The following is a 72,089-nucleotide window of genomic DNA, read 5'->3' as shown; positions in this document are numbered from 1 at the left end:
CACCACCCCCACACCCAGCCACCAGGGGCACCCTCCACCAGGCCCCCACCCATGTCTTCCACCACCCCCACCCCCCAGCAGTGCAGGGGCAGCCTCCACCAGGCCCCCACCCATGTCTCCCACCACCCCCACCCCCCAGCCACCAGGGGCACCCTCCATCAGGCCCCCACCCATGTCTCCCACCACCCCACCCCCCAGCAGTGCAGGGGCAGCCTCCACAAGGCCCCCACTCATGTCTCCCACCACCCCCACCCCCCAGCAGTGCAGGGGCACCCTCCACCAGGCCCCCACTCATGTCTCCCACCACCCCCACCCCCCAGCAGTGCAGGGGCAGCCTCCACCAGGCCCCCACTCATGTCTCCCACCACCCCCACCCCCCAGCAGTGCAGGGGCAGCCTCCACAGGCCCCCACTCATGTTTACCACCACCCCCATCCCCCAGCCACCAGAGGCAGCCTCCACCAGGCCCCACTCATGTCTACCACCACCCCCACCCCCAACCACCAGGGGCAGCCTCCACCAGGCCCCCACTCATGTCTCCCACCACCCCCACCCCCCAGCAGTGCAGGGGCAGCCTCCACCAGGCCCCCACTCATGTCTACCACCACCCCCACCCCCCAGCAGTGCAGGGCAGCCTCCACCAGGCCCCACTCATGTCCCTTATCACCCCCACCCCCTGCCACCAGGGGCAGCCTCCACCAGGCCCCCACCCATGTCTCCCACCACCCCCACCCCCCAGCCACCAGGGGCACCCTCCACCAGGCCCCCACCCATGTCTCCCACCACCCCCACCCCCCAGCCACCAGGGGCACCCTCCACCAGGCCCCCACCCATGTCTCCCCACCACCCCCACCCCCCAGCAGTGCAGGGGCAGCCTCCACCAGGCCCCCACTCATGTCTCCCACCACCTCCACCCCCCAGCAGTGCAGGGGCACCCTCCACCAGGCCCCCACTCATGTCTCCCACCACCCCCACCCCCGAGCAGTGCAGGGGCACCCTCCACCAGGCCCCACTCATGTCTCCCACCACCCCCACCCCCCAGCAGTGCAGGGGCAGCCTCCACCAGGCCCCCACTCATGTCTACCACCACCCCCACCCCCCAGCCACCAGGGGCAGCCTCCACCAGGCCCCCACTCATGTCTCCCACCACCCCCACCCCCCAGCAGTGCAGGGGCAGCCTCCACCAAGCCCCCACTCATGTCTACCACCACCCCCACCCCCCAGCAGTGCAGGGGCAGCCTCCACCATGCCCCCACTCATGTCCCCTATCACCCTCACCCCCCGCCACCAGGGGCAGCCTCCACCAGGCCCCCACCCATGTCTCCCACCACCCCCACCCCCCAGCCACCAGGGGCACCCTCCACCAGGCCCCCACCCATGTCTCCCACCACCCCCACCCCCCAGCAGTGCAGGGGCAGCCTCCACCAGGCCCCACTCATGTCTGCCACCACCCCCACCCCCCAGCAGTGCAGGGGCACCCTCCACCAGGCCCCCACTCATGTCTCCCACCACCCCCACCCCCCAGCAGTGCAGGGGCACCCTCCACCCGGCCCCCACTCATGTCTCCCACCACCCCCACCCCCCAGCAGTGCAGGGGCAGCCTCCACCAGGCCCAACTCATGTCTCCCACCACCCCCACCGCCTAGCAGTGCAGGGGCAGCCTCCACCAGGCCCCCACTCATGTCTACCACCACCCCCACCCCCCAGCCACCAGGGGCAGCCTCCACCAGGCCCCACTCATGTCTCCCACCACCCCCACCCCCCAGCAGTGCAGGGGCAGCCTCCACCAGGCCCCCACTCATGTCTACCACTACCCCCACCCCCCAGCAGTGCAGGGGCACCCTCCACCAGGCCCCCACTCATGTCTCCCACCACCCCCACCCCCCAGCAGTGCAGGGGCAGCCTCCACCAGGCCCCCACTCTTGTCCCCTATCACCCCCACCCCCCCGCCACCAGGGGCACCCTCCACCAGGCCCCCACCCATGTCTCCCACCACCCCCACCCCCCAGCAGTGCAGGGGCAGCCTCCACCAGGCCCCCACTCATGTCTCCCACCACCCCCACCCCCCAGCAGTGCAGGGGCACCCTCCACCAGGCCCCCACTCATGTCTCCCACCACCCCCCAGCAGTGCAGGGGCACCCTCCACCAGGCCCCCACTCATGTCTCCCACCACCCCGACCCCCCAGCAGTGCAGGGGCACCCTCCACCAGGCCCCACTCATGTTTCCCGCCACCCCCACCCCCCAGCAGTGCAGGGGCAGCCTCCACCAGGCCCCCACTCATGTCTACCACCACCCCCACCCCCCAGCCACCAGGGGCAGCCTCCACCAGACCCCCACTAATGTCTCCCACCACCCCCACCACCCAGCAGTGCAGGGGCAGCCTCCACCAGGCCCCCACTCATGTCTACCACAACCCCCACCCCACAGCAGTGCAGGGGCAGCCTCCACCAGGCCCCCACTCATGTCCCCTATCACCCCCACGCCCCCGCCACCAGGGGCAGCCTCCACCAGGCCCCCACCCATGTCTCCCACCACCCCCTACCCCCAGCCACCAGGGGCACCCTCCACCAGGCCCCCACCCATGTCTCCCACCACCCCCACCCCCCAGCCACCAGGGGCACCCTCCACCAGGCCCCCACCCATGTCTCCCACCACCCCCACCCCCCAGCAGTGCAGGGGCAGCCTCCACCAGGCCCCCACTCATGTCTCCCACCACCCCCACCCCCCAGCAGTGCAGGGGCACCCTCCACCAGGCCCCCACTCATGTCTCCCACCACCCCCACCCCCCAGAAGTGCAGGGGCAGCCTCCACCAGGCCCCCACTCATGTCTCCCACCACCCCCACCCCCCAGCAGTGCAGGGGCAGCCTCCACCAGGCCCCCACTCATGTCTCCCACCACCCCCACCCCCCAGCAGTGCAGGGGCAGCCTCCACCAGGCCCCCACTCATGTCTACCACCACCCCCACCCCCCAGCAGTGCAGGGGCAGCCTCCACCAGGCCCCCACTCATGTCTACCACCACCCCCACCCCCCAGCCACCAGGGGCCGCCTCCACCAGGCCCCCACTCATGTCTACCACCACCCCCACCCCCCAGCCACCAGGGGCAGCCTCCACCAGGCCCCCACTCATGTCTCCCACCACCCCCACCCCCCAGCAGTGCAGGGGCACCCTCCACCAGGCCCCCACTCATGTCTCCCACCACCCCCACCCCCCAGCAGTGCAGGGGCAGCCTCCACCAGGCCCCCACTCATGTCCCCTATCACCCCAACCCCCCGCCACCAGGGGCAGCCTCCACCAGGCCCCCACCCATGTCTCCCACCACCCCCACCCCCCAGCCACCAGGGGCACCCTCCACCAGGCCCCCACCCATGTCTCCCACCACCCCCACCCCCCAGCAGTGCAGGGGCAGTCTCCACCAGGCCCCCACTCATGTCTACCACCACCCCCAACCCCCAGCCACCAGGGGCAGCCTCCACCAGGCCCCCACTCATGTCTACCACCACCCCCACCCCCAGCCACCAGGGGCACCCTCCACCAGGCCCCCACTCATGTCTCCCACCACCCCCACCCCCCAGCAGTGCAGGGGCAGCCTCCACCCGGCCCCCACTCATGTCTCCCACCACCCCCACCCCCCAGCAGTGCAGGGGCAGCCTCCACCAGGCCCCAACTCATGTCTCCCACCACCCCCACCGCCTAGCAGTGCAGGGGCAGCCTCCACCAGGCCCCCACTCATGTCTACCACCACCCCCACCCCCCAGCCACCAGGGGCAGCCTCCACCAGGCCCCACTCATGTCTCCCACCACCCCACCCCCCAGCAGTGCAGGGGCAGCCTCCACCAGGCCCCCACTCATGTCTACCACTACCCCCACCCCCCAGCAGTGCAGGGGCACCCTCCACCAGGCCCCCACTCATGTCTCCCACCCCCCCCACCCCCCAGCAGTGCAGGGGCAGCCTCCACCAGGCCCCCACTCTTGTCCCCTATCACCCCCACCCCCCCGCCACCAGGGGCACCCTCCACCAGGCCCCCACCCATGTCTCCCACCACCCCCACCCCCCAGCAGTGCAGGGGCAGCCTCCACCAGGCCCCCACTCATGTCTCCCACCACCCCCACCCCCCAGCAGTGCAGGGGCACCCTCCACCAGGCCCCCACTCATGTCTCCCACCACCCCCCAGCAGTGCAGGGGCACCCTCCACCAGGCCCCCACTCATGTCTCCCACCACCCGACCCCCCAGCAGTGCAGGGGCACCCTCCACCAGGCCCCCACTCATGTTTCCCGCCACCCCCACCCCCCAGCAGTGCAGGGGCAGCCTCCACCAGGCCCCCACTCATGTCTACCACCACCCCCACCCCCCAGCCACCAGGGGCAGCCTCAACCAGACCCCCACTAATGTCTCCCACCACCCCCACCACCCAGCAGTGCAGGGGCAGCCTCCACCAGGCCCCCACTCATGTCTACCACAACCCCCACCCCACAGCAGTGCAGGGGCAGCCTCCACCAGGCCCCCACTCATGTCCCCTATCACCCCCACGCCCCCGCCACCAGGGGCAGCCTCCACCAGGCCCCCACCCATGTCTCCCACCACCCCCTACCCCCAGCCACCAGGGGCACCCTCCACCAGGCCCCCACCCATGTCTCCCACCACCCCCACCCCCCAGCCACCAGGGGCACCCTCCACCAGGCCCCCACCCATGTCTCCCACCACCCCCACCCCCCAGCAGTGCAGGGGCAGCCTCCACCAGGCCCCCACTCATGTCTCCCACCACCCCCACCCCCCAGCAGTGCAAGGGCACCCTCCACCAGGCCCCCACTCATGTCTCCCACCACTCCCACCCCCTAGCAGTGCAGGGGCACCCTCCACCAGGCCCCCACTCATGTCTCCCACCACCCCCACCCCCCAGAAGTGCAGGGGCAGCCTCCACCAGGCCCCCACTCATGTCTCCCACCACCCCCACCCCCCAGCAGTGCAGGGGCAGCCTCCACCAGGCCCCCACTCATGTCTCCCACCACCCCCACCCCCCAGCAGTGCAGGGGCAGCCTCCACCAGGCCCCCACTCATGTCTACCACCACCCCCACCCCCCAGCCACCAGGGGCCGCCTCCACCAGGCCCCCACTCATGTCTACCACCACCCCCACCCCCCAGCCACCAGGGGCAGCCTCCACCAGGCCCCCACTCATGTCTCCCACCACCCCCACCCCCCAGCAGTGCAGGGGCACCCTCCACCAGGCCCCCACTCATGTCTCCCACCACCCCCACCCCCCAGCAGTGCAGGGGCAGCCTCCACCAGGCCCCCACTCATGTCCCCTATCACCCCCACCCCCCGCCACCAGGGGCAGCCTCCACCAGGCCCCCACCCATGTCTCCCACCACCCCCACCCCCCAGCCACCAGGGGCACCCTCCACCAGGCCCCCACCCATGTCTCCCACCACCCCCACCCCCCAGCAGTGCAGGGGCAGTCTCCACCAGGCCCCCACTCATGTCTACCACCACCCCCAACCCCCAGCCACCAGGGGCAGCCTCCACCAGGCCCCCACTCATGTCTACCACCACCCCCACCCCCAGCCACCAGGGGCACCCTCCACCAGGCCCCCACTCATGTCTCCCACCACCCCCACCCCCCAGCAGTGCAGGAGCAGCCTCCACCAGGCCCCCACTCATGTCTACCACCACCCCCACCCCCCAGCAGTGCAGGGGCACCCTCCACCAGGCCCCCACTCATGTCTCCCACCACCCCCAGCCCCCAGCAGTGCAGGGGCAGCCTCCACCAGGCCCCCACTCATGTCTACCACCACCCCCACCCCCAGCAGTGCAGGGGCACCCTCCACCAGGCCCCAACTCATGTCTCCCACCACCCCCACCCCCCAGCAGTGCAGGGGCAGCCTCCACCAGGCCCCCACTCATGTCCCCTATCACCCCCACCCCCCCGCCACCAGGGGCACACTCCACCAGGCCCCCACCCATGTCTCCCACCACCCCCACCCACCAGCAGTGCAGGGGCAGCCTCCACCAGGGCCCCACTCATGTCTCCCACCACCCCCACCCCCCAGCAGTGCAGGGGCACCCTCCACCAGGCCCCCACTCATGTCTCCCACCACCCCTACCCCCCAGCAGTGCAGGGGCACCCTCCACCAGGCCCCCACTCATGTCTCCCACCACCCCCAACCCCCAGCAGTGCAGGGGCAGCCTCCACCAGGCCCCCACTCATTTCTCCCACCACCCCCACCCCCCAGCAGTGCAGGGGCACCCCCCACCAGGCCCCCACTCATGTCTCCCACCACCCCCACCCCCCAGCAGTGCAGGGGCACCCTCCACCAGGCCCCCACTCATGTCTCCAACCACCCCCACCCCCCAGCAGTGCAGGGGCAGCCTCCACCAGGCCCCCACTCATGTCTACCACCACCCCCACCCCCCAGCCACCAGGGGCAGCCTCCACCAGACCCCCACTCATGTCTCCCACCACCCCCACCACCCAGCAGTGCAGGGGCAGCCTCCACCAGGCCCCCACTCATGTCTACCACCACCCCCACCCCCCAGCAGTGCAGGGGCAGCCTCCACCAGGCCCCCACTCATGTCCCCTATCACCCCCACCCCCCCGCCACCAGGGGCAGCCTCCACCAGGCCCCCACCCATGTCTCCCACCACCCCCACCCCCCAGCCACCAGGGGCACCCTCCACCAGGCCCCCATCCATGTCTCCCACCACCCCCACCCCCCAGCCACCAGGGGCACCCTCCACCAGGCCCCCACCCATGTCTCCCACCACCCCCACCCCCCAGCAGTGCAGGGGCACCCTCCACCAGGCCCCCACTCATGTCTCCCACCACCCCCAGCCCCCAGCAGTGCAGGGGCAGCCTCCACCAGGCCCCCACTCATGTCTACCACCACCCCCACCCCCCAGCAGTGCAGGGGCACCCTCCACCAGGCCCCAACTCATGTCTCCCACCACCCCCACCCCCCAGCAGTGCAGGGGCAGCCTCCACCAGGCCCCCACTCATGTCCCCTATCACCCCCACCCCCCCGCCACCAGGGGCACACTCCACCAGGCCCCCACCCATGTCTCCCACCACCCCCACCCACCAGCAGTGCAGGGGCAGCCTCCACCAGGGCCCCACTCATGTCTCCCACCACCCCCACCCCCCAGCAGTGCAGGGGCACCCTCCACCAGGCCCCCACTCATGTCTCCCACCACCCCTACCCCCCAGCAGTGCAGGGGCACCCTCCACCAGGCCCCCACTCATGTCTCCCACCACCCCCAACCCCCAGCAGTGCAGGGGCAGCCTCCACCAGGCCCCCACTCATTTCTCCCACCACCCCCACCCCCCAGCAGTGCAGGGGCACCCTCCACCAGGCCCCCACTCATGTCTCCCACCACCCCCACCCCCCAGCAGTGCAGGGGCACCCTCCACCAGGCCCCCACTCATGTCTCCCACCACCCCCACCCCCCAGCAGTGCAGGGGCAGCCTCCACCAGGCCCCCACTCATGTCTACCACCACCCCCACCCCCCAGCCACCAGGGGCAGCCTCCACCAGACCCCCACTCATGTCTCCCACCACCCCCACCACCCAGCAGTGCAGGGGCAGCCTCCACCAGGCCCCCACTCATGTCTACCACCACCCCCACCCCCCAGCAGTGCAGGGGCAGCCTCCACCAGGCCCCCACTCATGTCCCCCATCACCCCCACCCCCCCGCCACCAGGGGCAGCCTCCACCAGGCCCCCACCCATGTCTCCCACCACCCCCACCCCCCAGCCACCAGGGGCACCCTCCACCAGGCCCCCACCCATGTCTCCCACCACCCCCACCCCCCAGCCACCAGGGGCACCCTCCACCAGGCCCCCACCCATGTCTCCCACCACCCCCACCCCCCAGCAGTGCAGGGGCAGCCTCCACCAGGCCCCCACTCATGTCTCCCACCACCCCCACCCCCCAGCAGTGCAGGGGCACCCTCCACCAGGCCCCCACTCATGTCTCCCACCACCCCCACCCCCTAGCAGTGCAGGGGCACCCTCCACCAGGCCCCCACTCATGTCTCCCACCACCCCCACCCCCCAGAAGTGCAGGGGCAGCCTCCACCAGGCCCCCACTCATGTCTCCCACCACCCCCACCCCCCAGCAGTGCAGGGGCAGCCTCCACCAGGCCCCCACTCATGTCTCCCACCACCCCCACCCCCCCGCCACCAGGGGCACACTCCACCAGGCCCCCACCCATGTCTCCCACCACCCCCACCCACCAGCAGTGCAGGGGCAGCCTCCACCAGGGCCCCACTCATGTCTCCCACCACCCCCACCCCCCAGCAGTGCAGGGGCACCCTCCACCAGGCCCCCACTCATGTCTCCCACCACCCCTACCCCCCAGCAGTGCAGGGGCACCCTCCACCAGGCCCCCACTCATGTCTCCCACCACCCCCAACCCCCAGCAGTGCAGGGGCAGCCTCCACCAGGCCCCCACTCATTTCTCCCACCACCCCCACCCCCCAGCAGTGCAGGGGCACCCCCCACCAGGCCCCCACTCATGTCTCCCACCACCCCCACCCCCCAGCAGTGCAGGGGCACCCTCCACCAGGCCCCCACTCATGTCTCCAACCACCCCCACCCCCCAGCAGTGCAGGGGCAGCCTCCACCAGGCCCCCACTCATGTCTACCACCACCCCCACCCCCCAGCCACCAGGGGCAGCCTCCACCAGACCCCCACTCATGTCTCCCACCACCCCCACCACCCAGCAGTGCAGGGGCAGCCTCCACCAGGCCCCCACTCATGTCTACCACCACCCCCACCCCCCAGCAGTGCAGGGGCAGCCTCCACCAGGCCCCCACTCATGTCCCCTATCACCCCCACCCCCCCGCCACCAGGGGCAGCCTCCACCAGGCCCCCACCCATGTCTCCCACCACCCCCACCCCCCAGCCACCAGGGGCACCCTCCACCAGGCCCCCATCCATGTCTCCCACCACCCCCACCCCCCAGCCACCAGGGGCACCCTCCACCAGGCCCCCACCCATGTCTCCCACCACCCCCACCCCCCAGCAGTGCAGGGGCACCCTCCACCAGGCCCCCACTCATGTCTCCCACCACCCCCAGCCCCCAGCAGTGCAGGGGCAGCCTCCACCAGGCCCCCACTCATGTCTACCACCACCCCCACCCCCCAGCAGTGCAGGGGCACCCTCCACCAGGCCCCAACTCATGTCTCCCACCACCCCCACCCCCCAGCAGTGCAGGGGCAGCCTCCACCAGGCCCCCACTCATGTCCCCTATCACCCCCACCCCCCCGCCACCAGGGGCACACTCCACCAGGCCCCCACCCATGTCTCCCACCACCCCCACCCACCAGCAGTGCAGGGGCAGCCTCCACCAGGGCCCCACTCATGTCTCCCACCACCCCCACCCCCCAGCAGTGCAGGGGCACCCTCCACCAGGCCCCCACTCATGTCTCCCACCACCCCTACCCCCCAGCAGTGCAGGGGCACCCTCCACCAGGCCCCCACTCATGTCTCCCACCACCCCCAACCCCCAGCAGTGCAGGGGCAGCCTCCACCAGGCCCCCACTCATTTCTCCCACCACCCCCACCCCCCAGCAGTGCAGGGGCACCCTCCACCAGGCCCCCACTCATGTCTCCCACCACCCCCACCCCCCAGCAGTGCAGGGGCACCCTCCACCAGGCCCCCACTCATGTCTCCCACCACCCCCACCCCCCAGCAGTGCAGGGGCAGCCTCCACCAGGCCCCCACTCATGTCTACCACCACCCCCACCCCCCAGCCACCAGGGGCAGCCTCCACCAGACCCCCACTCATGTCTCCCACCACCCCCACCACCCAGCAGTGCAGGGGCAGCCTCCACCAGGCCCCCACTCATGTCTACCACCACCCCCACCCCCCAGCAGTGCAGGGGCAGCCTCCACCAGGCCCCCACTCATGTCCCCCATCACCCCCACCCCCCCGCCACCAGGGGCAGCCTCCACCAGGCCCCCACCCATGTCTCCCACCACCCCCACCCCCCAGCCACCAGGGGCACCCTCCACCAGGCCCCCACCCATGTCTCCCACCACCCCCACCCCCCAGCCACCAGGGGCACCCTCCACCAGGCCCCCACCCATGTCTCCCACCACCCCCACCCCCCAGCAGTGCAGGGGCAGCCTCCACCAGGCCCCCACTCATGTCTCCCACCACCCCCACCCCCCAGCAGTGCAGGGGCACCCTCCACCAGGCCCCCACTCATGTCTCCCACCACCCCCACCCCCTAGCAGTGCAGGGGCACCCTCCACCAGGCCCCCACTCATGTCTCCCACCACCCCCACCCCCCAGAAGTGCAGGGGCAGCCTCCACCAGGCCCCCACTCATGTCTCCCACCACCCCCACCCCCCAGCAGTGCAGGGGCAGCCTCCACCAGGCCCCCACTCATGTCTCCCACCACCCCCACCCCCCAGCAGTGCAGGGGCAGCCTCCACCAGGCCCCCACTCATGTCTACCACCACCCCCACCCCCCAGCCACCAGGGGCCGCCTCCACCAGGCCCCCACTCATGTCTACCACCACCCCCACCCCCCAGCCACCAGGGGCAGCCTCCACCAGGCCCCCACTCATGTCTCCCACCACCCCCACCCCCCAGCAGTGCAGGGGCACCCTCCACCAGGCCCCCACTCATGTCTCCCACCACCCCCACCCCCCAGCAGTGCAGGGGCAGCCTCCACCAGGCCCCCACTCATGTCCCCTATCACCCCCACCCCCCGCCACCAGGGGCAGCCTCCACCAGGCCCCCACCCATGTCTCCCACCACCCCCACCCCCCAGCCACCAGGGGCACCCTCCACCAGGCCCCCACCCATGTCTCCCACCACCCCCACCCCCCAGCAGTGCAGGGGCAGTCTCCACCAGGCCCCCACTCATGTCTACCACCACCCCCAACCCCCAGCCACCAGGGGCAGCCTCCACCAGGCCCCCACTCATGTCTACCACCACCCCCACCCCCAGCCACCAGGGGCAGCCTCCACCAGGCCCCCACTCATGTCTCCCACCTTCCCCACCCCCCAGCAGTGCAGGGGCAGCCTCCACCAGGCCCCCACTCATGTCTACCACCACCCCCACCCCCCAGCAGTGCAGGGGCACCCTCCACCAGGCCCCCACTCATGTCTCCCACCACCCCCAGCCCCCAGCAGTGCAGGGGCAGCCTCCACCAGGCCCCCACTCATGTCTACCACCACCCCCACCCCCCAGCAGTGCAGGGGCACCCTCCACCAGGCCCCAACTCATGTCTCCCACCACCCCCACCCCCCAGCAGTGCAGGGGCAGCCTCCACCAGGTCCCCACTCATGTCCCCTATCACCCCCACCCCCCCGCCACCAGGGGCACACTCCACCAGGCCCCCACCCATGTCTCCCACCACCCCCACCCACCAGCAGTGCAGGGGCAGCCTCCACCAGGGCCCCACTCATGTCTCCCACCACCCCCACCCCCCAGCAGTGCAGGGGCACCCTCCACCAGGCCCCCACTCATGTCTCCCACCACCCCTACCCCCCAGCAGTGCAGGGGCACCCTCCACCAGGCCCCCACTCATGTCTCCCACCACCCCCAACCCCCAGCAGTGCAGGGGCAGCCTCCACCAGGCCCCCACTCATTTCTCCCACCACCCCCACCCCCCAGCCACCAGGGGCACCCTCCACCAGCCCCCCACCCATGTCTCCCACCACCCCCACCCCCCCAGCCACAAGGGGCACCCTCCACCAGGCCCCCACCCATGTCTCCCACCACCCCCACCCCCCAGCAGTGCAGGGGCAGCCTCCACCAGGCCCCCACTCATGTCCCCCACCACCCCCACCCCCCAGCAGTGCAGGGGCACCCTCCACCAGGCCCCCACTCATGTCTCCCACCACCCCCACCCCCCAGCAGTGCAGGGGCACCCTCCACCAGGCCCCCACTCATGTCTCCCACCACCCCCCAGCAGTGCAGGGGCAGCCTCCACCAGGCCCCCACTCATGTCTACCACCACTCCCACCCCCCAGCCACCAGGGGCAGCCTCCACCAGGCCCCCACCCATGTCTCCCACCACCCCCACCCCCCAGCAGTGCAGGGGCAGCCTCCACCAGGCCCCCACTCATGTCTACCACCACCCCCACCCCCAGCAGTGCAGGGGCAGCCTCCACCAGGCCCCCACTCATGTCCCCTATCACCCCCACCCCCTGCCACCAGGGGCAGCCTCCACCAGGCCCCCACCCATGTTTCCAACCACCCCCACCCCCCAGCCACCAAGGGCACCCTCCACCAGGCCCCCACCCATGTCTCCCACCACCTCCACCCCCCAGCCACCAGGGGCACCCTCCACCAGGCCCCCACCCATGTCTCCCACCACCCCCACCCCCCAGCAGTGCAGGGGCAGCCTCCACCAGGCCCCCACTCATGTCTCCCACCACTCCCACCCCCCAGCAGTGCAGGGGCACCCTCCACCAGGCCCCCACTCATGTCTCCCACCACCCCCACCCCCCAGCAGTGCAGGGGCAGCCTCCACCAGGCCCCCACTCATGTCTCCCACCACCCCCACCCCCCAGCAGTGCAGGGGCAGCCTCCACCAGACCCCCACTCATGTCTCCCACCACCCCCACCCCCCAGCAGTGCAGGGGCAGCCTCCACCAGGCCCCCACTCATGTCTACCACCACCCCCACCCCCCAGCCACCAGGGGCAGCCTCCACCAGGCCCCCACTCATGTCTACCACCACCCCCACCCCCCAGCCACCAGGGGCAGCCTCCACCAGGTCCCCACTCATGTCTCCCACTACCCCCACCCCCCAGCAGTGCAGGGGCAGCCTCCACCAGGCCCCCACTCATGTCTACCACCACCCCCACCCCCACCCCCCAGCAGTGCAGGGGCACCCTCCACCAGGCCCCCACTCATGTCCCCTATCACCCCCACCCCTCCGCCACCAGGGGCAGCCTCCACGAGGCCCCCACCCATGTCATATAAACCACCCCCACCCCCCAGCCACCAGGGGCACCCTCCACCAGGCCCCCACCCATGTCTCCTACCACCCCCACCCCCCAGCCACCAGGGGCACCCTCCACCAGGCCCCCACCCATGTCTCCCACCACACCCACCCCCCAGCAGTGCAGGGGCACCCTCCACCAGGCCCCCACTCATGTCTACCACCATCCCCACCCCCCGCCACCAGGGGCAGCCTCCACAGGGCCCCCACTCATGTCTCCCACCACCCCCACCCCCCAGCCACCAGGGGCAGCCTCCACCAGGCCCCCACTCATTTCCCCCTGCCCACAGGCCCTGACAATCCTCAAGCATGTGCCTCATGGCCAGCCACCACAGCCCAAAGACACAACCAAGTATTACATGTGCCCATGATACTACTCCAATGGAAACAATGTAAATCAACACATGTGTCTCACACACACACAATGGTTGCAAGGGAACCTGAAAACCCATATCATGACATGCATGAAAACAATGAGATGAAACCACACATTGAAGAATGAAAAAATAAAAATAATGTATTAAAAACAACAGCAATGGCTATCAAAATCAACCAAAATACACAAGTAAAATAATTAAAAAATTAAGCAGGCTGTCTCCTTTCAAAATGAAATCAATAAATGACAATACGAAAAAATATCTTCCAAAGTTCAAGTCCATGAAAAGTAAATGAAGGTAAAAAAGAAATAGAAAACCATTGCTCCATGGCAAAAAATATTCATAGTTAAAAAAATATCCTTATCCAAAGTCCAACTATGTACAAAGTATTCAGGGTCCATCATCCCAAGAGAAGAAATGAAACCTACCAAAAAACCTATCTAAAATGGAACTATATACAAAAGGTGGAGCAGTGTCCGTCGACTCCAAAGAAAAATAAACTGCAAAGGAAACCTATCACTAAGTAACTATATACAATGGCGGCGGGCCAGTCCAGCGGCTCACTTAGTGGTGTTCCGGGCCAGGGCATCATCGAACTCCTCGTCTATGTCCGGGAGGCAGTCCTGTTCCATGGCCCCCAGGGTCCGCAGGGACGCCGACATGTTCACCTCCAACTCCCTGCGGATTGCCTCGAGGCACTCGGCCCGCCTCAGGGCCCTCCGCATGGAGTTCTCCGCCCTGACCATCGTGAGCCGCGCCCATTCTGCCTGCCGCCGCTCCGCATCTATGGCGTGGCCCAACTGCTGCCACACGGAAGACACTTCCCGTCCAGGGTCCTCCTGCCCTCCGGCCGATGCCTGCCCCTCCGATGTTGAAGGCCCTGAGCTATCGTGGCTCCCACCTACAGCCTCCTGCTGCTGCAGCTGCTGCTGTCCATGTGCCCTGTCCGATGGTGCCTGCACATCCTCCTCCAGCTGGGGTGCAGTCGTTGACGTGGCCACCCCTGCTGGACGTCCGACTCCCGACTGTGGCAGGGATCTGTTGTCCACCAGCCTGGCCGCACGGTCGGAGGCAGCTCCACAGGGCACCCAGGTGACACATGGGTGGGAAGATGGCATGGAGGACGACTGGGGCATAGGGAGTTCTGTGGAGAAGGGGGTCGGAACAAGGTCCAGGAAACGGAGGAATCCAGCCCTGGTGAGCTGTCCCAGTGGGTCAACGCGGTCAACGAGCCATGAGAAAAGACGTGCAGACTCATCATGAAAAGACTGCAGGTCAGCTCGCATGGCCCGTTGACGCAACGCCACCCCACCCTGGACAGGCACAACCTGGTGCAGGATAGCCACATCCGCAGGGAGTGGAAGGCCAGGTGTCGAAAGCCAATCCTCTCCCTGAGAACGGGTCTGGAGGTAGGCATCCCCGCTGGTGCAAGATGATGCAGTGACAGGAGCAGGGACAGGATTGCACACAGGCACCTCCGCGGCGGCCTGTGCTGCCTCCTGTCCCTGATCCTGCACTGCACCACTAGCACCAGTGGAATCCCCACCTCCAGACCCCGCCACTGTCGCTTGCACGGCCTCCTCCTCCACCAAACCCCCCACCAACCTGGATGACTCCGTGCCATCTTCCCCCGTTGGGCCCTGTGGGGTCCCAGCTGCCCCTTCTGCTGCCGAGGAGTCCAACTCCAACCGCCGCCTCTTGGACCTCCCCTCGGCAGCTGCGGCCTGGGACGCGGCACCGGACTCCTCACTCCCCGACGAGATCACAACCTGGGAGGGGATCCGGGCCTTGCGTCTCCGGCTGGTGGTGCGACCCCTGCCGCTGTGCTCCACAGCACCTTCTCCGCCCTCTTCATCAGTTGATGCTGCAGACAGGGAGAAAGAAAACACAGGCATCAGGGCACTGTAAAATGGACTCATACACACATGACAGTTATACATGAGTGGCATTGGTAAACCTCAGACATGGCATCACAATCCCCAACACACATGTCATTTCAACTTGCACACATGAGCCATACCACAGCCATAATGCAACAGCCAGCACCATCCATTCACATACAACAGCATGAGCAGCCAAAGGTCATCCACAGATCACATGCAACATAGGGAGTACACTACACATGCACACACAACACCAAACTTGCATGCATGTGTACATCTCCGCCAACTGTTGCAGTGTTTTGATCGACATCCATGTCACACCTGACAATCATTCCTCCACATCCTGTGCCATGCAAGCCCGCACACACAAGCACCATCCATGTGTCACACATGAGACCCCTCGCATGTGTCACCCTCACGGCCCTGTACACCCCCCCTTCTTGGCCACATAAAAATACATGTTCAACCTGCACACTCCTGGCACACGACCACACGCACAGCTTACAATCAGTATGCATGTACACTTACCGCTCGACTCCAGACGGGTCTGCTTCTCAAGGACCTGGATGTCGAGCGCTGGGGATATGCGTTCCAGGACCCTCATCTGATCTTCCGACAAGTGGCCCCGGCGCCCCTTGGCATCCGCTGCCTTCAGGAGGCGCTGGGCCTTGTTGAGGGTCCTGGACCTGAAGTCCTCCCAGCGCTTCCTGACATGTTCGTAGTCGCGGACTGCCACCTCCTCCGCGTTGATGGCAGTCACGATGTCCATCCAGATCCGAGTCCGTCCTTACTTGTCGGCGCGCAACCTTCCGAAGAGGGCATCATACTGCCCCAGGACATGCTCCACCAGGACACCAACTTCGGTGGCAGTGAAGCTGGTGCCCCTCTGCCTCCTTGGCCGGGGGTTGCCACTGGTGCCAGATGTTGCAGTGCCCGACATGGCAACCCCAGAGGCAGGAGTGGGTGGGCAACTGGGTCCTGGGGCTGGGCTGTGGGGCGATGGAAAATCAGTCGGGAGTCTTCGGTTCCAGGAGGGGTGGTCACAGCAACAGCACCCCTGGCTGATGTGCAGGCAGCAAATGGCAGGGCACGTGGACAGCAGGCAGTCAGGCAGCAGCAGATGGCAGGTGGGAGCGTGCTCAGGGCTCTGGGGGGCAGTAATTTGGCCTTCTGGGCAGGAGCGTGGTCTTCCGTGTGTGAACGCATGGCCAGCTTGATACAGAGTGATTTGGCACGTGAAAATCCAACACGTCTGCGTGTAATTCGAGGAAAGGCCCTTAGCGCGTAAATGCGTCGCCAGCGTATGCGCGTCTATGAAGTCACGTGCATGTTGAATTGGGCACACGTTGGAAAATGTTGCGTGTGAAAAAAATGAAAGACACGTCCGAGTGTCAAAGCGTGTAATTGGTGGGAATGGGCCTAGCGCGTACATGCGGCAGTGACAAAGCATGTAATTGGTGGAAATGGCCCTACACGCAGAAGTGACAAAGCGTGTAATTGGTGGAAATGGCCCTACACGCAGAAGTGACAAAGCGTGTAATTGGTGGAAATGGCCCTAGCGCGTACACGCCGCGTAAGTGACGCTGGACGTGTGGGCCTGCATAAAAGGTACGTGTAGAACACCATTTCCTTGTACGTGCTTTTCGTGGAGAGCGAGTGGGTGAATTCTGTACTTCTTGTCGTTTCACACGCGATTTACTTCACGGCGTTTCAAGTTCGTACTCCCTGTTACCTGTGACAGCTTTTTCTCTTTTTTCTCTTTTACTGGTTTACCTGGGCCTGTTCCCTCAAACAGTGTTCCCTTCTACTGTTGTCCTGTCTCCTCAGACTGCGTACAAATCTTCTTTTGGCGGGGGTGTTGCCAACCAAATGCGCTCCTTTTTCACGCTCTTTTACCTGGCAGACGGTGAGTCACGCACGTATCTAACATCTGTGCTTGCCCCGTGTGTAGCCTACCCCTTCAGAGGTCATTCTAGGCTGCGTGTGACACGCATACGTTCATTCTTGTGTTACTGGGTGCCACAGCATAATGCAGATTTTTCTTTCTGCACACGTGGTCTAGGAGGGGTTGCGTGCACGTCATCTCCCTTTTTTGGGCCTCCTGTGCGTAGCGTGACCCGTCATCTTTCCCCAGGGATTACATTCAGCCTTGCTAGAGCACTAGGGTACAATTACCATCTGGTACCCAACCCCTTTCACCCCCAATTGCCCAGGACAATAGTTTACAGCCACTCCCATACGCACATTAACATCAGTGCCATGGCTGGGAGGCGAGGATTCCGTAAGGGTGGCAAAGGTTGAGGAGCCACAAGTGGTGGCCGTGGTGGATCCGGTAGGGGACGTGGTCGTTACTTGCAGGGTGAGCCTGTCCCCCCATGTGTGGAGGACCAGTCAAGGGCACCCATAATCCCCCCCCTCCCGTTGAGGCTGATGTGGCTGACACCATCCATGCTCAGCCCTTGTTGGACCAGCCCGTTGTGGCACCAGACCTGGCTGACTCCATGGCTGACTTCCAGGTCAGCAGGCCTATGACACGTGCGCTGGTGCACGTTGATGTCATCATGCCATGTGGATCTGGGGCAGCAAGGTCATCTGCTGCCCCAAGTAGGCAGGGCGGAGAGGCTGCAGGGGCAGCTGCGGCTCCATCCACCCCAGCTCTCACACACCCAGCCAGGACAGTGTCGGTCCTAGTCCATCCTGCTGACATTCCCCCTGACACCATTACACTTGAGCCAATGCCTGCACCAACTCCCATGCTGAGTGTGCAATCCCACACTCCTGATACAGAGTCCACCAGGGCTCCTGCCCCTACTGTCCAGAGCGGCGCAGGACACTCAGGATCACCACCACCTTCCAAGCGGAAGAGGAAGAGTGCTCGTCCGGCACAGGCTGATGCCCCAGGCACGGCTACACAGTCCGGCCCGTCGAGGAAGCCCAGCTTCACGGATGACGAACTGAATGCACTTGTCGAGTATGTGTCCGGACATGATAACGAGATGGTCATTGTTGCAGGATCCAAGACCACACCTGCACAACGCCAGGCACACTGGCAGACCGTTGCGGACATCGTAAGTGCCCTTGCAATCGTGAGGCGCACAACCAATGATTGCTATAAGCGCTGGAATGACCTTAAGCGCAGGGCAAAGAATAAGCTGGCCTCAAGTCATGCCACAACTCTAGTGACTGGAGGTGGGTCTCCAGTAGTGGACATGGAACTCACTCCACATGAGTCAGTCGCTGGGACCTACGTCACGGAGGAACAGATCCAAGGCGTGGGAGATCTGCCTGATTACGAGGCATTGTCCGGTGAATGCACATGCATGTGTGTGTCATCCATGTGCATGGTGTGTGTGTGAGGGCTTCTGTTTGTGTGCCAGGTGAGAGTGTGTGCGCCTGAGTCGTATTGGTCAGCCATGTGCTTCATGCAATACATCCTGCGCAGCTGCATTTGGCCATAGCAGTATCCCTTCTGCCAACAGTAGACATCTAGCCCAACAGCACGCCAGTTGCCCTTGAAGTGCCACCTTGCCACAACATTGTTGCTTATTTTTCTCTGTTCATTCAGGCAGATTGTTTGCATTCCACCACTTTTACTAGGCATTTCTCAGTCCTCTAGTCACATGTCTGACATGGCTATGGTAAAGTGGAGTGACTTTGTTACCTGGATATCATTTGTACACACATGTCCCTGTGTAATTGGACCATTTTGGACTGGCAGCTCCCGGTGAAAAATCTGACCTGTTTGAATTAGAAAAGCTATTACATGCGGGAACTGGACTGAATGAATAGGTGCTGCCCTCCTCTCCATCTTCACTCAATAGCAATGGTACATGCCATCTGTGTGATGGCATGTGTGTTTCACCTGGCAATCACAGGACAATGTGTGATGCCACTGCCAGGCAGCATGCAGAAAATGTGTTCATCTTCCATTTTGGTGTTATCAGTGTGTGCCATTTGCCTGCCCTTCATATGCAGTGAGGGTGCATGCATGGGAGGGTTTTAGTCATGTGTGACATGTGTCAATCAAGTACTGGTTCTCTTGCTTCTCAGCCCTCATTGTGTGCCATGGTGCTAATGCCTGTTTCCATTTCTTTGTTTTTATGTCTTTGCAGGGGAAGACGCACCTGATACTGCTGGGGTTGTGGAGATGGTGCAGACCCAGGAGGGGTCCGAGGGCCGACCAACCACCAGTGAGGGACGTGGTGTGGTGGTGGGTGAGAACCCACAAGTGCTGCAGGTCGTGCTCTCAAGGGGTGTCTCTGGCTGCACCTCCCCCGAGCTGTACTCAGGTGTTGATTCAGATGATGAGACCTACGTGCCGTCGCAGGTGAGTGTTCCAGGGAGGGATTCTGTTCTGTCCCACCCACCTGCACCAGGGTCAGAACCCTCAATGGGGATGTCAGTGTTGGCAGCTACGCCTTTGGTGGTTACGGATGCAGGGTCACACTCCGCGACATCTGATCCTGTTCCTGGGCCAGCAGATCAGAGGGGGAATGCAGTCCTGCAGCCTCAGGCAGTGCCGGCACAGCAAGGCGCAGTTCGCCTTGCCCCAGACGGGTGTGGTGCCCGCCGACGTGGTGGCCGTACGCCACCTGGCAATACCGCATGGGAGCAATCCATTTACGGTATGGCAACCCAATAGGCAGCATCATCCGAGATGATGGCTCAGGCCATGGATAGGGTGGCCACTTCCATTGTCCCCCCTGAAAGGCTGATGGAGCGACTACAGCAGGCAACCGACTCCATCTGCCAGTCACACAGGGAGGACATGTTGGCGTCCAACAGGGACAGGCGGGCGGCGCTGGAGACTCTGCAGGAGGCCATCTCCATAGAGTCCCAGGGCCACAGGAAAGCCCTGAGGCAGGAGCTCCTTCACCTCAGGACGACTCTTGTTGAGCTTGAGGCTTCAACACACCAAAGGACAGAACAGCAGATGGAGCGTCTCACCCATACGCTCTCAGCTGAGATGCAGGCAACGAGGGCGGAGGTCCGGGCATCCCGTGAGTTGTTGCATGGGGACCTCCGCACACTCATCCTCCAGAACGAGACCTACCACACCCGCATGCTTGCAGCCATGGAGGAGCAGAGTAGGGCCTTGCGTGGGCTGCCTCCCATAGCGCAACCACCTCCGGATGCAGCTGCACAGGGTGATAATAGCGACAGCAGTGATACTCCCACAATAGGGTAGCCGTGTGGGCCATGAGCCCATGGAGGTGTTTTTTTTTCACAGGATCCACACAGGTGGGTTTTGGTGTGCACCCTGTCCTCGGACCTCCTGGGTGGCCTCCCCAACCCCCCCGGGCCCATCAATGGACATTTTTGATTTTTTTTATTTTTATTTTTATTTTTATTTTCATTTTTCCCAATCTTTTTGGGACAATTTGTTGCCTTCCGTGGTTCCTGTGGGCATACGCTGCATTGTGGCTGGGCACATGCAGGCTTGTCATGTATTTGGTTCAGATGCTTGGGTTTGAGTCACACACACCCCTCCTGCTTCCCGTTTCCATGGGCTTGCAAAGGGTGTGCCCAAGTGACATTGACGTACATGGTGACATTGGACTCCCACTACATGTGTGGGTAGTCTAGTCAATACTGTGTATACATTCCTAGTGCATATTGCTGTTGTGTTGTACACTGCATGTTGCATTGATGTGTAACTCATCACCTGTGTCTACCTCCCAATTTGCAGGTCCCTTCCTCATGTCTACACAAGGCCCTCTAGTTTGGAGATGGGGTCCATGTTGGCAGCAGTGCACCTACAACTCTACATGGCGCCAACACTGTACAGTTGGAAGTGGTGGGAGTGCAGGCATTTCCAGGTGGTGAGACTACTAATTTATTACATTTGTGATGTCATGTTAATGGTAGTACCTGCTCAAGTTTGTTGTTGGTCCTGCATTACTGTGAGCATTTCAGGTGTTGCAAGTTTCAATTAGGGACACTGTACATTGTGACACTTGAGTCATGTTGTGGGGATTACTTTGTTTACCTGCAAATAGCATGACATGGCACGGTGTGTCGTGTGGCGGTGCTGGGGATGGGTTGGCTGACATGGCACTGTCCTCTTGTTGCATTTTGCAAGTGGGTATTCATTTTAGCTGCTTGAATGTGTTTCTTCACAAAACTGCCTTGGTGGTGTCTGTGTGGGTAGGGATGCACACATTGTAACACTTCCAGGTGAACAATCTGAGGCTGATATGGTTTTCACGGTTGATTCTCCAGACATTCAGGATCAGTGTCAGGTTGAGTCATCATTGATTGTCAGATGGAATGTGCCAGGGCAGTGTGCACTCCACAGGGGTGTGATTTCTATGTGAAGTAATTAGCCACTAGCTGTGTACGGGCTGCCTCCCCCCGTGCCCTTTCCCCTCCCATGCGCAGCGGCTGTGCATGTGGTTGGGGATGTGGGGCCACCACCATGTCCACAGCCAGGCCCCGGCGTGTTGCAACGTTGTGCAGGACACATGCTGCCACTATGATCCTGCACACTACTGGGGGAGCGTATAACAGCTGCCCGTCAGAACGGTCAAGGGAGCGAAAGCGTGACTTTAGCACTCCGAATGTGTGCTCCACTATGCCCCGGGTTGTAATGTGGGCTGTGTTATATCTTACCTCGGGTGGCGTGGTGGGGTTCCGAATTGGCGTCATCATCATGTGGGGGCTGAGAGGGTAGGCACTGTCCCCTGTGGAGGTGGTGATTGGTATCATTGGTGGGGTTGTGACCTTGCTCAGTATCTGACATGCATGCATGTGCAGTGGCATTCATACTCACCAAGCAGCCATGTATCGCCATGCCGCCCAGCTTCTAGGTCCCGGCTTAGGGTGGACATTCGGTAAATGAAGCTGTCATGGGTGGATCCGGGATAGTTGGCATATACTGAGGTGATGATTCCCTTGGCATTACATACTACCTGCACGTTGATGGAATGCCAGTGCTTGCGGTTCCTATAGATGTGCTCTGATGCCCTGGGGGGACGTAGAGCCACATGGGTGCAGTCGATGGCACCTAGCACTTTGGGGAATCGTGCCACACCGTAAAAATCCAGGGCGGCAGCATGCCTTTCTGCAGGTGTTCTGGACAGGTATATGTGCCTGCGGACTGATGGGCGTGCAGTGATGATGTTCAAGACCTGGTGTAGGCAGCATGACTGGGTGTCCTGTGATACCCCACCCACTATGGCACTTGTCCGCTGAAATGATCCAGTGGCTAAGAAGTGCAGTACATTGAGGACCTTCTCGAGGGGGCTGAGTGCTTGGGAGCACAGGGTGGGTGATGTGAGGTCATCCTCCCACTCACTCACCAGGTCCAGTATTATGTGTGGTGGAAACCTGTACCTCCCATACACCTGGTCATCAGGCATCCCGAAAAGGCTGGTTCTGGGTGTGAATATTCTGGCCCTGACTATCCTCCTCCTCCTCCTTTGTTAGCCCACGGCCACTGCTGCTAGGAACGGTATGTTCATCCTGGGTCTGAGCTTGTTATTTTGTTAGCGCGCAAATTTATGCGTTGCGCGTGTTGTAGGCGAGCGTGTGACCCGCGCACCCCTGAAATCCAGTACCCAGTCCAATAGCGTGTGGAAATTACAGCGCACCCCGGGATACAGGTGCGCTGATGTACTTGCGTGTGTAAGTGCCCGCGCACCCCTGAATTACACGTACATAGGCCAATCGCGTGTACGCGCACTTTTGTCCAATTACACGCGATGACACTCTGACGTGCTGTCCAATTACACGCGATGACACTCTGACATGCAGTCTTTCCACGTGTGCTCCGTCATCACGTGCTGTGTGGGAAACACCCGTGCGGGTCACGTCACAGACGCGCTTACGCGCTGAGGGCCTTTGGTCCAATAGAATCGCGTATGCGTGCTGACGCGCTTACGCGCTAAGGGCCTTTCCTCGAATTTCACGCTGACGTGCAGGATTTTCACGTGCCAAATCACTCCGTATCAAGCTGGCCACGCGAAAACACACGGAAGACCACGCTCCTGCCCAGAAGGCCGAATTACTGCCCCCCAGTGCCCCGAGCAGCCTCCCACGTGCCATCTGCTGCTGCCTGCCTGCCTGCCTGCCTGCTGCCACCGTGCCCTGCCATTTGGTGCCTGCACATCAGCCATCTGCAGGGGTCCAGTTGCTGTGGCCACCCCTGCTGGAACTGAAGACTCCCGACTGGGATTCCATCACTCCACAGCCCAGCCCCAGGACCCAGTTGCCCAACCACACCTGCCTCTGGGGTTGCCATGTCGGGTACTTCCACATCTGGCACCAGTGGCAACCCCAGGCCAGAGGGGCAGAGGGGCACCAGCTTCGCTGCCACCGAAGTTGGTGTCCTGGTGGAGCATGTCCTGGGGCATTATGATGCCCTCTTTGGATCGTCCCGCGCCAGGAAGGAAGGATGGCAGAGGATCTGGGCCGACTGCGTGGTTGCCATCAACGCGGAGGGGGTGGCAACCCGCGACGTACAGAAGATCAAGAAGCGCTGGGAGGACTTGAGGTCCAGGACCCTCGTGAAGGCCCGGCGCCTCATGGAGGGGGGCCGGGGCCGCATGAGTTCCATCCAGATGAGGGTCCTGGAACGCGTACGCCCAGCGCTCCACGCCCAGATCCTTGAGAGGGAGACCCGTCTGGAGTTGAGCGGTAAGTGTCCAAGCATAGCTGTGTGAGACAGGGCATGTTGCGGTGTGCTGGTTCTCTGATACTTGCCTGTATGTGTGACATAGGCCATGTATGCATGTATGTGTGCAGGGACATCATGGTAATGCATGTGCGACCAGTGATGTGTGAACCACATGGTTGTTGCATGTGTTTAAATGCCACATGGGGAGCCCTATGCAGATTTTAAACATGAGAGCATGCCAGTCTCTGTTCCTGGACATGGGTTGGGGTGAGGGATGGGTGCTGATGCCAGGTACATATATGGTAGCCATGTCTGTGTGCCTGACCTGCGTGTCTGTGACTTGTGCATGCCATGGATGCATGACACATGTGTGTGACAATGCACAGATTCACTGATGCAGCCTAGTTACCCTTGTATCCGCTGTGTTTGGGGTGTATGGGGCCAGATGGATGTGACTGAGGTGAAGTGTGTGCATGTGATAGGCATGACCCATGATGCATGTGAGTTCCATATCATTGTATGTTTCAAGAGTCCATTGGACATGTATGGAAATGTCCATGGCATGTACCATGCCTGTTACTGTGTGTGTTTTGCCTGGACTGACCCATGTGTTGTGGAGGGACATGATGGAAGTGTACTTTGACAGTGGTACTCATCTGCTATTGCTTCCTGTCTAGGGGACCATTGTACAGTACCCTGATGCTTGTGTTCTTTGTCTCCCTCTACGCAGCGGCTAGTGAAGAAGAGGGCGGAGACGGCGCTGTGGAGCAAGGCGGCGGGGATGCCCCCACGGCTGCAGCGGAAGGGGTGGGTGAGCCCCCACAGGGGCCTGCTACGGTGGAAGACGGTGAGGAGCCATCCAGGTTGGTGGTTTCCACAGAGGAGGAGGAGGCCGCCACAGGGGCACACATGGGGCCTGGTGGGGGCATCCCTGCTGGTGCAAGTGGTGCAGTCCAGGGCCAGGGGCAGGAGGCAGCACAGGTCACTGTGGAGGGGCCTGTGCATGTCGCTGTCCCTGACCCTGTGAGTGCACCACCATGCACCAGCAGGGATGCCCCGTCCCAGGCCCGTCCGCAGGTAGAGGGGATGTCCATGTCACCTGACTCCCCTCCACCTGCGGACGAGGGGACCCGTGTCCGTATGGAGAAGGTCCTGATTGGGGTTGCGATGCGCGCGGGTGCAATTCGTGATGACGTGCGTGCTTCCCGGGAGGAGCACGCACATCATCACAAAGAGCACCGTGCCGACGTGGCCCAATTGGGATCTTCCATGTTCGGGGGTTTCCTGCATGTGTCGGCCAATCTGGCGGCCCTCTCCTCCTCTGTGGAGGCTATACGCCGGTCGTTCTCCTTGCCGTCTTCCGGCCCAGATGCCACCAGGCCCCCCTGTGGACCTGCCCTGACCTATGCAGCCAGCTCGGTGGGGATCCCATCCCTGCCACAGTCGGGAGTCGGAGGTCAAGCAGGGGTGGACACCACAGCAACTGTACCCCAGCAGATGGAGGATGTGCCTGCATCATCAGGCAGGGCACGTGCACGACGGCGTCGGTGGATTCCATTAGCCTGGATGCCGTCGTGCTGGCAGAGGCAGTTGCGTCGGAGGCAGCAGCAGAGTCAACGTGGGAGGCATCATGGCTCGGGGCCATCAACATCGGAGGGGCAGGCATCGGCCGGAGGGCAGGAGGACCCAGGACAGGAAGTGTCTTCCGTGTGGCTGAGGTTGGGCCAGCAGATAGGTGCGGAGCGGCGGCGGGCCGAAGAGGAGCGGCTCACGATGGTCAGGGCGGAGAACTCCATGCGGAGGGCCCTGAGGCGGGCCGAGTGCCTCGAGGCAATCCGCAGGGGGTTGGAGGAGCAGATGGCGTCGTCCCTGCGGACCCTCGGCGCCATGGAACAGGACCGCCTCCGGGACATAGACGAGGAGTTTGATGATGCCCTGGCCCGGAACACTACGGAGTGAGCCGCTGGACTTGCCCGCCGCCTTTGTATATAGTTCTTTAGTTTTAGGTTTCATTTGTTTATTCTTATGATTTGGAGTCGACGGACACAGCTCCACTTTTTGTATATAGTTGCATTTTTGTTAATGTTTTTCGTAGGTTTCCTTTGTTCAGTTGGGCTCTTGGATATTTTGTACATAGTTCTTCATTGGATTGTTTTATTTTTTAATTTTTTATTTCTTCTCCATGGAGCAATGGTGTTTGGATTTATTTTTTTTCTGTCGGATTGATTTCATTTTTAATGTGACTTTGAAGTACATTATTTTTGGATTTGGTGTTTTTAATTTTTTTGGACGGACATGCACCTTTTCTTTTTTTCATTGGCATTGTAGTTTGTTTCATTTCATTTGCATTCATATTTTTTTAATACAATTTTGTTTTCATACTTCACTGTGTGGTATCATCTCATTGGTTTCAAGCATGTCATGTTGGGTGTTTTCCAATTCATTTGCAACCATTGTGTGTGACAGACATGGGTTCATTTGCTTTATCGTACGTTGGGGGTGTAACATGTAATTTCCATTTCCATGTGGGTGAATGGGTTACTTGGTAGGGCCTTTTGGCTGTGGAGGCTGACCATTACGCACATGGTTGGTGATTGTGAGGACCTGGGTGCAGGGAGACACGAGTGGGGGCCTGGTGGAGGGTGCCCCTGCACTGCTGGGGGGTGGGGGTGATAGGGGACATGGGTGGGGGCCTGGTGGAGGGTGCCCCTTGATGCTGGTGGGTGGGGGTGATAGGGGACATGGGTGGGGGCCTGGTGGAGGGTGCCCCTGCATTGCTGGGGGGTGGGGTGGTGGGAGACATGAGTGGGGGCCTGGTGGAGGGTGCCACTGCACTGCTGGGGGGTGGGGGTGATAGGGGACATGGTTGGGGGCCTGGTGGAGGGTGCCCCTGGTGGCTGGGGGGTGGGGGTGGTGGGAGACATGAGTGGGGGCCTGGTGGAGGCTGCCCCTGGAGGCTGGGGGGTGGGGGTGGTGGGAGACATGGGTGGGGGCCTGGTGGAGGGTGCCCCTGGATGCTGGGGGGTGGGGGTGGTGGGAGACATGGGTGGGGGCCTGGTGGAGGCTGCCCCTGCACTGCTGGGGAGTGGGGGTGGTGGGAGACATGAGTGGGGGCCTGGTGGAGGCTGCCCCTAGTGGCTGGGGGGTGGGGTGGTGGGAGACATGAGTGGGGGCCTGGTGGAGGGTGCCCCTGCACTGCTGGGGAGTGGGGGTGATAGGGGACATGGGTGGGGGCCTGGTGGAGGGTGCCCCCTGCACTGCTGGGGGGTGGGGATGGTGGGAGACATGAGTGGGGGCCTGGTGGAGGCTGCCCCTGGTGGCTGGGGGGGTGGGGGTGGTGGGAGACATGGGTGGGGGCCTGGTGGAGGGTGCCCCTGGATGCTGGGGGGTGGGGGTGATAGGGGACATGGGTGGGGGCCTGGTGGAGGGTGCCCCTGCACTGCTGGGGGGTGGGGGTGGTGGGAGACATGAGTGGGGGCCTGGTGGAGGGTGCCCCTGCACTGCTGGGGCGTGGGGGTGATAGGGGACATGGGTGGGGGCCTGGTGGAGGGTGCCCCTGGTGGCTGGGGGGTGGGGGTGGTGGGAGACATGAGTGGGGGCCTGGTGGAGGCTGCCCCTGGAGGCTGGGGGGTGGGGGTGGTGGGAGACATGGGCGGGGGCCTGGTGGAGGGTGCCCCTGGATGCTGGTGGGTGGGGGTGGTGGGAGACATGGGTGGGGGCCTGGTGGAGGCTGCCCCTGCACTGCTGGGGGGTGGGGGTGGTGGGAGACATGAGTGGGGGCCTGATGGAGGCTGCCCCTGGTGGCTGGGGTGTGGGGGTGGTGGGAGACATGAGTGGGGGCCTGGTGGAGGCTGCCCCTGCACTGCTGGGGAGTGGGGGTGCTAGGGGACATGGGTGGGGGCCTGGTGGAGGGTGCCCCTGCACTGCTGGGGGGTGGGGATGGTGGTAGACATGAGTGGGGGCCTGGTGGAGGGTGCCCCTGCACTGCTGGAGGGTGGGGATGGTGGGAGACATGAGTGGGGGCCTGGTGGAGGATGCCCCTGGTGGCTGCGGGGTGGGGGTGGTGGGAGACATGAGTGGGGGCCTGGTGGAGGCTGCCCCTGGAGGCTGGGGGGTGGGGGTGGTGGGAGACATGGGTGGGGGCCTGGTGGAGGGTGCCCCTGGATGCTGGGGGGTGGGGGTGGTGGGAGACATGGGTGGGGGCCTGGTGGAGGCTGCCCCTGCACTGCTGGGGGGTGGGGGTGGTGGGAGACATGAGTGGGGGCCTGGTGGAGGCTGCCCCTTGTGGCTGGGGGGTGGGGGTGGTGGGAGACATGTGTGGGGGCCTGGTGGAGGGTGCCCCTGGATGCTGGGGAGTGGGGGTGATAGGGGACATGGGTGGGGGCCTGGTGGAGGGTGCCCCTGCACTGCTGGGGGGTGGGGGTGGTGGGAGACATGGGTGGGGGCCTGGTGGAGGGTGCCCCTGGTGGCTGGGGGGTGGGGGTGGTGGGAGACATGAGTGGGGGCCTGGTGGAGGCTGCCCCTGGTGGCTGGGGGGTGGGGGTGGTGGGAAACATGGGTGGGGGCCTGGTGGAGGGTGCCCCTGGATGCTTGGGGTGGGGGTGGTGGGAGACATGGGTGAGGGCCTGGTGGAGGCTGCCCCTGCACTGCTGGGGGGTGGGGGTGGTGGGAGACATGCGTGGGGGCCTGGTGTAGGCTGCCCCTGGTGGCTGTGGGGTGGGGGTGGTGGGAGACATGGGTGGGGGCCTGGTGGAGGGTGCCCCTGCACTGCTGGGGGGTGGGGGTGATAGGGGACATGAGTGGGGGCCTGGTGGAGGCTGCCCCTGCACTGCTGGGGGGTGGGGGTGCTGGGTGACATGAGCAGGTGTGCAGGGTAGTCCCCTGTGGTGTGTGCTGCCTGCAGGGGCCGTGGAGGGTGTACAGGGAATACCTGGGAGCACACAGCCAAATCGCGTGTAGAATTTCCCGCGTACCCCTGTCATACTCGTGCCCAGCCAAATCGTGTGTGGAACTTCCCGCACACCCCTGAAATCCACGTACCCTGACAAATCGCGTGTGGAACTTCCCGCGCACCCCTGAAATCCACATACCCGGCCAAATCGCGTGTGGAACTTCCCGCGCACCCCTGAAATACACGTACACGGCCAAATCGCGTGTGGAACTTCCCGCGCACCCCTGAAATCCACGTACCCTGACAAATCGCGTGTGGAACTTCCCGCGCACCCCTGAAATCGCCGTACCCGGCCAAATCGCGTGTGGAACTTCCCGTGCACCCCTGAAATCCACGTACACGGCCAAATCGCGTGTGGAACTTCCCGCGCACCCCTGAAATCCACGTACCCTGATAAATCGCGTGTGGAACTTCCCGCGCACCCCTGCAATCCACGTACCCTGACAAATCGCGTGTGGTACTTCCCACGCACCCCTGAAATCCACATACCTGGCCAAATCGCGTGTGGAACTTCCCGCGCACCCCTGAAATACACGTACACGGGCAAATCGCGTGTGGAACTTCCCGCGCACCCCTGAAATCCACGTACCCTGACAAATCGCGTGTGGAACTTCCCACGCACCCCTGAAATCCACGTACCCGGCCAAATTGCGTGTGGAACTTCCCGCGCACTCCTGAAATCCACGTACCCGGCCAAATCGCGTGTGGAACTTCCCGCGCACCCCTGAAATCCACGTACCCGGACAAATCGCGTGTGAGACTTCCCGCGCACCCCGGTATACACGCACACGTATTTTTTGTCAGCGGGTGTCCGTGTTTGTGGGTACCCCTTTCCACGTCATTTGTCCTGGAGGGCCACAGTATAGGACATTCATCATGGCTGTATATAGGTGCTATTTGTTGGCGCACCTTTTGGCGCACATTTCTTACAGGCGCAGAGACGCTACCGCCTGCTTTCTTGTGGCGGTCGTGTTTGTGCCTGTGCGCTGGTTTGAGCGTGCGCTTTTTTGCCCTATTCTATTCCATGAATACGTGTTGTAGGCGAGCGTGTGGGCGTTCCGCGCACTTGTACCCTGTACTTCCCCCGTGACGCCCACATTTTGGCAAGTTGTTCCCCATTCCGAGTGTTACGCCCCGTGTTCCGCCTACTTTTGTTGCGTGCGCTGCGCTATGTGCGATTTTCGCTGTGGCCTGTGCGATTTTCGCTGTGACCTGGCGCACGCAGTTAGATGGCCTGTGCGCCAACGTGCGCCGCGCACTTTTTTATCGCACATCCGATGGTTTTCTCGCGCACGTCCTTCCATGAATCGATGTGCGCTGCTTTTCGTGCGATTTTTGCACTTGCACTGCGATTTTCGCTATTCCACTGCGATTCGCACGTTTTTGGCCACTTGCGCCGCGCTAATTATTCCATGAATCGGCCTGCAAGTTTCTTGTTGAATTTTTCCTGCCATCCAATTTAAGCTAATTGTACACAGCTTTACTCTGAGGGTAGAATGACCATGAGTCATCCCTTCTGGTGCTTTAGCTATTTTATAAGACATTATTAGCCCAATGGATCCAGTAATTGAGTTTCAAATATATAGTTAGTGCACTTTTAATTAACATTTCACTGTTCTACATGGTGTCTCCTCGAGATATCCATAAGGAAGCACATTGCATTGATCTATACTGCACCCCTATTACAGCGGTCTCCCTTTTAAGTAGCCCAAAAAAACACATTGCTTCATTCTACAGCGAACTCTATTGCTGTCTGCAAAGTGGGTACAGCACCGAAGTGGGTGAGAGCGTTTAGGAGCAGTGCTCCTCTACATTTTTTAATTAAGTTTTACTGTTGCTATACTTTTATTTCAAAAAAGAAACCTTTCCGGAATTGCCTTCTTTTATAATAAAAGTGTTGGAAGCAGTTCAAACGTGTACTTCAATGTATTGCACTGAACATTCCTTTAAACAGTGTGTTTGTTTGAGTTGTTGGATTGTGCGAGGGAGGGGCATGGCGATGGGGTTTGTGGTGAGCGGAGCAGGCCAGCAGGGTATGTCCTTCCACTACTTCTTTTCATGCACTTCGGCCACTGTCTAGGTACCACTAAGAGTGCATTAGATTAGCTTTATTTTGTGCACTAAATTGTGTCCCACATCTAAATACCCTTTAAAGGAAAATGAGTGATCAATACTGTGCTATAATGGTTTGCTCTAGGTACCTCAAAGATAGAGCACCACACTGTGCCTTAATCTTCTCTATTGTGTCTCACACGTAGGGTCCCTGGGAAAGTGCATTACATGTGTCTGCTCTAAGCTCGATTCTCTTCACATTCAGATGTCCCTATGAAAACACGTTGCATTGTTCTAACCCGTGTCCCGTCATTGTCGCTCTCCCTTCTAGGTCGCCTGAAGAGAGGTTCATTGCATTGGTCTGTATTGCGCCCTACTATTAGAATCTTCTATCTGTGCGCCTTAAGGGAGTCCAAAGTATTGGCTGTATTGCGCATTACGTTACATCTCACATCTAAATACACCTTGAACGCATATTAATTGTTGCATATGCTGCTCTATTATGTTGTCATATCTAGGTATTCCGTAAGAAAATGCATTGCCCTATATTGTAGGTCTATGGTCTTACAACTGGGTTTCCCTGGGGGAGTAAATTGCGTTACTTATATATTGCGCTCTACTGTGTTTACATTCGGATACCCCTGGGAGGGTACAATGCATTGTTCCCTTATTGGACTCAGTGGTGTCCCCTCTGGGAATCCTACAAAATGCTTCACATTGCTGTACACTGAACCACGCTGTTCCTTTACATCTAGCTATTGCTAAGAAGCCCACTAACACCTCATCCTCCACCGCTTGAACTCATAATATAATGATCAACTACCCCAACCCAAACAGCTATAGAAAACCCTCTGCCTTGGCCTAAATACCCTACAACTCTACACCTCTTGAATCAACTTGCAAACCTCACCAACCTACCAAAGCACCTTGGCAAATCAAATATTAAGACCTCCCATCTGGATACAAAATACCTCCATGGTGTGAATCACTAAGCACCTAGGAAACACTCTCAAATAGACGTCAGTCGCTCTTGCTTCAACTTGCACCAACAGCTAAGCACGGCGTCCTATCTTTTCCCTCTAATCCCCCACCCAAACACTGTCGCACTTTCCTTTCCAGATACTCAAGAGGGCCTGGGCACCAGGCAAACGGCAACAGTGGAAGGTGTAACTCCCAAGAACATAATAGCACATAAAAAAAACAGCATTTCCTGTTTTACACAGGAATGCCCGTGTTCATGAAAACAAAACAGTTGTGGTGTTTCATACTTAAAGGCATTGTAAATAATATATCTGATGTATACATTAAGTTATATCCATTTTAGAAAGCTCTCTATCTCATTGAGCCCTGCAGGTGTGGACAGAAGCACATTTATAACATTGGTTTAACATCCTCTGCATCTTCATGAGCCCTAGAATGTCCACTGCTTTAAATCCCTATGTTTCCCATTAATATGCACCCGCCTGACATAAACATTGAGCTGCGGTACCCTGGAGTAGCACCTTCTTAACTATCATTTATGACAACGGCGGTCTCATGCCAGGGTTTAAACCCTCTATAAGTAAACATTAACATGGACAACATAAATTGTCCATATTAGCCAATGGCCACCGGGCACGCTCAGGTATGGCTGGTAGCCTTCTCTTGTACATCAAGTCAGCGCTCTTGTATTTCCCATGCCAGAGAGAATTATGACAGATTAACCTTTGAACAACAAATAAGGTTTCCCGGGATGGTGGGCTATGAGATCATGGGTTTGTGAATCTGATGCGGGAAGATTTACTTTACGGAGTTTGTTTGCATTTTCATTGATTGGTTGTGTTTGCTTGATGCATTTTTGTAGGAGGAAGAGCTATAACGCCGGTTTTCCATCATGAGTAGTGACGATTGTGCTCTACAGGACTGGCATAGCAGGAGTCCCTGCAGCCACGGTTGGAAGTGAGGGGGCTAAGAAGGGGCAAGTGGAACAAGCTGTTTATCCCCATGAGACATGCCAGCAATTGACCTCATGGCACACCGGAAATAAAGTAATAATTCTCAGCGGTATACTAGCCCAAACCTCACATCTGAAAGAAAAGCTCATCCAAATGTGTATGTATGACTCTCTATGTGCAGGAATGCATCTAACTTTTAGGGTGAGTATTGCGAACCAAGCCCATGGTGCATTGGGTGCTTGAAATTATTGTACGCTTGCAACACAATAATTGTGTGACAGGTATAACATATATGGCCTTTTCTATGTTCCCAAAATGTGCTTTGATTGCATGCAAGGCAGATATGACCTATTGTGACATTTCTCCCCATAGAAAATGAATCTCCAGACTGGGGAACATGTTCTCATTGATTGAATTCTGTATACACTGAGTAAGCGAATATTGTATTTTATAAACAGCAGTTTACACCCACCCATGACTATGCAGAGTTACCCTAAATAACAGGTTTTCATTGTCTCAGGCTTTATTGTGTAAGTGTCCATGTAGGAGATGGGGGAGAGGTTAACGTGTGGGTGTGCAATGCGTTAATGTGTTTGATGGTGGGAGTCTGAATCATGTCATTTACTATTAGTGAGAAAGCTGGTGTATAGTATTTGTGCAACATTATCCAATATGTTATATAGAGAATGCTGATATAGACTTTGATTGCAGATTCATGAAAGTGATTTTCAGTGACCATACTTTAAAGTTTATGGCGGCAACATCATGAAAGTGATTGGCCATATTCACACTGTCATAGATTGTGGGCACATATTAATGAAAGAGATTTGCAGTGACCAGACTGGCATAGAGAGTGGCTGTAGCTTAAAAACAGGGATTTACAGTGACTTTACCAGCAAGGATTGTGTTAGCAGCTTCACAAAAGGTATTTACAGCACCATGACTATAATGGTATTGATTATTGGTTGCAAAATCAAATTGATTTAAGCTGCCAATCCTAGCATTAACTAATGACTCAGCTATGTGAAACGCTTTGCAGTGGCAATGCTGGCATATACCATGGATGCAGCAGCATAAACATGATTTACAATTGCAATGCTGGCATATGGTGTGGACCATGCATCATGAAAATGTTATCAAATGCTTCTGGGTACTATTGGTAATATAGAGGGAACTAGATTCCTGCATGCGTCACCCTGGATGACAAAATGTATATTGTATAGCTTGTTGTTACCATCTTGTTCTTTAAAATTGCGCTGTAAAATTTCGCCATCAGATTAATTGAAATATTTTTTCGGGGACATACCACCCAATTCCTCTCATGTTATTTCGGCTCTCTCTTTCTGAACTTCGTCACTCTTGCTAATTTGGTAGACCTTAGTGCCCTTGCACCAAAAATATTCACTTACCGCTATTGAGCTTTTATTGTTTACAATGTCAGTGTTCCCTCAGAAGCCTTATGACCCCCTGGCACCAACCACTGTCTTTACTACTGACATGTACAAAAAAAGGAAAACTGCAGAGGAAAACCCACATGTATTATTCAACAAACCAGTGGGATCAGCGTGCAAAATACCAAGGAAAAACAATTCCAATACACATATGCACTTGATAAATGTAAATAAAGAAACGAAACGAGAGAGTAATTACAAATGTATCACAACATTTAATGACAAATCTTCCAATATAATAATGTTCCGAACAAAACATAATAAACGACTCCAAAGTTAGAATTCACCACTGAGCACTAGCTGGGACATGGTTTTCGAGAGGATCCACCACAACCATGCATATTTATCAGAAGAGATCAAGCTCAACCATGATGCCAAAGAGGCTAGTGAAAAGAAACCACAGCCATACCACAAGGGAGGGGACAACAAGGAACAGAACAATAAGCAAATAATATCAAAAACACTTAATATAGTTTTACAACTAAAGTCACAGTTGTGTGCTGGCTCCATGCACACTGGTGCTTCACATTAAACACAGTAATCTGGTGAAATACATACCAGACAGAGGTCAAAGGAAATTCCAACTCAAGTTTCAGCTTTGCATTGTGTGAGAATTCAGAGGGTGTCTCGTGTGCTAGTCCCTGGGGATCTCTCTCTCAGGTGGCCAGGGCTCGGCCATCGCCTTTGGATCCAGACTCTGGGGCAGGACCAGTGCGGCGGCATCACCTGAGTGAGGGGTCTTCGGGGAGTGAGGGTGAGGCAGCCGATGGTGAGACGCAGTATTCCCCCCTTTTTTTGTTCATCTAACGCATCATATTTTTTAGGATTCTCCAAGATCCCAACTACCCCCATCCCTTTTTACACAAACACTTGACCAAGGAATAGGGTGACTGAGAGTTACAAGACTAACTCTCATACATCGTACTGGACATGTTCCGTTAATCGGGTCAGGCAAAGTCAGGCACTTGACTTTAAGTGCATACACCTGATACAAATTAGCTCTCCTCACACAAATAAAAGGCAGAGCCTAGAGACAAACTCTGAGCAAAGCGGAACACGAGTATGAGCAGCACTTCCAGGGCATGTGCAAACCTACTGGAGCAGAGCAACAGACTAAGAGACAATAGCAGCGGGTCGAAAAACCCAATAGTTCCCTATTGGAGGTCATTGACTCAGACAGCCCTGGAAAGACATGTGGAGAAGGCCATATGCCACACCTGAAGGCTGTATTGTGTTTCAAGGATGCCAGCGACACTGCCGGGTGAACAGCAGAGTTGGGAAGGAGAGGCCAAGCCTGTAGTACTAACCTTGACTCGTGAATTGGAAATCAGAAAACCAAGAAAGACGCGCACACAGCTGGTGAGCTGTGTGAGGAAGGCATGGTACCAATAGTAATGCAGACACAAGACAACAGTTCTAGGGTGTTTATTGAACTTCGATTGGGTTTTAAAAATGCTGTCTAATCCTAAATCTAAAGATGGGAGCAAGCTATGTCCATCAAATAATAATAATGCAATCCTATTGCTGTCTTGTCAAAATAAAAGGGCCTATACTAAGAAACGTATTGCCAATCCTTACCTCTAAATACAAATAGTGTGGGAAACAATGTTATGCTAAAGAAAAGTGTTCAAGAAATCATATGTCAGGATAATTAAGCTGTTGGCTTCCCTTCCCCACGTGTTCAGCTGGCTTTTCTAGCACAAGGGTACAGTTCAAATATTCAACATCCTGGCATTCTGCACCAAAGTTTCTTTGCCGTTCAAAGTCTCTTCTTTCAGAGGGACTGATGCAACAAACAAATAATAAAGTTCCTTTCAGGATTCTCCTATGCACACTTTTCTCTGGTGATTTACTGTTCACCTCGGATCCCCCTCTTCTGAGCTCAGACCCACTTTAACCCAAAGTTCACATTTTCACATATGCACAATTTCCTAAGGATTTCCAAGTCTCCAATTTCTCAGGTGATTCACAGTTCACCCCACTTCCCCCTCTGCCGGGCTCAAATATGTTCTAAGACAAAATATTCAATCAGTCTCCATCTGCCAGGCTCGGACCTATTTATCTATTGTACCACAAACTTACTTTAACACAAAGCTTTCAATTCATCTCCCCCCGTCAGGCTCGGAACAGCTTTCTCTACTTTGACATCAACTTTCTTTACTGTATCAACATCGAAGACATAAGATTGTGCACAGGATTTGGATTGACCCATTTCAGGGCCACTTCAATTCATAATCCTTTGCCACTCTTTCACTTTTGTCAACTCTCAGCTGGATACCTTACAGAGATCTTCGATTGAGCATGCACGTTGTGCTGGACGACTCTGTCAAAGGTATCGGGGTATCGGACATCTTGGTTTCAAAGTTCAATCATTCATCTACATTTCAACTTTACTCATGTTGGTTATCACACACATTTCATACAATCTTTGTTCCAGCAATCACCATACAATGTTGCCGCTTGCAACGTTGGCTTCACCACAGATCGGTTTTGTATCTGTCTCCCCAGCTCACCAGAGGTGTTGATGTCACTGACACTGCTTTGTTGCTGGCACCAAGTACAGTTCCAGCTAGCGATTCTCCTCTCCTTGATTATCGACACAGGAGGGCCTCGGGTACCTCTGACACACAACGCAGGATTCCTCAGCTTGGTTTCCTGGTTTTAGGCTTTCTATTCTCGAGGCTTCATGAAAGTAATGGTTCCTTGTCGAAAAAGGTCAAGGGAACTTCCCTCCTTGTGATCCCTTCGGTTTCCTCGTCTTTCTCCTCATGTTAAATTGCCATCTTGGAACTGCTGTTTTCTCATGTGCTTTTCCTTGCTCAGAGTGTGCTCTCGTTCTCCACCTTTTATGTTTGTGGGGAAGTGTAATGGAAGTCACGTGTACGTGGTGTTTAAATTAAGTCCTTGAGAAGGGAGAGTGAAAGTTGAACCTTGAACTTTTAGTCAAAGTGATCCTGCAGAGGTCTGTAAAGAAAGCCACGCACATTTGAAATTATATGGGCCTCTTTACGAGTTTGGAGGCAGCCATGCCGTCATTACCGGCATGGCTACCCCCAAACTCATGTCTGGGTCCCGAAAAAAGGGAATTACTGGCCCATTCCGACTTTTGTGGGCCCGGTAATTCCCATTTTTGGGACCCAGATCCGGTACGTCCTCATTCCCATTTGAACACCCATAGGGCTCAATGGGAATGAGGAGGATGCTAACAACAGACCCGATAATGATGGGTCCGTTGTTAGCACCCTGGTCTGCTCGCGGGTGCCGGTATGCACGTCTAGCTAGACCAGACGTGCATACCACCAACCGTGAGCAAACCCGTAATGTGGCCTTACCGTCACTGTTCATACTGCGGCCTCCAGGGTCGTAATAAGGCCCAATGACTCCAAAAGAAAGGAAAGAAGGTATCAATGGGCTTTCGAGCCAGCCCTGTTGTAGCAAAGAACGAGACACTCATTCCATGGCAGGGCACCCGAGGAACCCGGGACGCAGACAGAGGTAACTATCTGAGAGGTCCCTGCAAGGCAGACATGGCTGGTGGAAGAGAGAAAGCAAACCAGCCTGGCGAAAGCAGACTGAGAGCGAGGACAAGGGCAGCCCGAGACACAAGAAAGAGTTTGGAACTGCAGAGCCACGGAAGAGACTGAAGCCCGCCCGAGTCTTCCCAAAGGTATGGAAAGGATTGGACTGGTTATTGGGGCACTGGGGGAGCTGAATGAACTGAAAGGATTAATGAATATATCCCGAAGAGCACAAGGGGATACAGAAGGATTGTATACTTAGATGCAAACTTTGTAAACCAGATAAACACATTCCTAAAGAACACAAGGGGATAACAGAAGAATTATACAGGTGGATACGCACATTGGGAATAAACCTATATAGGATAGTGCTTGGCAGGAGAGTATACAAGGTCTTCCCAAGTGAACACTAGGTGAAGGAGGGCCAGGGGTCCCACAGAAGCAAAAGAGCAGGGAATGGGACCCATATGAACGCGGGGGAGCACTGCCAACAGGGTCTGTGATCCAAATGGAAATGGGCAAGCCCCATAAGTAAAGAACATTATGATTGAAGACTCACAGCAGGGTAAAGATATTTATAACCAGTGGGATGGAGCATGCAAACAGGATTTTCTTTAAGTTGGTCTGAACATTCAAGCAGTGAACATTTAACTACAATCTCTTTCACAAGAACTGTGCCTTGGATTCTACATCCAGAATGAGGCGGGCCTCCTTCTGGTTAATGGGACACCCAGTTTTCTTTAGTTAGCTTTGAAAGTGTATGGGATGGAAATAGGTTTAAACACATGAACGTGGACCTTTTGCTTCACGGACAACCTGACCGGCTCCTTAGCATTTTTGTTGAGGTAGGGTAACCCCTCGTAGAAAGTTGGGCAGGCTAGACTATTCTTTTTCTGATTGCAAATAAAAGTCTATGCCTACCAATTTTCCACAACTATGTTAAAACACATACTTCTGCACCCTTACATACTGTGTCAGTAGGGGATCTGACCAATTTGACACAAATTGGGAGACCCCGAGATTTTGCAGATTAACCAAGAGTGAGACCAGTTCCCTAATTCTACATCTGAGAAAGGTCTAGACAGATCATTTTCTCTATCAGAGTGATGGTGAATCACCTGATAAAATTCTGGTGGTTCTTGAAACAGTTCATTGATTTTCCTTTTCCCATGTTAACAATAGTCAAAGACTTCAAAGGGGAGGAGGTCCAGTTAAAAGATTCCCCAACCAAGCCCATCTATTCCCTTAAAGAATAATTTCCATACAAGTTAAAAATTCCCATATCCCAACAAATGCTCCTTTTAAAAGGAAGGCTATGATCTGATGGGGCTAGTCTGTCCGATTATTCCAAGCAGAAGCTAAATCTTGTAGTGAAAACCAGTAAAGACCTCCTGCCACTAGGACGTCTTGGTATAAAACATATCCTAAGGAAACCATCACAGATAACCTATAGAGAGCCAATACAAGTATGCACCAAAACTGACAGTAGCTGCACAAATTTCAAAGCAAATTTTACAAAAATGAAGGAAAAACCCCCAGTCCAACCCTTCAAACCCCTAGAGAGAGATGAATTAATTCTTAAGTTCGAAGAAGAAATCTTTCTTTTTGGATCGCTTACACTTTCTTTCTCCAATTTACCACCATTAAGGAGCCCAATCAGGTTGAATTCAACTACCGACCTAGGAATTTTTCAAACTCCATTCCCCAAATGAGTACCTTAGAGGCTCTACTGGAATGTCTCATGACCGACCTGGTAAAAGCAGAAGCTAGATTCCAGGAGGGTATTGCTTGGGTAGTGGCAGCTCTACAAATACCCCTTCTTCCATATGGAATCTTGCAGCTCTATAGGGAAGGAGAGGATTTAGGTAGCTTCTTCCTACATTTTGAGCAACTGGCCCAACTGTTCCGCTGGGGGATGAGTTAAAAACAGGTTATTGTAATCTTTACCTTATACCCTGCGGAAGCGTCCGGGTCTCTAGTTGTGTGTTCCACATTTCTCTCCACCCCAAGTCCATGCAGTGTGGTAAGGTGACACTCTGCCATTTTTAGGGTAGGTGGGGCTGGAATCATGGTGGTAGTTTGAACCCCAGCTTGTGTAGCATCAGCAGTGGACTGGATCCCTTAGATGGATGATGTAAGTAGTGGCTGCTGGCTTTCTTCCATAGAACCAAAAGCACAATTATTTCCGTGCCATTAAAACACCTACTACCCCTTAGCCCTATGTTCCCTAGGGGAAGGCTGGACTTACCATTGTGTTATGCTTGCTTAAGTGCTATGCTCTTCTGCTTGCACCAGTTGTCAGTTACCTCACTGGTTGTTGCTCGCCCAGGCCTGCTGTGGTTGCTAGGTGCTTGAGGAGAGAAGCTCCTTTAATGTGCAAAGAATGTCTATGCCTATTGTCATGAGCACTTTTTGATTTCCTTGTGCTGCTCAGTTCATTTTGTTTCTTCCTTTCGCTGTTTGCGCTTTGCTTGTGTTTTCTCTTAGAATGTCAGTTCCTATTGTCTTTAGCGCTTTCTGCTTTTCTTGTGCTCGTGTGCTCCTTTTTATTTCTACCTTTTGCTATCTGCGCTTTGCTGGGGCTGTGCTTTCTCTAATGACTGTTATGTTCCCCTTGCAGCGCAAACACTGCTGAACTCCTTCTCATGATGTGAGCATGGATTATATGGCTCGTGCTTATATGTTGCTCAATATTACTGAGTTGAGTAATACCTCTTTTTGTCTTTGCAGGTGGCGGCGGGCACAAGCGGTTCAGTAACACTAGCTTGGATTGCGAATGGGACCAACCAGCTGGAATGCTTGCGATAGCCGGTAAGTGTGAAGACTTCTGCCCAGGATTAACTGTCTTTTCTCCTTTTTTCTTTCCAGGTTGGGTTGCGGATCAAATCAGATGGTCTTGTTGCAGGAGCAGAATAAGCATACTGCTGCTCATGAGCAGATGTAACATGAAGCAACGGGCGTGGGCCCCAGGGTGTGGTTTTTATAGCCAAGGATCAGTTGCCTGGGAACTGGAGCACATCATGTGGATACTGGTTGTGGGGACACCTAGTGGCCATATTGGAAGTCTGGCAGTGTCTGAACAGTGCAACCATCTTGGAAGTGTCTCAAGCGCCTTGCAATAGAATGCTGTGCACAACAACAGTGCACTAGTGCAGTCCAGCCTTAATGCACAGGCATATTTATGGATGTCATATGTAGCAGGAGTCCAATGTGTCTTACACAGAGTGGGAAAGATGGTAAACATTTACAGAAATAGTCTGTTGGAAATTAGATTAAATCATGGGGAGACTCCCAATGGAGTAAGGGGCAACATTCAAAACACCTTATCACTGTGGCAAGGGAATAAAACCCTTCCAGAGGTGCTGGAAGCATTAGGCCTGGAACAACTGATATGCTCCTAGCAATAGACACTGCTCAAATGCATGCAGAAGCCACTAAAGTAAACATCTGAGGCTTCTACTTAAAGCAGATGATGGGTAGATGGAAATAAAATCAGGACCCCGAAGTTCATTCCATCACAACACAAAAATCCAAATCAGGGAAAAAATCAGTGAAGGTTCATCAAAACCTAATAAAATCAGAGTCCAGAAGTAAGAGATGGAGGAAAGAAGACAACTGATGATGAAAGACAAGGTACCCTTAAAGGTGGAGGAAACTCATATCCCTAAATGTTCTCCCATTGTTGGGCAAATGCCTTTTTTCTCCACAAGAGAAGCAGACAGTGCCTCCCTGATAAAAGAGATGAGCCGATGGAAATAGGGTGCATGACAAGTGAAGAAGGGGTGATGCAGAGTACCAGTTGGACACCAACATTGAAACTTCCAGTAATTATTTCTGTCAGACCACCCCGTTTAAAACTCGTGAGCCGATCATCATTAACTGAGTATGTGTATCGGCTTTGGTAGATTCAGGGAGCAAGCAGACAGTCATGAGGGGTGATTTGATTGACATAGACCTTGGTAAGCCCATTAGGATTGCCTGTGTACATGATGATCTAAAAGTTTATAATTGGACCCCCACGGTAATGAAAATCAGGGGCCAAGAGAACTTAATAAACTCGGAAGTAATTCCTGAATTACCAGAAGAAACCATTATCGGAACTGACTTCCAAAGGTTTGGTGAAATTATAGAAAAAAGCAATAGACTATGAGCGGGTTATTATCCACTAGAGACCTGGGAAGAGGAGGAGTTCTCACAAAGAATGCCTAGCTGGGAGTGGAATACCAACCTAAAGCCCCCCTGCAAGAACCTAGAGGGAGAAATCAGCTCCATAAGGGGAGGGATATGTGACAAATCCCAGAGGATTGTTAATGCTTCCATGGGGGAAGCACCTTCTCATGTCACCAAGGAGGTGAGGCCACTACCCGATTGTTCCCCTGGGGGTGGTACTCAACTGGTGGATCTCATGGGCAGAGAAACCCCTCGTGGGACCAGTGACCAATGCCCTTGGAGTACGCTCTATTCACTTATCCCTTTGGTGTCCCTACTCCCCTTAACACCCACTCAGGCCCCTCTGCTCCCTCATACCTCTATATGTTAAAGTAAGGTAGAAGGTCTCATTGATGATACTGGGACGAAGAAGAGGGAGATTTACCCAAGTTTAACACAACATACCACTTATCACTGAGACAAAAAAGATGGAACATGGAGGCAAATGGCCATTGCAGAACCAACAAATCGCAATACAATTGGCAAGAGGCATAACCAATCACAAAAAACAAAAGAAAGACTCAATGGGCTGTCGAGCCAGCTCTGGAGGAGCAAGGAAGATGACACTTGGTCCGTGACAGGGGACATGAAGGCTGGAAGCTGGGACACAGATAGACGTAACTATCCGAGAGGTCCATGCGAGGTAGACCAGGCCAGTGGCAGAGAGACAGGAAGCCAGACCGGCAAAAGCAGATTGAGGATGCGGGCTGCCGGAGGCGGGCAAGAGAGTCTAGAGCTGCAGAGCCATGAGAATGAGAAGCTCTGTTCCACCTCCAGAAGAGACTGGAGACTACCTTGAGACTTCCCAAATGTAGGGAAAGGGTCAGACCAGTTATTGGGGCACTGAGGGAGCTATATTAACTGAAAAGCCTTGTGAATTCATCCCTGAGAGCATGGATGTATTTACAACAAGGCCCAGGACAGCAGATTGCCAGAGAAGCAGCATTTTATTTTCAAGCCACTTTTGTTTCTCTGAGTATGGCTGATCCACAACAATGCAAGTAATTCTGAGCTGTTAGCACTCATTCCACTCGACCAGCTCAAGTCCTCAATAGCAAAACTTGCATATATGCTAGATATTTTCAAAAGTGTTATTGTTAGGGTGACAATTGTTAAATAAATATATAACATTGTTTAAAAAGGAAGCACATATCAAACCCAGCATGCTTTAGGTATTTAGTGAGTCAGTGATACAGCTCTCACAGAGACAAATGACAGATATCAAGATTTTTGGACTTATCTTCCAAAAATGCTCTTTATTATGCAAAACAGCCAAAACCTCATGGGTTTTCTTGGTGCCACTTCACTTCATCTTTGTAGTTCTTTCTAATCAATACACACGCACACACTGTGTTAAACAATCAATTTTATATTCAAGTACATGACATACAGTTCTTAAAGCATTTCAGATACAAAGCTTTTCCCTTTTTACAAAAGTAAAGGTTGAAAATAATGCATCATTTTACAATATTAAATGCATGGCTATGCTTAAGTCAATTGGGACTGTCTTTGTGTGCTTGTCACACTGCACAGTCCTGCTCTGGTGGTGCCCCAAGGCAGCAAAAACAATATGGGGCTTTCATTGAGAGAAGAATCAATTGAGTTAAAGGAAAAAGTGTTACAGCATGACAAGGAAAATGCAATACGTAGTAGGAGGATACGTAGGACCAACTACTGGTTGGAAAAGAGTGCAGAAAGCATGACGGCAATTCCAGCACAGTATTGGCTATTCTAGAATGCAACCACTTTATTTTTTCCCTATTGTTACTAGGAGTGCAGACAGCAGCCAATGCTAAATGGTTGCAGTTGGAGAGGTACGAGTTACTGCAATTGGCAAACTCAACGGCAAAAGGCCTGAAAGAGTTAAGTGCACTCCGTCTGCTGGTACTTCAAAATTGCTATGTTTTCAATTTACTCACTGCCATTGAGGGAGGATTGTGAATTGGCAGCAGTTGGTGCACAGTAGTACCTGATGGAGACACACCAAATGGAACTTTGCAAGCTGCCATTAATGAAATACAGACACTCATGAGAAGATGTGAAATTAAGCGAATGGAGTGCAAACAAACACTTGGCTGGACACCCTTTTTGCCTGGGTGCCTGCTTGGTTCTCAGAAATGTTCAAAGTGACTGTCCCAGCATTGGTCTTCATGCTTGTCACCTTCTGCATTGGCAAACATATTTTGAGACTTTATACAACACATGAAGAGGAAGATTTATGATGCCCCTGAGTGTTGATAATGGTACTAATTTACTAATTGGGGAAAATGTAGAGACCAATATTGATGGTTGGGTCACCCCACAGCCTGGGGATTTAAAAAACTATGAGGAATATTGGATCTCATGTCTTAAGGATGGACAGGGGTGTATATGGGTGGGAGACTCATTGGAGGCTGCGAAGAAGCTGGGGTGACATGATGAGATAAAAAAAAGTTATGGATTCACATAAATCGAGAAGCAGAAGAGGGACTAGGAAGGGAAAAAGAGTTAGTTATTGATAGATCAAATAACAGGGGGAATGATGTGGTAAAAATGCAAGTTCAGTGCAGTAAAAATGGCACAAACCTATTTGCTGTGGGAGTAGTGCTCTGAACGGGGAGAGGGCTTCCCTGATAGCCACACAGTAATTTCAACTAGGCTTGAGCATGCCCTTAAAACAGTATTTTATGTTAAAGAAACATCGATAATCAAGATGGGTCACAAGAAAGTATACTAGGTTTAGCATTAGGCTGAGGCACTGCAAATAGGCCTCAAAGCATGCTTTTCTGAAACAAGTGCTCATTTCATTAATTTGTTTAAAAGCCGCAGCGGCTGCTAGCACATCACAAATCCCATGATCGTAGGATTGTACGGTGGGAAGTGAACAATCGTTTGTTACTCTTAAGGTAAAACATCAGAGCTCATGGGTGCTGTGGAAAGGCAATGAATGCACAATCATTTTATAATTCAGCATTTTAATTTAAGAAGCCTGATCTACTGACAGTTTCAGAAAAACCACAGCAGCTTCAAATTACCCCTGAGTACATCTGTGCCTGGGAAGAAGGTCGATGAGTTCCTAATGTGCAACATTAACACAGTAACTTTTTCTTGGTTCAATGCTCTGACAGTGTCATGGTAGAAGACTTACTCATGAGAACATAGAAATTGGCACTATGTTGTAGAAATTGGGGGTTGGATTGTGAAGTCACAGCAGGAAACTAGGGGTGGTGTGGTATGGTTTGCGGGACCCAATCACAGAAGATAATGTATGTCCTTCTATAGCGGTATGTTCTGATTTCACCAATCAGCTTCTTTTAGGGAGATATTTTAGTGTTGCAGAGTGATTGATGCTAATTAGATTTTAATGTTATAAAATCTTTTGTTTTTAGGGTGCATCTTTGACAGTGCCTTTTCATGCAGTTCTTTTCTGTTTTCTGTTTGAATTTTGCTGTTCCAGCTGCGCTTGGGGCCTTGAATAAAACTGCATTACTTCTTGCCTGGCGTACACTTCTTTTTGACTACTTTTGTAATTTCTACTGGTGTGTTCCGAGGCAACCTCATGAATAGGTGTATGCTATTTCTGTCCTTTCTAAACTCAATGTTACCCTGTGGAGTGGGCACAGGGACTGCAATATTTCATCCATAATTTTTACATCGTCAAATGCTGCATGAATTGTAAATATGAAGCAATGAACAATAAGTGAGTTTACCTTCTCCAGGATTCTGAGGTTGTGATTACGGCTACATGTAGAGGTGAGATGCAGGAGTCTTGAGCTCTTGTACTGCCATCATCACTTTACAGAATTGATATCCTGATAATTCATATGTTTGTTGTGGTGATGTTTTCAATATCATCAACAAATGAGAATATTTTTAAAGGGCTATATACTGTTGCTAGGAGCCACACAAATTGTAAGACAATTGCATAATTTGATGAGGTGCTCAATGTGTCACAAGACAAAACAAATACTTTTTTAAATTTTTGTCATAAAACAATAGATTTTTCCAAATACATCCAATATGGGACTTGCAGTCTGGGTGAGATCCCTATATGCCACCAAATCCCCACTATCCCATTGTTCATATTACAGTGCAGATTTAACCAGACCAATGGTACCTCTACTATTTGGTCTATCCCTATACCTAGTGAGGACCTAATGCCTATGGTCTCATTTCTCTGACTCCCTCAGGGACTTCCTACAAGACCTGGCAGGGATATCCTGGCACACTTCTCTCTATGTTCATCATTTAACCTTTTCCTCACTTGCCTGCCCCACTCTTCTCCACCCTCGTCTCTCTGTCTATCTGTGTCCTTTCCCTCTCTATTTCTCTCTCTACACTCCATCTCCTGGTCTTATACTGTCTCCACCTAGTCCCCCTGTTATCTCCCTATACTTCATTTCCTGGTCTTAGGGCTCTCTCCCTTCTCCTGTCTCCAGCCTCCAATCTCAACGTTCCTCTTGCTTTTTACTATACTCTGTATCCTGGTTTTATCTCTCTCTCTCTCTCTCTCTCTCTCTCTCTCTCTCTCTCTCTCCTTCTCGTTCTTTCTCTTTCTCTCTCTCCCTCACTCTCTCGCTCCCACCTCACTACTCAACTCACCTCTTAACTGCCCTCAAGAATTACCTGAGCCACTCTACCACTCTACACTTACATTCACACCACCTCCTACCCCCACCTTCAAAATTACCTCCAAATACTCTATCACTCACACCCAGTTGGCACCCCTTTCTCACCCCAACACCTTTCTGTTTCTCTCGGTAAACATCCCAAAATCTCCTCCAAGTCTGCTCCCAGCTGCCTGCTACAATATCCTTTTTAGTCTATTGGTCCTCCTGCTGCTTCTCTCTAACCTCTCACATATATCTCCCCCTCTTCTGACTCTATTGGCTTTTTATATCCCTCCCACTTCTGCCTAGATTCTCCTCATAGCTCCGATTTTCTGTCTGAGTCAGCCCTCTCCCCTTGGACAATCTCTGTCTCAGCTAACACTTTGATGGTCAGGACTTCCCCTGGAACTCTTTAAAAAATTCCTCGCACTCCACACTCTCTTCAGTCTAAATTTCCTCCAGACAACCATGTAGTCATAGGAGTGGCTTGCTATCTGGTTCTCTTTAATCCTGACAGAGTCATTGTTCAAACAGGGTTTGGGGCCTCTTTGTGGGTCTCGGCTATATGCAGTCCCTTGTCAGTTCCAGTTTCATTGATAATTTCCCACTTCTCCCCATTTGGGTTTGTGGGCTGGATGTTTAGTCTCCCATTTGCCTTCTGAAGCGGGAAGCCCAGTCCATTCCCATTTAGTTAAACAGTCTGTTCCTTCTTTTCCAGGCCGGGTGTTGTCTTTTAGCCTAGGTGTATTGTGGTACTTATTCTGCCAATTTGTCTTCAATTTCTGCTACCTTCCAGAATACATGATTAATTCCAGGTTTCTGACGAGTCGTTTGCAAGGTGGCTATCATACTCTCTGAATGAATAGAAACATAGTCCCGGCCAGAACTAAGGCTGATAGGCAATGGGACAGAGAAAATACTCCAATGTATATGCATGGCTCTATACATTCCAGAGAGCTCAGACAATGGTTCCACTCCCCCCCCTCATCCAACTTCTGAGTTGAATCTGCCTCTGGCATTGCACAGATAGGATGCCACCACGATTTCACTGAGGTCCACGGCCAATCATCACATGGTCAAACTCATGGCTCCCTACATATCTTCACCCTGTCTTTTTGGTCCCCTGTTCCCTGGCAACTGGGAGATCTCCAGTGGGGTTTTGTAACAATACCCTTACAGGAATCTATCCTTGGAATGGCTATCTCTTGTTTCCAGTATTGGGAAGTAAGGTTGGTAATGATCTTTCTACCTTATTCCCCTTTTCACTATCCAGGTGTTTTCCCTGATACAGAATAGGTACTCCACACCACCTATACTCCGGAAAACCTCCCCATCGTTCTACCTCCAGTTTGCTTCGATAGCCCCTAATTGTCAAGAGTTTGTTCTGACCCTGTGGTTTCTTCATACACGTTTTCCTCTTTTTGAGGTGTCTGTTTAAGTATTGATGTCAGACCCAGTCATTGTTGAGGGGTTGGTTCTTTTCAGGCTTGCAGATCATCTGTTTGGTAATATAGTCCAAAGCTTCCTTTTGAGGTTGGGTCTTAGCTTGCTTTGTGGAAATAATGGATTTTACCATTCCTGGAGTAAGGCTTCCTATTTCCCCTAGGGCCAGTTCAAGTGTGTCTGTTGCTGACCCACAATTTTGTTTTGTTCTTTGGTCAGTGCTGCCGTCCACTGTGGGTTCATGTCCATGGCCTGGCGTCATTGCAGGGCTCCTTTACATTTTCTTTAGCCATTCCCTAGCCGCCTTGCTTTCCTGGATTTCCAGAAGAACTCTCCCAGATTTTGAGTCTGCTGGCTTCTCTGCAGGTCTCTCTTATACCTGAATATTGTCGGCTGCATTCTAGAGGCAATACCTCCTGTTGCTCATAGTCAAGGTTTAGGGGAGGTTTGAAGGATGATTTCTTAAAGGTATTCTTTAGTTCTAGCAATGGCTCCACATGCCTTCATTCAGAAGCTCCCTAACTCTGCACACTTGGGCACAATGGCTCTCCAGGTTTTCCTGACCTTTTTTGCCACCAGGGTTCAGGTTTAATATTGGCCCATCCTTCTGCGGTTGATTATTTTTTGTCAGGTGGCTGGATAAATTGAATATCCCAATATTTTCCACAGTTGGAACAGATTCCAGTCTTTGGGCTCTGGTTTGTTGTTGTTTGTTTTGATTGAACAGGTTGGCCTTGTTGAGGTCTGTGTTCCCAAAAAAACCCTGATTTGTATGTCCCCATAGTAGTCTTGTGGTGATTACCCCTCCAGCAGATTACAATATGCATCTGTGTCCCAGGTGCTCCCCTCAGATGGACCAGCCTTCTGTCCCTTGAGCTTGACCCATTCTGGCATAACCTCTTTCATGAGCTCAGCTATAAATTCACCCCCAGCTTCATCAGGGTGTCTCTCTTTTCTTAGCCATCTCTCATCCCATGGGTTTCCTGCTGGGAGGGTGGGATTTACACTATAAGTCATCAACCCCATTTTGGGGTTCACTCCAGTATTCTCCTTCACATGTCTAGTCACTCTTTCCCTCTTTGATGTCCGACTAGTCTACTTCGTCTTGTCAACCCCCTTGCTTTAGTGTGTAGGTGTGGTCTTCTGGGCTTTGGTGCAAGGAGGCCAATAGCTTTAATATCACATCTTCAGTGGGGAAAACAATCTCTCATGTCTTCTGAGTTAAGCAATGTGGTTGATTATATTTGAACGTGTAGCCCTTCTGAGGTTTGTGAGGTAAATGTTTGGTTTCTCACTGAGCTTCTGTTGGGGGAAGCCCAGTCCATTCCCATTTGGGTAAACAGTCTGTTTTTCCAGTTGAAGGTTAGGTCTTGTCTGTTTGACCCAAGTGCACTTGTAGTCCACGTTTCTGTTTCCTTTGTGCTCCTGCCGAGGATGCATGATCCATACCAGGATTATGAGGTGTTTGATGCATTCTGGATATTGTTTTCCCCACCAATAGAATAGAAAAAGAGAACTGCCCAGGACAGAGGCTAGTAGACATTTGGACACAGACAAAGGCTACAATGTACAGGAGTGGCTACATGCATCCCGGCAAAGCTGGGGTCAAAGGTTCCTCTCAACTCACCCACCTAGTTTTTGGGCTATGTCTGCCTCTAGCATTGCCCAGGTAGGCTGCCTTCCCCAGGTTGAGATGAGTTCCTGGTCCCCCTTGACAGGGTCAAACCTTGTCATAGTGGAATGTACACCCTGCTGCCGTTTTTCTCTCTCACTATCCTGTAGGTCATATACAATAGAGTGTATTGATACGTAGTTCAAAAAATCCACAACTGTTCATTCATTGCCTAAATTGGGTAGTGGAAGCAACATCACAAACACGATGACATCACATGATGACCCTGATCACATAACAGGAAGTGATGCCACATAAATATGGACCAGGATGACATTGCAGGCATTACATCATTGAAATAAGAGAACTTCAGTACTTGTCTATTTAATGACAAAAGAACAATTATATATGTTTTCTAATTGTGTTTATTGTTTAAACCAAAGCTCACCCTTCATATTAAATACATTCCTCTTACAGGTAAAAGGTCAACATAATGTTACAAAAAAGAATCAAAAGATGTTAAAAGAAAGAAGAAAATAAAGTAAAGGGAAAGAAATCAAATAATCGAATACAAAATCCCTTCAAAGCATTATCATGTTCAAAGTCCTATAAACTCAATCATTCTGCACAACATTAGTCTCAAGTTGTAAATTATTGAAGAAACCAATCAATGCCAAGGACAAGGAAGTAGAGAGACCTGACAAGAAGGCCTTCCAAATATTATTGCTATCCCGAATCACCTCCACCGTAATACATATTTTTAAATATACAATCCTAAGAGGGATTATAGTTTTACAGTGCATTAAAAGGTGTCTATTGTTTCTATAACACGATCTTCACCACAAATTCGACACATACTATTATTATTTGACATTTCTCTAGGTCTAAGTAAAACCTCCTTAGTGGGATACAATTTCCATCTAAACCTGGCAAAATCTCGTCAAGCATTCTCGCCCGTAAATAAAGTAAAGTGGTGGGTCAAAGAACCTAGACACTTGTGTTCATGCATCAAGTGATACATACTAGTCAAAGCATTACATTTGTGTGTGGTCCCACCCCAGTTCTACAAATATAATGCTTTCTTGACCTTACTTGGATCTTTCAAGAGGTCCTTCTTGGTCATATTAAGCAAAGCTAGAATATGTTCACATTGCACCAAAAATGTGTTTAAAACTCTCTTTGATTTCATCTCAATTGCCTCTTTTACATCTGAATAAAGGGTTTGACCACTTGCAGAAAATAATTAAAGTTAACAACTATATAGTTGCTATTGTACTCCCTTGATATTAAACTATTATTCTAACCCGCCACCTGTGCCACTACCTCAGGAATCGATGCACTATATAATAAAAATAGAGCTGTTATGCTAAGTTTAGAAAACATTTATTGTGCTGTACACATGGTTTGTACAGCCAGCCAACACGTTTATCGGCCTTCTTCAGGGCTCTCATAGATGCACGCAGTTTACCAATTACATTGGGCGAAAGTCAGCAATGACCAAACATTTAAAAAAATAAATGTTCCCATGCAAAAAAAAATAAAACATCCATGATTTTGGTATTAATATTGATTTTCTGCACAGCCAAAGGTTGTTTTCAGCTCAACATCAGTTTCTGAGTCTAGAATGAATTAAATATATAGTAGCCAGGCCTTGGCCACTCCTGTGCTTTAAATTAACATGCCAATTCTAGTTTTAGAGATAATGGATTGGATGGTTTCCAAAGGGCTGTGTGAGGATAACTGGTTGCACATACCTTATATTGCTGGATTCCTAATATGTCTGTTTTAGCTCTTTTCAATCTTTCCAATGGAGGTCATTTCAGTCCCACTCCCTATACCTGTGAAAGATAGCAAGGTCGACTTAATTTAGACAAAAAATGTCTCATGACCTGGTTATATCTTCTAATTGCAAAGTGCAATAATGTTATCCATTTGTTATTGAATATGTCATGCTCATATATAAGCACAGCTTCAGCTCCTTTGCTCATCTGTGCAGTCCTTCACATTGATCGAAAATACCCAAACTGTCTCTGTGTAATTACTGGTTCTAGTTTTAATGCTGTTCAGATACAGCCAAGTGACCCCCTATTTAAACCAAATCTAACTGGTGTTTTTCTTGCCAATGTGTAGAAAGAGGCAACCTTGGGTCATCGTTTTGTAATGCATGTAGGTGTTCCCTGATTCTTATGTGCAGCTCCTGAATAGTGCTGCCAACATATATATGAGCCCACACACACAAATAATGGCATATAATTTTTTTTATTATTATTTTTTTTATTTTCATTTAGTTTATACAAACTTTTTAAAAAGAAAGAACAAAATCCTTTATACTTCCTACCTAATGCATACATAATACTGTTCTACCTAATAAAAAGTCTTTAACTTTACATTGCTATATACTCTCGCATAACCACAAGTCTCTTATTATAACTTCACTTGCGTCCTGTCGTTCACCTGTTGCATCTGGGTGGCTGCTCCTGGGATTCTTCGTCTCTTTTATCCATCATTCTAGCTGTCGGAGAAATAAGGCAAGTGCTAGGGACAATTTTTTGTGAGTACTGCAGTGCAGACGTATCCACCAGTCTTCAGTACTATATTTTGCAACCAGATTTTTTTCTTGAAGCAAGAATTTGGATCGCACGTCTTTGAGCCCGATGCAATTCAATACCATGTGTTTCAGAGATTCAGTGTCGGCTTGGCAAAACCGACATCTCACATCTTTGCCTGCCCAATTTCTTCTGTTACTGAGAACATCTCGTGTTTCATACAAGTTCAATCTGAATCTCAGATAGTACCTCCTTAGAGTTTTGCACGGAAACAATTCCATGTATTGGAGTGTCTGGTTCACACCCTTTCCTTCAACTGGGCTGTTAGCTATGCATTTATGAGCACTTCTTTTTTCTATTGTCTTAATCCAATCGTGCTCAAAAAGTTTCTTCTTTACCGCATTTGGGTTGTTTATCAACAATTTGACTTCAGCCCCTACATCTTGCATGATTTTCTTGCAGTTCACTCTCCATTGTTGAAGAATTGGCTGTATCCGCGCTGATTCTTGTTCAACCAATAACTCATATTGCGAACCTGCAGGGTCTATTGTTTTGCCATATAATGAGAGCACGTTCCATGTGATTCTAGCGTTCAAGGTCAATGCTCCTATTTCATACAGGGTACATGCCGTTGGAGAACTTACTGGAATTTGTAAGATCTTTTTCCAGAACATGCCCTCACAGCGAGACCAAATTTCACATGAGCAACCAAACATACTTTCTACTCCAAAGATTAGTGCTGGGACAACCTTGCTCTTGTAAAAGTTTATCACTGGTCTATATGAGAATTTCCCGTATTTGGTATGCACTACCAGCGCTTGTGCTGTTAATTGCTTACATTTGCTTATTATTTTATGTGCCATTGGTTCGTCACATAAGCTCAAATTGATGTGAACTCCCAGATATCTGCTGCTTTTCACCTTTTTCAGTTCTTCATTTCCCAGTGTCCAGCGAAATGTTTGTTTTTTCAATGAAGCTACTTTTAGATTCTCAAGGATTAGGATCTCTGATTTGGCCGTATTAACTTCTAGGCCCATCTTCACTGTGTAGGCTTTTAGGGCAGAGAGTTTCCTTTGCAGACCTATCGGTGTGAGATCTAATAACACTATATCGTATGCATATAGGAGCCAGCTAATTTGGGTACCATTCAAGGTGGGGGGTGTGCTTCTTACGCCCTCAAATGCTTTTCCCACTTCGGAGATATAAAAGTTAAACAGTGTTGCACCCAACGGGCACCCTTGCTTTATTCCTCGGGCAGTTGGAATTGCCTTTGAATGATGGCCTTGGTTGTCTAACCGGATCTTCACTGTAGTTTGGGAGTACAGCTCCTTTATCGCCAATATGAGACTAGTGGGGCATCCTCGTGTTTTCAAATTCAGCCAGAGGGTTTCCCGATCCACTCCGTCAAAGGCGTGTGCGAGATCGATTAGTGCTAAATAAACCTTCTGGCCTGAACGGATCACCTCCATTTTTAATAGATTACTTAGCAGAAGATTTAGGCTGCACTCTACTCCCTTTACAAAGCCTGTTTGTCTATATCAATCGCTTTGTTTGTTTTCAACCACGCTGACAGCTTCTGTAATAGCAGAGTGGCGAAGATGTTCCCGACCACATCTAGCAGGGCTATCGGCCTGTAGTTAGTTGGTTCCGTTCGACATCCTTTTTTGAAAATAGGTACAATTATGCCCTCTTTCCATGTCAATGGTATACAAGCTTCCTGTGGAATATTTCTGAATAGTGTCTTGCAGAATTCGGTCCATTCTTGTATATTTTCTTTAAGCATCTGCTTAGATAGAACGTCCGGACCCGCAGCACGCAAAGCACTACATTTTTTGATAAACTACTTGATATCATCATGCTCAAAGGACAAGTCCCAAGGTTGGATCGTAGGGAACTCAGGAGAAACAGTCACCATTTATTTTTCAAACAAGCAAGTATAGTGGGTTTCCCACTGGAATTCTGTTACCATGTTTTTTATCACTGCCTTTTGCGGGCTGTCTGCTTCATTCACCAGTGACCAAAAACCTCTGGAGTTTATTTGCACGAGTGCCTTCAGCATTGGTTCAGCATCATTTTGCTCTAACGTTGCCCTGTGATTTTTCGCCCAATTTCTATATCTGTTCTTCAGAGCTCTTATTTGTTGCCACTGGTCTGTCTTATGTCCGCTTTTGATTTTACGGCAATTTTTCCTTAGCTCCCTTTTTCTTTCAGCAATTTGTTCATCGAATGTATGTTTTTTGAATTGAGGCTTTGCTGTGCTTTTTAATGCCATTCTGTTGATTTCCATAAATTCCCGGTACTCTGTAGGATAACTGTTTGGCTCACTGGATTGGGGTTTTATCACATCAGCCAACGTTTTTATGTCTTTTGCTATCATTCTCAGGCGGTTCCGTCCTGGTTCCAATTGAAAGGCTTGGTTTGGCTGTAATTTTTTCACTGGAACTGTTTGGTTCCAGTAAAGCGTTACTAGATTGTGATCGCTTTGAGCGGTCTTTATCACCTTCAGCGCTGAAGTTTCGGCTGCTATGGTTTCAGTTAGGAAGAAGTAGTCTAAAATTGATTTTTGCGTTCCTCTCTCCCACATTTCCACTGGTGGAATGTCTCCCTTTATGTTCCCATTCATCATGTTCAGGGATCGATCATCCATTTCCTCTAGCCATATTTTTATCATCTTCACCTCTTTTGTCAGGAGTTTCACCTTCGCTGTGCTCTTTACCTCTATTTCTATCAGTTTTAAATTGAGATCTCCACATATTACCATATTGTCTCACCATTGTTTGCCATCACACTATCCACGGCATCCAGAAGTTCATCCATTAGATTAGCCTGTTTCGGGTCCTGATTGTTCCAATAGATGTTAAAAATGTGGACTGTTTTTTTCTTTGTTCTCCTCTGGGGGTTTGTCTCCAGTTTAGCATATTGTATATTAGGTGACAGGTTTCTCGTTGCTTTAATCCCAAATCCGCAGTTGCGATTCACTAAAATGAGCTGGCCTGATTTAGGGCGTCCCTTCTTCTGGACTACAGCAGGGTTTATCACGGCCTCAAATCCTTCAATGCATGGGCATTCAGACATCCACGTTTCTTGTAAACATATGATGTCACATGTTCCTAATATCTCTGCGGAGAGAACTGCTAAATGTGCGAAACCCCTGGTGTTCCAGGATGCCCATTTGAACTGGTTTTGTACCTCTTGACATTAGATTCTCTGTGGTTCATTTAGAACCTTTGCTAACCAAGCCCATTTACATTCCTCTTCGATGCTGGTATCACTCTTTTTGTAAGCTTGTGAGCTCCATTTGCCTCTGGTGTGTTGGTCACTGTGATTTCAACCTTGGCCACTTTTGTGTCATCTCCCTAAGCCATATCGTCATCCCTGGATTGTGCTTTCAAAGGATCTGTTCTCTGCCTCTCTGGACTTACAGGGAGTATGGTATCAGCACTTTGGGTTTCCTTTATCGGGTTCCGCTTTGTTGAAAGAGCATTATCTACTTCATAAATCTGAAATCCAGCTTCTATTAGGAGTCTTTCGCACATCATCACCTGTTGGGTTATTTTCAGGGACTCGATGTGTAACAGTGCGCCTGCACATCCATTGTCATTTAGAAGTTCTACACAGCTTATTTCTGCACTCTTGATTGCCCGCAATGCAGGAATAAAATGGAAAAGTTGTAACACAGGTTTCTATTTAACGGCTGGTCGGTCTTTTTTGGCGCAGTTCTTTCGATTAAGACTCTGAAAGGCACATTTGCCATCATTGTACTTTCGTGGTCCCGGGTCACCGGCTTTCCAGGATTCTCTCCACCCGTCTGGCTCACGTCTTTTTTTGCAGACTCTGATCTTGAATTTTTATTGCGCGTCTGGAATGGTACTTCCTTTGTGGGACGTGCCGAAGTTATAATGTCCTCAGTGATCACCTGTTTCTTGCAGTTTTCAGACTCAAGCTTGTAATTCATCAAGCTTCGTTTCAATTTTTCCTCTATTGTGTAGAAAGGTTTCGCATTCGAGGGGTCTACTTGGCAGCCACTCCCTCGCTCCTCTTTCTCTTTTTCTGGTGAGGCAATTAGCCAAATTATTCTTTTGATTGGTTGTTCGGCCTTAGGGTTCTCAGACTCTGGTGTTATTTTCTCTGCGGGTTCTGCAGCCTCCCCGTTACTAGATGGTGACTGGTCCATCTCTTTTATCATCTCATCATCCTGGTTGTCGTGTATACTATTTACTGACATATTCAACAGTTCCTCCCCATCACTCTCTTGCTCAATGCCCACCACCATCATCTTACTCTCCTCTGTTGGGGCTGGCATAACCGTTAGTACGCTTTGGTTTCCCTTCTCTGCACCATTTTTATTGGCAACCTCCCTGTTTGGCTCCGCATTATTGATTGTAACATTCAAGGCTTTGATGTTTCTAAAAAAGTTCAATGTACTTTTTGCATTTTTGTTCTTTTGCGCCGTCATATTTTTTGTTTTCTTTTTACATTTGCCTTGCTTAATTTCCCCTCCTTTTGGCTTTTTGGTTTCCTTCCCTTGGTTTGAGGTGTGTGGTTTTTCAAATATTTCAAACCACTCATGTTCAGTGGATTTCTCTTTTGTCGATGATTGCTTTGACGGAGTTCCCCTTGGCGCACTGTTCGCGTCCATTGGGATTGTATTAGGAATCTCTGCTCTTACACTTGGTAGTGAGTTCAATCCCTCAATTGGAGGCGCAGGTAACTCTCCTTCATTTGTGGGGCCCTGGGGCTCCAATTGCTCACTCGCATCTCCATGGCTTGATTTCTTATCAGCTATCTCCAGAAGCGCCTCCTTAACCAGCACGCTGGTCCTTTTTGTTTCGTGTGGCTCTCCTCTTTATCGAGGGTTACTATGCTTGAGACGGACTTTGTTCCTCCTTTGACATGATGTGCACTCTTGCCATGTTGGCCTCCTGGAGGTTCGTTAATGTGAACTAGCTCATTTCTTTGTTTTGTCTGATTTTGATTCTTTTGAGCCTCTTGTCCTGCAGTCATATGGGCTTGATTTTGGGGTCTTCCGCTGAGATTTTGTGTACTGGCGTGCTCCGTTCTCCTCTCTGGTTCTTTATTCAGTATAGTTAAGGCTTGTTTTGTGACCTCTGCTAATAAGCGTTTGTCCTTGCCGTTACTTTATAATGCTTCTTTTAAGGCAGAGATCGATTGTTCGTTGCCACGTCGAGCCAATTTTTTGGTAAGGTCATTTCAAGCAGATCACTTTCCATTTTTATCACTTTAGCACTCAATAAGGCGATCAAGGTGTTTTGGTCCTTACATGTCTCATTTAGTTGCTCATATAGTTTTGTCAAAGGGGCTACTGCAATTGTTGTAGCTGACATCAGTATCGGCCGTAGTTCATTCACTACTTTTTCAATTACTGCCTTAGAGGTCATCATCCCATCTCGCTCTTTTCGTGAGAGCAATTTTGAGTTCTTATCTTTCTGTTGCGCTTCGTTTGATTTTTCTGAGTCAGATTCGGTAGTCAAAGATGTTATTGAAGCCACTCTCTCGGTTGGACCGCTAAACCTGATCTTCTGCTTGTTTATGCCAAAGTTTGGCATATTATTCTCCACGTTATGATTTTTCATGTGTTTCTGTGAGTGATAGAATTCACTCTCCGAGCTTGCTTCATTGCGGGTTCTTTTTGACTGTCCGTCATTCCTTGCCTCTCTCGTGTTCTGGTGTCTTGATGCAGCCATGTCTGGGGGGGGTTAAATCTATGGGCAGGGTTGATCCTATCCTCTACTGCCCCTCCCGCACTTTGCTGCTTGTATACGCCAGGATTGGTGTCGCCATTTTTGCGTTCAACAGTGCCAGGTCTCTGATCACTTGATCCGCTATTGCAATGGAGTTTCTTCTTGATTGATACTGGAGGCTTGTAGAAGTCTCCAATTGCAAACTGGAGGTGGAAGCCTGTACCCATGTTTCAGACTCTATTTGTTGATACGTGGTGGCTGAGTATGACTTTTCCTTTTGTGTCATATCGCCCCCATCAAATGGATTGATCCACTCTTGTTCATCTGATGATGCTTGGCCTGATGATGATTGCCCTTGGGTGTGCCTCCAACGCCACTTGTTCTGTCTTCTTACTGATTTTTCAGCACTCAATTGGGGTGTTGCTCCCCTCATTGTCTTCATTAAGATCTTCTCTAGACAATCTCGGCTATCTTTGCCTTTGTCCGTGCTTATTTGCTCATTTGGAAATTGGTATTCGGGTGAGCACCTCCTTTCTTTGCAACTTTCAAGGGCACTATACGGTAAGTCTTTGTTTTCATTCCTATTGTCATGAGGGCTTCTGCCATTTCCTTTCTTCATTTCATTTTTGTTTTCTTCCTCAACCTTCTTCCACGCCAATATTTTCAGGGAACGAATATTGGTTTTCTGAGTTTGCAGCTGGATCATAGGATCTACAGACTTATTTACATAATTAAGTCCTTCGTGGCTGCTCGAATTAGCTTCCACGTTAGATTCACAATCAGCGTCTGTTCCTCCTGTCTCCGGCAGCTCTACACTACCTCTCCTGCCGTTCGGGACTCCCACATGATCCAGCATTGCACTGGGTCGGCCACAGTGTTCCCTCTCTCTCTCACAGCCCTCCTCTGCAACCGCCCCCACGACGGCCTCCCCACTCGGCTCTCTCGCGGCCCCTCCCACCTCTTTCAGCTTCTCGCCGCGGGCCACGGGCATTTTCCATCCCCTCTCGGGTTCCGCCTGCAAAAGACCGCTCGAGGTGAGTGAATGCCCTTTCATCTCCTTTATTTTCTTACTTTCATTGTTTCGGGCGGGTGCTTTTACTGATTGTGATTTTGGATTCAACTGGCTTTTATAGTTAGTTTGATCTGTTCGTACACGAAGGGAGGGGGTTGGAAGCGGGCGTCTGCTCTGAGGCTTTCAGTGCTTCCAGAGCTTCAATATCGCTCACGGTCTCCGTGGGTTCCGTGGATGAACAGCGAGAGACTACCTTCACATGTAGCCCCTTCGTTAGGCAGTCCCCGCTCTCCCTCCCTCCCGGCTCCGGTTCATCCTTATTCTCTCTCTCATTCTCTCTCATGCGAGGCTGCCTGCATCGTTGTTCATTCGCATCCCTCATTTCTTCATATTGAGGTGCAGGGAGGGCTCCATGAGGAGGGGGAAAGGAGGGGCGAAAGGGGGATGAAGGAGGGTGACAAGGTTCGAGGAGAGTCACCGCATTTGCGTGGGGGAGATGGATTCTCAGTCCATTGAGTCCTTCACTGGTCTCACTGGTCTCACCGTGCTCACCGCGCTCCACTCGCCTCAGCTGGGCGCGGGTCAGCGTTCTCCCTGACATTTCCTTTGCTCCCACGGGCTCCCAGGGAACACAGGCAACACACTCCGGCCACACTCCGCGACACTCCGCGTCTGGCCAGGGGTTTTGCTGGTTCAGCTCCTCCCTCAGCAATGGAGCAGGAAAAAACACTAAGCTTGGTCCACAGGCAACAGACTCCTGCCACACTCTGTGACGCTCCGCGTCTGGCCAGGGGTTTTGCTGGTTCAGCTCCTCCCTCAGCAATGGAGCCAGAAAAAACACTAAGCTTGGTCCACAGGCAACACACTCCTGCCACACTCATGCCATATAATACACATTTTTATCGGCAATTAATGAAATCACTGGATTAAGTGGATATGAATTTCTTTGTTTCACTTTCATACTGGCACATACTGCAAATGCCACACTTGAAAAAGCCTGTAAGGTTTCTGTTCAACCATGTTCTCGTTGTTCTGACTGGGTTCAGGAAGGATGTACTGACCATGAATCTAATCATGGGTTCTCGAGTGTATACAAATGTTGGACCTTTCCCAATATACTCTAATCAATCTGGATCCAATGGTAACAGATGCCAATTGTTTGGGAAGATCTTAAAGAAATGATGGCTCTCTCTTTAGTAGGTAGTAATTATTCTAACTACATTATTGTGCTCCCTTAATATGCCAAGGGTGCAGCCACAATATATCAGGGGCAATTCAAGTAGACAGTAACTTTATTAATGAAAATGCTACAGTCTACTTGTACCCTTGCTGTCCCCCATGTACAGCCTTCCATTTGCTTCTCAGCTAAATCATTCTATAAAAATTCCATAGATAAATATGATGTCATTCAGCACCTTACATACAAGTTATAGTCATTGAATGCAAACATGCATATGCCAAATGAAGTCATATATGTTTTTAGAGCCTCAAATGGCAGTTATAGATATCATATGCCAGGCATATCCACGCTTAGCTTCCTTTGCTCTGCTTCCCACCAAGCCAGGGAATAAACTGGGGCTTTTTCAATACTGAACTCTGTTTGTGATATGTGACTGGAGTGTACTGGAAGCTTCAGGATATCACTTAAGAATGATCTTCCTCCCAGGTGCAGAATGCCTGTGGCTGACAGGTGCTAACATTAATCACACATGAGATGTGATCATTAGTCAGCTGTCGAAGCATCAGTTTGCTTCAGTGTATACTTCGCTGATGCAATGTTCCTGTTCTGAGAGAGCCTCTTGTTTCTGATGTTTCTAGTTGTGTACGTTTTCCTTTTGATGTTTTCAGTTTTTCCTTTTGTTTGTAGGGCTATACTGTTTAGGATTCTATTGTCAAACAGACAGCTCCTGAATAGCATGTATTGTCTTTGTCCTCTAGTCTTCTGACCTATGCCTGTATTTCAGTAAACCCCTGATTCAAGAATGTTTCCTTAACCCTTCCCCTTGGTGATGAAGAGAGGTAGGTATTCATCCGTTTTTCTATTTGTCCCTGTTCTTGTTTACTTGGCTGGTTCTTTGTAGTGTTTTTCTTTGTGCTTTTTGTTATTGCTATTTTGCTCGGCCTCCTTGTTTTCTTGTTATTTATTTGGCGCATTGTGCAGGTTATTTTTAAAGCTGCAGTTGTGGAACTGCCTATGGTTTCTGATCTGTCCGGCAAACGTTACACCTTTACCTCATCTGGTATTACATTTTCATTCCTTTTTTGTTGCATCCTTTACTGTGTTTGTGAAAGGCAGGATCCACTTGCATAGCTGGGTGATGTTTCTTGTCCCTGTGAATATTGGCTGTATGTTAGCTTATATAATATCACCATAGGTATTAGTTTCACAGACCTTGTCATAACCTGTCCAATTCGTAACTGTAATAGCTATTATTGGGTTGAGGAGCTCATTTGCTTCTGCATGACCACAAGGAGCAGATAAGCGCTTATCTCACATCATTTAATCTAATTACCTACCCATCATGCACTCCCTGGATGTCAGAGTGTACTGGCAAGTGAAATATTTCCAAAATCCTACATGGATTATGCACACTGAAATCAGTATCAAATGCAGACTTCTGTATTTTCTTGACAGGAACAGACGGACATGCCCAGATGATGCCATCATATGCTAAGTGCATCCTTAAATGCTCAGGTATGGCCATTACATGCCAGGTGTAACTACATATGGCAGGTATAGTGACCATGTGAATGATACAGCCTCACATGCCCATGCTCTGCCAACATAATCCAAGTGCATATGAGGCAGAGAATGAAGTAAAGAAGAAAGTCTTCAGTACCTTCTTGGAAATTAGCAAAGATCATGCTTCTCTTAAAATGGGTGAGAGACTGTTCCAGGGGCAAGTCAAAAGCCAGACAATGGAATGTTTAGCACGTGGCTTAGATATGGGATCAGAGTTGCAGACCGTGGGGACTAGGCAAATAGATGGAGGCAATTCCATACAAGCACTTATGGGTGTTGATGGTAACCCAGAAGGCAATACGCTCCCTAAAAAGAAGCCATGGAAGAGCAGTGCGTGCCTCGTTAACATGGTGCCTGAACTTAAGTTGGTTAAAGATTCAAACTGCTCTGTTTTGTACTGTCTGTAGTTTGGTCATTTTGGACCTCATCACGTGTTGGGTGTTAACGGTAAATCCCCATTCCCCATTGGGTCCATTGGATCCAATGGGGCATTTTTGGTGCTACTACCGTGTGCTAATACAGCTGGCAGTAATATCGCCGAAAACAGGGTGCTAAATGGAATTTTCACCTCCAGAAAAAAAGCTGGAGGTAAAACAGCCCATTTCGTGCCCAACTCGTGATAGGGCCAGCCCTTAAATGCAGCAGTTATACTGTTACCACTCCATTTAAGGGCTACAGCCTAACTAGTCCTGAAGCCCAATACCGTGTGATGAACCGTAGAAGAGACTACCACAGTAATCTATTTAAGTACTAGCAATAGCTTGTGCCAAATGGACACATTTCTCTCTTGATGGCAGCTGAGAAATCAAGAAGCATCAAAAGTGCTAAACCGCCTCTATCCATAGTCCGTAACATACTAGATTTGAGATCAAGAAGAGCGGTCTCTGCACCATGTGCACCTATAATTCCTGGTTGCCTATGACCAAAGAGATTATGTTTTCCTAAATAGGGCTGGAACTACAGGTTGACAGTTTATCAATGATTTTTAGAAGACACAGTACATTTGTAGTAGCCACCGTCGGGTCAAGCGACGATTCTTTCAGCAAAGAAGTATTCCACGCTAGTTTAATTGATGAGGGAACTATAGCAGACCCGAAGGAGGCATTCATGATCTTAGAAATAGGACCTACCAAGACAGTAGTGCAATCCTCATTAATAACTGCAGGACAAGGTCCCCTTTACAAGCTGTATTTTTAATGAACCTAATGATGGCTAAAGTATCTGATTCAGAGACCTCAAATGGAAGAACCCCTTTGCCTGCTACAATATTAGAATTTGATCTATAAGAGCATTCTGTATAGATGTACACCATGAATCAGAGTCTGCAGAGGCAATACACATATTAATTAGCACACAGGTTGAATATGCATTACTTGCCAGAGAGTAAGGTCCTACTAGAAGCCTCGTACATGTAATGTTATGTCATGTAATGTGGCCTTTGTATAGCACCTATTCTCATGGGTATGGCCTCAAAATGCTGTAGGTGAACTCCCTCGGAGGACCAAAGTCTGTGGTATGGGCCATTCATCAGAGGAGTTTAGCATGCGTGTGTGCATTTTAGCCTATACAAAGATCGGTAGGGGTGGCCAAACCCTGCTAACGCTCCATGTTGAGCAGCCTTGTGGATGGGGGCTGAGAGGTTGTCAGGGCAGTATGCAAGTCTAGGAGACTTATGTGTCCAGCTAGACCGAATTTCTGGTGTGGGACTTAGCTGCATTCTAATGGCAGAGATGTTGTGCAATGTGTCTTCAAGTGGCATATGATTGCAGGTGAGTGTGTGTGGGTGGCCATGGCTAAGCCTATATTTTATTGACATGGAGTATGATATGTACCTGTGTGTCCAGGTTGGTTTCTTGTTTTGCTGGCGTATTGCTGATCCTGTTATGCAGTCTTATTGCGTCCTTTCTCTGCCCTGCTCAGTACATTCATGAGGGACTCATTGTTGAGGGACTAATTGCGGCCCCAGCCTATCCGACGTGGGGTAAATCAACATGAGGGGCGGAATGGGTTCATTAGGATGCAGGGGGGAAATCCAGGTGTTTAGCGCCATCTGCAAGGCAAGTTGATCATCTAAGCGGCAAATGCTAAGGGCAATCACCTTCCATATTGTGGATGTTTGGACAGAAAAGGAGGACCCCCTATTTATGGGAGGGATGACCAGGAGGAGTGTGGTGCTTGATCTCAGGTTATATTTGGGTTTGTGAAGGGTGAGCTTGTGAGTTCGTGCTGTAGATATTCTTGGCTTGTTCTGTGCAGAGCGTGGCGGGTGATGCACATAGCTTTGAAAGCCAACTGTCACCCAACAGGGATCCAGTGGAGGACACAGAGGGCATGTGTGATGTGCTCTCTGGTGCCAAAGGCTAGGAGGAGTTTAGCTGCAGTGCTTTGCAGTTTTCTGAGTTGATATCCAGGAGCCCCCATGTATAGGGAATTAGCGTAGTCTAGGTGAGAGAGGATGATAGTCATTATTGCTGTGCGATTTTGAGGATCGGATGTTATGGAGAAGATGCGTCAGAGAACGCAAGGGTGTAGATAACACAATTTAGACACAGCGTTGATGTGTTAGGAAAATGTCCGATCTGCGTCCATGGTATATCCCAGGTTCTTTACTGAATTGGATGTAGTGGGAGGAGGGCCTAGAGAGGGCAGTCAGGGGGTGTGTTGGGGGATGAGGGCAGTCTTTCCCTGGATAATGATTTCATTTTTTCCAAGGTTGACAAGGAGCTGGTTAACCATGCAGTGCAGGTGCATGTCAGGACTAATCACGTTGGGATCATCTCCACTCTTACAGCCAGCAGGGTATGTGGGGGTGGTGGAGCAGTCTGTCACATAGTAAGGACAGAAAAGGAATTCCTGAATTGACATTTGCTCAGAAATGTGTGTATCACAATGGAGCAGGGGACTACATGCACTTAGCCAGGTAAAGAGGAATCAGTGGTATTGTATGCCTTGCTAGTGCTGCGTGGTCAGGCCTTGAGCTTAATCACAGCTCTTGTTTAATTGATCTTCACAGAGAGGAATTAACTAGATTTGGGGTAAGGACAGATTTGAGATGTGAGCTTAGCGAACACGACCCATATTTTTGATTACATTGGCCTTAGTGTCTGGAGAATGTATCAAATGCTGCCTGAGATCTGTGAGTTGCCAGTTTGATCAGCAGTTGGTGTTGGGGTGGGAAGGTGGGAAGGTGGGGTTGCAAAATGCACAGCATTTGTACACAATTCTGCAATTATCCTTCAACAATGAGATATCATTTCTGTGCACATTGTGGCCAATCCACCAGTTCATAAAAGATCCACAGAAAGGTCTTTTGGAGGACTAGTCTACATTGCACAATTGACCATTGCACTTCTTTGCAAAATATTTATTGCATTTACTGAATATCTTCTTGCACACCGGAAACAATATGCCTGAAACACACAGTGTAAGCAATGTAATCTGAAGTGCACCCATTAGCTTTTGTTTTTGTATAACGCTAGAACCCTACGACATAAAAATCCTAGGAGGTAAATTCTGGGTGAACTCACCACCTAAGGAGATCGTCTTGGAGAGAAGAATGAAAATTGCTGATCAGAGTCTTAAGTTGATTTATGTAAAGAAGTAGATCAGGTTTGAAATATGGATGGAACAGCCAGGGCTAGGGAAACAAGCATTGGCAATTACAACAGTTTGGGCTTTTGTGTAGGGATGGGAGAGGCACTTGCCAGGCACAGTCGTAGTGGTATCCACTGACCAATGATGGCAGCAGATGCAAAATGGTGCAAGTACATTGGTGTCTAATAGCGGTGCCTGGCAAATGCCTAATACACATCCCAAAACTGTTGGCTTTGCCGATGCTTTTTTTAACAGGACTTCCGTAAAGGACACGCATAGTGCTTATAAATCGATTGGCTGAAGACATTTTTATTACACAAGTAGCGGGTTTACAACTCCAATTAAGTCATTAACTCTCAGAAAACTGCTCTGAGAAAACACTGGTAGGCACTTTGAGTGCAAAGTTTGATAGTAAGGCATGATTAAAGGAGCTCAAAGAGTACCCATGAAGAGGTGTTATGAGCGGGGCAGGGCAGGAACTGTGTGGGAATGGCCAAGGGATTAGCATGGCCATGGGCAGCCAATGGGTGGGCACATAACCAAACAACAACTAGGCTGTGTGTCCCTTTTCATATCCCACTTCTCACCATCTGTACTCTAATGCAATAGTTTTGGTTTATATGTGTTGCGTTGCAAGCGACACCTAATAGCCCATACTAAAAAAGGCTTATTTTATTGTAACAGCATTTACATACACGTGTGGCCTCTTTAAATTTGATCCTGGTTTTGATAGGTAACTTGTGTAATCAAAACAATAGTAGGCTGTCTTCAGCTCTAAAGTTTGCATTCTTAACAATCTTGGCTGCATATTTTGTAGTGAATTAATTATTTCAGAACATTTGCAGCCCTCATTTAGAATGAGTTGGCGTAATCAAGCTTGGTAGTTATTACTCCTCTGGCAATAGTGCATAGACTTTCTTCATTAAAATAGGGTCTCACCTGATTGAAACATCTGACATAGTTACTGATGTCGCAAATAACTGAATTTATCTGTGAAATCACAGAAAATGATTGTCCAGAAGACATCCAAGTGTTTTGACATGAGAGAGAGTGGTAATAACTGATTATTGACCTAGAGCTAATGCAGTAGTTTAATATGAATTATTCAGTTAACCTTTGCGGGTTGTTGTCTGCACAAACTGGGATGTATAATTATGTGAGCTGAGGAAAGTCTCCTCCATCACAGACTGCAAACTTGCAAGATAAATCTATGGTCAAGAGTTTCAAAGAATGCATATAAATCCTCCTTAATGAGTATCATGATCCATGAAAATATTCTGGAGCAGACCATCAATACTGCATATCTTCCATCAAGGTGTTCAATCGCTATAGATTGCATCACTGTTCTAAAACTTTCTGCAGTTAAGAAAGTGTCCTTCAGAATATTGAATTAATAATAGGCTCCATGTACCCTTTTTTTTAAACAAATCTTAAAAAGAAAATGCTGGCCTAAGAAAAAGTCCAGTGGAGTTGTCCCTAAAGCTAATAAAAATCAAAGGAGCTCATTTTACATGGTATTTAAACAATCTTGTAATGTCTTCTCATTCCTCCATGATATGATGATGATAAACTCTGTATTTGAAGGATATAAGAAAACAGAAGATAAACGCGCCCAAAACATGCAAATACATGCAATGCAGGCCTCCAGGTAGTGGGCATCAGCAAGCAACAACGTTTTATGGCATAATTGGATGTTGTGTGCACGTTGGTGAACACCCACCCAACTCTAGAGTATAATTGCATTATGTCTGCAAACTGGTGAGTTAAGACCACCACTCTACCAGAAGACCTCCAAGTATCTCCATGCACATACTTATTAAAAATCGAAAGGTGAGAATATTGGCACATCGGTATCTCAGAGGGCACAGTCAAGTGGGAAAAAGATGACTCACACTGGAAGAATGAACTGCCAATTTAAATAATAACCAGGTGAAAGGGGACACTAGAGGCTGAATCATCATGTGCAGCATTGAGACTTTAGCTATATGATTTGTTTTAGGTTTTGATATTTGGATAAGCAGCAAGTCCACAGGAGGGAGAGGTGTTGCCCACACCTCTTCTATTACATGAAAGGGTTGGACCCTTTTATGCTTGCGCTGATAATACAGAAGATTATGTTTTTTTTAGTTTTTCATATACAGGATTTAATTAGAGATTTAAGTAGGTCACCCGACATGTTTTTCGACCCTTCAGGGTCTTTCTCAAGGCTGAACTGATTCTTGGCTGCCCATGGTTGATTTGTCACTGGGTTGCTAGTTGGTCAATCCTGTTGGTGAAGTGGAGCCGGTTCCTTGGCTCAGTCGAGTGTTTTGCGGCAAGCACAGGTATCTGTGGCTTGGCAATCCTATAGAAGTTGGCCTGGTGGGCTGCACTGCTTTTTGGCTGCTGTTCTTCACGGCTGGTCTCTGGATAATGATATCACATGCCGGCTGACCTCTTTAAATCACAAATTAAATCCTGTATAAAAAAAACGAGAAAAACATCATCTTCCTTGTTATCAGCGCATGCATTACGGGACCCAATCCTTTCAATTAGATAATACGTATGCCTGTCAAAGTCTTTACACTCCTCAACCTTATTAAATGTTGCTGAGAAGTCTAATAACACATGCAGACAGCCCCACCTTTTACACAATATATATAATGCATTGTCCTCCATGGAAGGTTATTGTTTCAATGCTGAAGTGAGCCAGAAATGTGGACTGGTGTGTCAAAACAAGCTCAGCCTGAGGCAGGTACAGTTGCAACGTATTACCTATGTAACAGGGCTTGTGTCCAGATCCTGTAAGGAGAGCGAGAGGGGAGCCCGACCCTTAACCCCTTACAAGGTGCAAGGGTACCTGGTTGTGGAACCCCTCCCAGCTCCTCCTTACCTGCATGGCATGGCAGACGTAGGTGGAACCTGTGGGAGAGCAAGAGCTGTGGAGGGTGTGGCTGCAGTGCCGGTGTGGCGAGGACAACGATTTCCAGGCAGTGCCGGTGCAAAGAGAGGGAGGGCTGGTGGCACACAATGGGAAGCCACGGTGGACGTGGTGATGCAGAGGCTGGGGAGAGGAGAGGAGAGAAAGTGAGGCTGCAAGAAGCAACAGGCAAAACAAACTCCCACTGATGAGTGCAGCCTCGGCAAGGGGTGAACACCATGGGAAATGGCACAGCAGGATCTTGTGTCTGAGGAGAGGCCCATTAGCCCATCAGGGATTTATATACTCAAAATAGGCCCACAAGAAAGGCATAAAAGCAGAGGACAACAGCCCCATGTGGGCTATTGTACTTTGTGAGAAACCTGACAGTGTCTCCCTAGCTAGTCCCCAAGCATCTGCCATTCAGGTGGCCTGGACAGGGTCATCGCTATTGGATCCAGTTCCTGGGGGTGGACCAGTGAAGGAGGATCACCTGGATGGGGGGTCCTCGAGAGTGGGAGCAGGACACTGAAGTGTGAGACATATCCACCTTCATTCAACACCTTTTCCCCATTCTACCATGTAGGACATTCAAATCCACTGCCCGACCCCCCTTTTCCAGCACACAAACACTTTTGCACAATACACCAGAGAATGGACTACCACCAGAGCCATTTACCTGACATATCCCAATACAAGGGTCAGGCAAAGTCAGGCAATCGAGCAGAATCACACACACCCGACGGCCAATTCCCTTCCCCACAGGGATAAAAGGTGGAGCAAGAGAGCTCAGTACGACCAAGGCAGACCGCACAACGTGACAGCTATCTAGGTCCAGAAGTTCAAGAGGAGGAGAAAGGTGGCAAATACTGAGAGGCAGACGAGGAGAGAAACAACCTTGCCCTTTTCGACAAAACCCTGCAAACCCTCTGCTGAGAGAAACATAAGACCGAGGACAATAGCCCAAGTGTGCTACAGCAGATGTCAATGGTACGCAGAGCTAATTGATTGCGATAAGCCAGAGCGAGGGAGACTCCTGCTTCTGTGATACCGGCCTCGACTTTAGTGAAAAGGAAAGCCAAGCGGTTCATTACAGATGGTGAGTCGAGGGGAGAGCCGATAAGAACTGGGCTCTGATGAATGAAAATGGTAAAGTGTAAAATGGAAAGGGGAGACAAGCTGAAGAGGGGGACCGGCACCATGTGGGTGCTGTTCCGAGAAGCTCTGGTTGATGCCTATATGAGTAGAACTACAGAAAGCAGAAGGCCGTAGGAGAGCCACCAAGATAGGCCAAAGTGGTCATACAGTAGGTCAAGAAAAATCCCCGTACAGTTGAAAGCCTTTGATATGCAAACTATAAAGAAAGCAAGGGAAGTGAATCACGCAAAACAGTTGTGAATGTGAAGTTGGCAAGAACGACCCCGACCAAGGGATGCTGACGAGAAGTGGGCAAGTCTAAAGTCCCAAGAAACAGTGGGCCTCATTATGGCATGAAAATAACCGTAAGTGTGTCATTATAGAAACAAAGAGAGCTGCCTATGATGTGCACATTCTGAGTCCAAATTCATACTCTGGAGAAATATTCAAAATATTGAGGGAATTAGAAAACCCAGTACCTCAGGATGGGAAACTAATCAAGGATAGATCTTGGTGTGTGGCCATTCAAGACACACTGGTTAGTAAGGTGCATAAGATCAGGGAGAATACTAAGGATAAGTAACTAAGGGTATTAACTAACAGCAGACCTCGGGATGGTGAGCACTTGCCTGAGGCCTCTGTAGTGGTTTCCATCCCAGGTAATTCACTGGGAATGTTTGCCTTCATATCAGTGTTGGAAACAGTGGCAACAGGCATTTTAGTGCAGCTTCAAACCAACTTCCTGTAAAGGTGATGATTGGCTGGTGGTTGTTGTTAAAGCATGTGCACCAGCTTTGATATCAATTATCACTAAGTGTATCAACATTTTCTTTGCTGAGGGATAAGTGCCTGACTGTTTAAACAGGCATGTATTACCCCGTTCTAAAAAAGACATTTCTGGATCCAATATTGCAACCAAATATAGGCCCATCACTGAGGTGCCTTTTTATGCTAAAGATTTTAGATCAAGCTGCTTATTTGCAGATTCAAGAACATTTAATGAAGAATAACATTCTGGGCATGTGTGGATCTGGATTTAGTCAAGTACATGCTACAAAGATCGTGTTTCTAGGTCTGATGGAAAATATACTAAAAGCAGTGGTCCAGGGTAGTAGTGTGCTGCTAATGCTACTCAACTTGTCAGCTGCTTTTGACCTGTTCAATCATTTGATACATGCTAAAAGATTGCTACATTCTGCTTATTTTTCACTGTTAGCACCAAATTGTGTAACGTTCTTCTTATTCAACCAATCAACTAGGTTATTTACTAGCACTGCAGCAGCCAAAGTGGTCAAACTGCCCTATGGTGTACCTCAGGGGTCCTGCTTATCTCCCAGGGTCTACATCTTTTTTTTTTACCATGCCATTGTTTGAATTACTGGATGAGAGGGGAATCATTTATTCCAACTATGCTGACGATACACAGTGCCTGATCCCAATTCGAGAAGACACTGAATTTGTCAACTAAGTTTATTCACTTATTCAGCAATGGATGGTTATTAATGGTATGGCCATGAATGATACCAAGACCAAGCTGATGTTAGCAGGTACAGCGAAGAGATTAACTAAACTAAGTACTCAATATGATAGCTTTGCTGTGGCTGGATGCTCTATAGCAAGGTTAAACTAAGCTAAAACATTGGGCATTGGCTTGGACTCTGAGCTGAACATGAAGGCACAGGTGAACAACATTGTTTTCACCTCTATTTACCATTGCAAATTGTTGAGGCAACTGCGACCTTTCTTGTTTAAAAGAAACTGTACAGTTGTGGCAAGAGCAATACTTTGTGTAAAATTGGACTGTTGCAGTAGTCTCCCTAATGGGATCAACTGGGGAGGGATCTTAAACTGCAAGTAATTCAAAACAGTGCAGTTGGTGTGATTGAAGGGCTAGGAAAACTCGGATTTCCTTTTGGGTCCTGACACTAATATATAAATCTCTCTTTGTTAATAGCCCAAGTTATCTTCCTGAAAGTATCTCTTGGCTACCTATTCGTTGGAAGTTAAGATCAAACTTTACAAACCTGCTGCTGTGTCTAGCGAGCAAAATGTACAGTAGTGAACCAGGGAGACTTTTTCATTGCTGCAGATAAACTTTGGAATAGCCTTCCACCAGATCTGAGGGGCTGTAGCTCCCTCACTATGTTCAAACGTGTCTTGAAAACCTACCTTTTTGCGTAAATAATAATTGATGTACTTTCGTTCACTTTTTCCTGGAAATATGACCATGGTTTAGGATAAATTAATGTTTACATGTTTTTTGTTGTTTTGAGACCTCTGATCCCTGTGGGCTTGCCTGTCATGATGCTATATAAATAAATAAATAAATAAATAAATAAATAAATACCGAAATAATGATGCTTTCCAAGCCCCCCTTAACACACATGCAAAAAAGGCAACATACCAATCATGGCATGATAACCTGTTCTGTGGTTGTTACCCTCTGTGAGAGTCCGCAGCCATCACTTTTAGCTCACTGTTCTTTTCACAAAGGAGGAATAGCCATTTGCATATCAGTCCTTGTCCTGCCCAAAATGCCAGGCAAACCTCTTTTGAACAAGAGTACCAACAGCAACCCCATACACGTGTTTCAGCCTTATAAGGCCTCATCAGTGAGGTGGTGCTGTGCCTCTCTGAGCACAGTGAGCAGGGAGTCCAATTGTTTTTTTTTAAATACCAAAGCAAACTTTAACAACATTTAGTTAAAAAGAAACACACTAAGACAATGTATATATTAACTTATTGGTTAAAATAACTCACAATTAAAACATATGACGCAAATCTCACCTAAAGGATGTAGGTTACTGTTCTATAATTGCAACCTTACAAAACAAACCACACATATATAAC

This window comes from Ambystoma mexicanum, chromosome 6q (assembly GCF_040938575.1).
Source record: "Ambystoma mexicanum isolate Mex_15411 chromosome 6q, UKY_AmexF1_1, whole genome shotgun sequence".
Classification (NCBI taxonomy): domain Eukaryota; kingdom Metazoa; phylum Chordata; class Amphibia; order Caudata; family Ambystomatidae; genus Ambystoma; species Ambystoma mexicanum.
This window is presented reverse-complemented; position numbering follows the sequence as displayed.